This window comes from Morchella importuna (assembly GCF_003444635.1).
Source record: "Morchella importuna strain M04M26 chromosome Unknown Morimp01GS047, whole genome shotgun sequence".
NCBI classification, from domain to species: Eukaryota; Fungi; Ascomycota; class Pezizomycetes; order Pezizales; family Morchellaceae; genus Morchella; species Morchella importuna.
Window position 1 is genome coordinate 12,713 of NW_025763444.1, and position 70,060 is coordinate 82,772.

General features: G+C 47.0%; 11 protein-coding genes across 11 annotated transcripts; 7 read left to right on the forward strand and 4 right to left on the reverse strand.

The window, feature by feature from the left end:
• Positions 1-6,600: 6,600 nt before the first annotated feature.
• On the forward strand, positions 6,601-7,710 carry LAJ45_10520 (uncharacterized protein; the record flags this gene model as incomplete). The annotated part of the gene is made up of 1 exon (XM_046120044.1): positions 6,601-7,710. The coding sequence occupies one exon, from the start codon at positions 6,601-6,603 to the stop codon at positions 7,708-7,710; it is 1,110 nt and encodes a 369-aa protein (XP_045966703.1).
• Positions 7,711-15,719: 8,009 nt separating this feature from the next.
• LAJ45_10521 (uncharacterized protein) lies at positions 15,720-16,850 on the forward strand (the record flags this gene model as incomplete). Its single annotated transcript, XM_046120045.1, has 1 exon — positions 15,720-16,850. The coding sequence occupies one exon, from the start codon at positions 15,720-15,722 to the stop codon at positions 16,848-16,850; it is 1,131 nt and encodes a 376-aa protein (XP_045966704.1).
• Positions 16,851-20,387: 3,537 nt separating this feature from the next.
• LAJ45_10522 (uncharacterized protein) lies at positions 20,388-21,376 on the forward strand (the record flags this gene model as incomplete). The annotated part of the gene is made up of 2 exons (XM_046120046.1): positions 20,388-20,616; positions 20,679-21,376. 2 exons carry the CDS (start codon positions 20,388-20,390, stop codon positions 21,374-21,376), a joined length of 927 nt encoding a protein of 308 aa, XP_045966705.1.
• Positions 21,377-24,085: 2,709 nt separating this feature from the next.
• On the forward strand, positions 24,086-26,403 carry LAJ45_10523 (uncharacterized protein; the record flags this gene model as incomplete). The annotated part of the gene is made up of 3 exons (XM_046120047.1): positions 24,086-24,361; positions 24,421-24,636; positions 24,739-26,403. 3 exons carry the CDS (start codon positions 24,086-24,088, stop codon positions 26,401-26,403), a joined length of 2,157 nt encoding a protein of 718 aa, XP_045966706.1.
• A 2,042-nt stretch (positions 26,404-28,445) lies between these two features.
• On the forward strand, positions 28,446-29,924 carry LAJ45_10524 (uncharacterized protein; the record flags this gene model as incomplete). The annotated part of the gene is made up of 2 exons (XM_046120048.1): positions 28,446-29,728; positions 29,789-29,924. The coding sequence occupies 2 exons, from the start codon at positions 28,446-28,448 to the stop codon at positions 29,922-29,924; spliced, it is 1,419 nt and encodes a 472-aa protein (XP_045966707.1).
• A 2,691-nt stretch (positions 29,925-32,615) lies between these two features.
• LAJ45_10525 (uncharacterized protein) lies at positions 32,616-33,029 on the forward strand (the record flags this gene model as incomplete). The annotated part of the gene is made up of 1 exon (XM_046120049.1): positions 32,616-33,029. One exon carries the CDS (start codon positions 32,616-32,618, stop codon positions 33,027-33,029), a length of 414 nt encoding a protein of 137 aa, XP_045966708.1.
• Positions 33,030-38,383: 5,354 nt separating this feature from the next.
• LAJ45_10526 (uncharacterized protein) lies at positions 38,384-39,575 on the reverse strand (the record flags this gene model as incomplete). Its single annotated transcript, XM_046120050.1, has 5 exons — positions 38,384-38,548; positions 38,600-38,764; positions 38,817-38,861; positions 38,921-39,186; positions 39,251-39,575. 5 exons carry the CDS (start codon positions 39,573-39,575, stop codon positions 38,384-38,386), a joined length of 966 nt encoding a protein of 321 aa, XP_045966709.1.
• Positions 39,576-42,948: 3,373 nt separating this feature from the next.
• Positions 42,949-43,588, forward strand: LAJ45_10527 (uncharacterized protein; the record flags this gene model as incomplete). Its single annotated transcript, XM_046120051.1, has 2 exons — positions 42,949-43,285; positions 43,368-43,588. The coding sequence occupies 2 exons, from the start codon at positions 42,949-42,951 to the stop codon at positions 43,586-43,588; spliced, it is 558 nt and encodes a 185-aa protein (XP_045966710.1).
• Positions 43,589-49,136: 5,548 nt separating this feature from the next.
• LAJ45_10528 (uncharacterized protein) lies at positions 49,137-49,787 on the reverse strand (the record flags this gene model as incomplete). Its single annotated transcript, XM_046120052.1, has 2 exons — positions 49,137-49,305; positions 49,369-49,787. The coding sequence occupies 2 exons, from the start codon at positions 49,785-49,787 to the stop codon at positions 49,137-49,139; spliced, it is 588 nt and encodes a 195-aa protein (XP_045966711.1).
• Positions 49,788-53,421: 3,634 nt separating this feature from the next.
• LAJ45_10529 (uncharacterized protein) lies at positions 53,422-54,117 on the reverse strand (the record flags this gene model as incomplete). The annotated part of the gene is made up of 1 exon (XM_046120053.1): positions 53,422-54,117. The coding sequence occupies one exon, from the start codon at positions 54,115-54,117 to the stop codon at positions 53,422-53,424; it is 696 nt and encodes a 231-aa protein (XP_045966712.1).
• Positions 54,118-57,502: 3,385 nt separating this feature from the next.
• Positions 57,503-60,117, reverse strand: LAJ45_10531 (uncharacterized protein; the record flags this gene model as incomplete). The annotated part of the gene is made up of 14 exons (XM_046120054.1): positions 57,503-57,630; positions 57,702-57,885; positions 57,948-57,995; positions 58,057-58,094; positions 58,164-58,330; positions 58,387-58,482; positions 58,535-58,547; positions 58,610-58,855; positions 58,911-58,954; positions 59,008-59,133; positions 59,193-59,545; positions 59,610-59,793; positions 59,863-59,933; positions 60,004-60,117. The coding sequence occupies 14 exons, from the start codon at positions 60,115-60,117 to the stop codon at positions 57,503-57,505; spliced, it is 1,812 nt and encodes a 603-aa protein (XP_045966713.1).
• Positions 60,118-70,060: the final 9,943 nt, after the last annotated feature.

Here is a 70,060-nt window from a genome sequence, read left to right on the forward strand (position 1 = left end):
AGACTAATGTAGACGTCATTCTATTGTCCGCGCCGGCGGTTTATATTTGGAAGGTGATTTGTGTTTACTAGCTCTCTGTCTCGCTGGGAACCGGGGGGTTGGTTGAAGAGTGGATATGCGTACTCTAGTATGGGGGATGTATGTATATAGAATGCAGGATGTGGGTTAGATACATGTATGTAGATTATAGATGGAAGCGTGCGTGGGTCGGCCCGATCGATGGGGCGGAGAATGAAGCTTTGTCAAATCGTGGAGAAGATGTTACTTTTTATGTAGGGAGCTTCTAGTTTCTGCAGCAGCGGCGGCCGCGGCGGACAGAGATGCACTAACTACATCTACATCTGGAGTATTCGACTTGCGTCTCTGGAATGTATAATGTATGTATATTCCCAGGCCCAGTTCAACTGTCAATCTTGTACCACTCACTGTATCGCTCCCTGTGCCTCTCTGTCTATCTACTTCTATCTGCTGCCTACAATATGTTGTATCTATCTAGCTATCTATCTACAGCGAGAGGTAAAATTATTGTAGAAACAGGGGTCTAAAAACAGGGTTTCTGTGGCTGGGTAAGCCAATAGGACTCCTCCCATATTTCTACAATAATCTTACCGCAAGCTGTAACTCCACAACCTTAGTTAGACAGTGCACGGCGGTCCGGTACATGTAGCCATCATAGATTGCTGTCACCAGCATATGTACAGCGAGAGGGAAAATTATTGTAGAAACAGGGGTCTAAAAACAGGGTTTCTATGGCTGGGCAAGCCAATAGGGCTCTTCCCATACTTCTACCTCACGCTGTAGGGTGAGCTCTAGCTCCACACATACAGGTTTCCTTCCCCGGTTCTTGTTTTAGTGCTAGCTACATGTAACTACTGTACCTAAGCTAAGATGGAGAGTTCTAAAGCACGCATCAAGCCTCTTGGTCTCGCTTGAAAAATAATAATAATTTAAAATCCTGATCGAAACTCAAAACTCAGGATGATCGTGTCGGTAAGTTAGTGACCGCCCCACTCGCACGTTTCAGAAAAGTCTAAACTGTGATTTCCGGGTTTTTAGACTAGAGTGCGTGCGGCGCTGATTGGCCCCCTCCGACGGCCCCCTCCTTAGTACCCAATTGCCTGTATAGTAAATACAGTACTGATATCTAATATCGGGCCTGTCAATCCCGTCTTGTCAGTCTATCAATCAATCAATCAATCGATCAATAAATGGTGATCAGTCAGATAGTCAGCGGCCAGTTAGGCAGTCGCGCAGTCAGTCAGTCAGTCATAAGAAATCAACTCGGCGTAGAAAAGGATTCGCAATCATCGCAACACAAGCAACACAAGCCAAGGTGGACCGTAAACTTAGTAGCTAGCCTAGCCAGAGCAGTAGAGTGCTCTAGAAAATCTAAGACCTCCGGCACAGCGACCCCGACCAATCAGACCGCTACCCATAAACCACCATGGCGGGGTGTTGGTTGGGCTCACGATAGCAAGCAAGACAAGGGCCAGGGAGCCAATGATCTAGAGCTAAACAAACGAGCTAATCGATTAGTACTCTTGTTAAGGGAAGGGCCCAGCCACGATGTTGATCACACGTGTCTGAGCCATATCTAGCAACTGCTAAGGAAAGGGCTCTTCCCCACCATTCCAGTGCACCCTGAAGTTCCTTTTCCCTGCTTGTCATATTGATTGCGCTTCTTGCACTTGCGGCTCCGCACTAAGGAATAGTAAGTCGAGTCAAGTAAGCGAAGCGAGCCTCGCGAGTGATCCCTGATGAATGAGAAAGGAGATCGGGTGGTATGTATTCTCGCCCCTCCTAGATCCTCCCTCCCCCGCGAGTCTTCTTTCCTCCGCCCCTCCCAACATAGCTCAGTACTATCGCAGCTAACCTTACCTACTACCCCGCTTCGCCGGTGAAATCGGTTTTGCTCTGTGTCGCACGATATCGACCTGAGAAGGACGCGGACCAGAACCTGACCACCCCTACCTTACCTTGTGAATAAGGTGTGTAGGCCGCACACAAATAAAGGGTAGAAATAAAAGAAAAAAAATAAAAAAAATAAAAAAAAGGGAATAAGATAAACAAAAGGGAAGATCATCCATATGCGGAGAGCGAATCAGAAGCTTTCCCTTTTCCGATGCACCTTTCGGGCGTTGTTTCAGTTTTTATCCACGCTTCCCGGTGGCTAAAACGAGAGCTGGCTGTTTGGCTGGGTGCTGGTTGGAGCTTCAGCAATAGCAGCAGCATGAGCAGCAGCAGCACCTCTCTGCCCCTCCATCCCTCCCAGCCCAGCCAAAACATCGGATTCTCAGCTCCTGCATAACTAACTTATTTCCCACCACCCTGACGAGTTGGTTTGTGGGGTAATTATTTATTAGTTCACTCAACCTATATCTCATCGCGGCTGTCGAGAAAACAAAACAAAAAGAAATGGTGCAACTCAAGACACGGCGCAACCTGTTCGGATCCGAGTAGCCGAATTGGGAGCTATTGCACTTCACTTGACTGGACCCCACATGAACTTCGTCATGTCAGAATGTAGAAGCCTTCTCGAAGCTGTGAGAAAAATCCCATCCTATCTATCATCCATCTATCTGGCCTCTAATCTAGGTGAGATCAAGAGGTAAGATGGTTTGTCACAAAACCACCATAAGCCAGGGTGGTGTACAATAGGCGATTGCTATGGTTTTCACGATCGTGAACAAGTCCATCGCATAAAGAGACCTGATGTAGGGCATACAGAATACGAGCAATCAACAACAAGTGAAAAGTGAGAAGAAGCAATTCAGGCTTTGTTACCAGTCTCACGATAGTATGGTCTTGAGTCGTTCCGTAAACTTCCTTTATCGTGGGTGTTGAATCATGATATCAAAAATAATATTCACAGCAGCTGATAGTAGCAACGTGATTATTGCAGTCGGCCAAATTGACCAACAATGGGCAGGCTGAGGAATTCTGCTATTACGCGTGCCCTGGGCCTGAAGATCAGGGCATGGCCATCAGGGCGCTTGCTGGAAGGATTTGAAATCCGAGATATACATGTAGTTACGCGTGATCGGCTGGACTATAAGTTAACTTTTTTTCTCAAAATCTTGATTTACAATTTTCCTTGAAGCTCAGAGAGATTGTAAGTAGCAATGTAGATGCAAACATATGGACAAGACATACGAAGAACGGGTACCGAATAGTTCCAGGTCCATTTCCACAGGGAGCTCGAGGGGAGAGAGCTTATGGGAAGAAACATTCCGGGGACTCCGGTGAATACTCGCAATGTCCTGACGTTTTTAAACTGGGCCACTATTGCATACACCAAAAAATCAGAAGCTTGGCGTATTTTTGTATGGTATGCAATATTGGTCACGTCCAAAAACGCCAGGACATTGCGAGTAGTAACTTTGCATACCTACATGTGTCCGACGGACCAATCTACGCCGTCAGACCTGTCGGAGCTTTTTTACATCATGGCGAAGCAGCTAGCTGAGTTTCGGGCTACTGATTTGTTTCGATGCAGTTCATGGTATCCAATCGTTGCTAACCCGCCATGATACCACCCCTCGGCAGCCTGCCGAAAGCAGAGGCGGTGGGGCTGACGTGCAGCACGTAAAAACTTTGGATGAAAAAAAAAACAAACAAACCAAAACTCGTATGTAAATCTTGGGTCAACCTAGACTATAGCGGAGCCAGACCAGGGAGGGGTATTATTAGTAGATATCAATGATGTCGATCGAGCTGGGGAAGAGGGAAGTGCTTCCCTAATTCAAGTAGGTGCCGTATGACTTCTTTGGGCTTTTCACATTAGCTTGCGTTTTATCGCCCACAAGTGCCCTGTGAGAGAGCGACACCTTCTTGGGCAGGAAAAATCCGGTGGTTTAGAGGAGACAGAAGTTGATCCTTGATTTCGGTTATGTGTGGCGGAGGTTGCTGTGGTGGGCGAACTTTTTCTCTTTATTCTATTTATTGTGATATATCAGATTGCGGAGTACATGAACCCTGACATGAACCGGAGGAAACAAATAATTGCTACGGAGCATTTTAATTGTTGTGTGGGCGGGAAAACGGTTTCCGCGTGCCCCTTGACGAAATCTGCGGAGACAGATTACAGAAACTCAATGATTATGACCACGGCCTCGTTTGCTAGGTTTGAAGAGAGGCACATCAATAGTATTATTTTGGCGAGGACAGATGAGAGTGGTGAAAACGACAGAAATGAGATGGTTTGCGGATACTGTGACCTTGTATGCATGGTGGTGTAACAGCTGACTGGTCTACGGACATGCCAAGTGAACATCATGCATGAAGAGCCGCCATTACTAACAGACCTCAAACTAAGTCGGACAGACTGATTCCATCAAAAATTAGAATCAGTTCGTGCTTTCGATTCTCAGTTCATCCTCAAGATCAAATTTCAAGGCTCAGTATCCCTTGCTGCAGCTGTTATTTGCTAATGGAAAAAGGTAATTGTGATAGTGAACAATAAAGGACAAGGAAGGGTGGAGGGATGTGGATGGATGTACAGAGAGAGAGGTTGTCAATAACGTACGGCTTGCCTTTACATGCAGTGTGTTTTGATGAGCTACTCTGGGATACGTATATTCATAGGCGATTTTCCGATCCGACCCTGTCCACCACTTTTCACGTCCCAAAAAAGGCAAGCCCCCTCTCTTTCTACTCTCTAGCTGTTCTGTATACTGCTACATCTAGTCAGCCCAACATCCGTTTCTATTAAGGTGGATTTGTTATCCGTAAGAGGTTATGACGTCGTAGCTTCTCTTTTGTCCACTCACAACACCCAAAAGCACCACCACCTCCACCACCACCACCGTCCATAATCACACACATGCTGCTCCAATAATGGAGCAAGGTCAGATTCTCCGCCTGCCAGCCTGACGCCTCAATACAAGATGGGATGAAAGGGCTCAAAAAAGAAAGTATAGACAACAAAAGGAGGAAAAGCGACTTGTGGGAACATGACCATTTTGGCTCTTTTGTACTAACTTATCCTGAATGATGTCAAGTATCATATACATGTGTCAGTCGTGATCTTTATTTTTGCAAATGATGCGGTTCAAGAAGTACTCATTTCACCTATCTTGGTGAGTGAGGCTGACGCACTTTGTAGGGAGACTGAGCTAACTCTCTATTGAGTATTGAGTTGATGAATTCCCAGATTCATTCCTCTACTCCGGCACGGCGCAAGGCGCGCGTTTGCTGATTTCTAGTGGAGAGCATACGCACACTCATCATTATTTACGGCAGTGCGGCCACCCGCTGCAATTGCTTGGTAAAGGATCAAATGAAAAATAAATAAAAATAAACATAGACAAGCATGGACCACTAGCTGATGTACAGCTTGAAATATTTGTCAATTATTGCTCGAAAGCTCGACCGGCCAAGCCATTCAATATCCTTGGGAGGGGGTTGCTAAAAAATTCACATCTAAACTGCAGGGAACAGATGAACCACTCGATGTCGAAGGGCTGATTGAAGAAATTATATTGGATCATCTTCCCGACTGTCGTGCATTATGCAGATCGGCCCTGATATCCAACAGGCGAGCGAATGGTGCTTCAGCGGGAGTGTTGAGGAGTAACGCGCATAGCGTATCCTAGAGACCCACTACAACGGTTACAGGCCGGGGGGGTACTCATCCAAAACAGCAGGCCCTCCACATCTAGCCCCAACAGAGTAAAGAGAGACATATTTCGAATGGCATAGAGGTATTTCTCTCACTAATAGTCTGATTCAGTCATAGCGGAGTACGAGTGCGTGCGAAGGCGAGAGAATAGGTATGTAATGAAACAGAAAGAAGAGACGAAGCCATAATACGGCGGCGAACATTTCGATCCCATACACCGCCTTGATTCTATGTGTGTCAACCGGTACCTTTCTTGGGCAGTGCGCGTATTAGGATCATGTTTATTTCTTTTTTGCTGCCTTCCAGTCACAACGAGTCAACCAGTCAGGCAGGTCAGGCGGCGCAGAAGCAAAGAGAAGGCAACCCCCCCCATATCCATGTTCACTACATATCCTCGAACATCAACTCGGACAGGGGAGATATAAAGGAGTGATCATCCTTCCCCACCCCCTACATACCCACGCGATATATTCTGTGAGATCGCCCGGTCGTTTTTTATTTATCTTGTCATTTTCATTCCCCTCTGACATCTCATTATCTATCCCTAGAGTTAGTTCTTGCGCTGCAAACGTTGCCTGAACTGCACTGTACTGCTGCATTCATCCCACATTTTTCGGGAATTATTCTCTTATCTCGGCAAATCTACAAGTCAATTTTTAATTTTTTTATCTTTACCATTGGTCAACGAGACGTCTGTTTTTCCTTCTCAGATCGAACATAAACTTCATAAAATCCCCTTCACCCCGTAATTTTTGTTTCAATATTTTCATATCCCCATCTCTCGATCCTCTGCCCCCGTGAGAACCGGGTCATCGAACGCATTGCCAAAAGCCGATCATTTGACCTGGATACATACATACATACATACATACATACTGCCATCATCGATTAAGAAGGTCGAAAGACCAAGACATCAACGGGAGGAAGCATATATACCCCGCATCATCACAAGTCTTCTGCAAGGCTTAAACAATACCGTAATGGGAGGATTATCATATCGGTCCTCATCTCCTCCGACGCCCTCTATCGCGCCTCAGGTCTTCGAAGAGGAGGATCCTGTACCCATCCTATCCCTCGACGACGACGACCTTAGTGATTTGTCGGCAGGTATAGATTCGTCTTCTCCTCCAGGAAGCCCCTCTTTCAACTCGGATGATAATATGGGCCAATACATGTCGATCACTTCATTCCCGCCCTTAAATATAGGCCTGTCCGCCTTTTCGACACGCAAGAAGGCATCACCAAAGACAGCTATGAAATCCTCATCCGCCTTAGTAAAGTCCTCAGGATCTACCGCCAGCACTGGTGGCAAGCTTAAGAAGATTGTACGCTTCTTAGAACAAGTCGAGTTTCTGCCCTCTTCGGGCCCGTATTTCACCCCTCATTATACATATGATGATGAAGAGGACGATGCCGGATTTCGCCAGTCCAACAAGAAGCAGCGTACACGATCACCTACCAACGACTATGACAACATCCGAGACGATCCAGCCATAAACTCAGGTTTAGGCCGAGCCGGGTCTCCAAACAGGTCGCCAAACCGCTCTCCTAATGGTTCATCGAAGCATCTCCCAATGCCCGTGATCGAGGTCGACAACGACTACCTTTCGCCGCCACAAGAGTACTACTTTTCTTACTCTCCTCCCTCACCACCACCCTCGTGGCGCATCCCACCCTCAAGCCTTATCGGGAGACAACCACATGTACAGGAGCCACCACGAGTGCGCTCACCACGTCAAGAGGGCGAAGAGATTGATCTGATGGCTCATGGCGACAAGCCGACGCGGGACAGTGGGATCTACATGGACTACCCGGATGATTCAGACTCGGAACATCACAATGGACAGCTTCCGTCGCCGCCGTCATCGCCACATCCACCAACTATTCACCCTGTTATTGCGAGGAAGATGTGGCCACATGGAGAGATCAGGTTTGAGGACCAGTGGGGGAGACGATTGGTTCCTGCAGAGAATAGGGATAGCTTCAGGTTTGACCTGTGGCCGGTGGAGGAGGATGTTAATGGAGAAGGTGTCGGCGCGAACACAAAAGGTGCTTGGGTAGGAAGGTTCAGGGGCATGAGTAGAGACTAGATAAAGAGATGGGTATCATGGTGGTGGCGGTGGCGGCGGTGAAATATTTGGTTCTTTACAAGAGGAGATACCCAGCTGTTGCTTGCTAGCTAGAGCTACTGCTTCTTTTCTAGACCATCGATTGGTTGACTGTTTATCAACTACTTGCTATTTCATAAATACAGAAGACGATCTCGGATTGAAGTTGTTCTTTCTTTCTATTTTCTATTTTATCTGCGTTTGTCTTTGTATTGTTGTTGCGTTTTCTTCCATTCTTGTCTATTGCTTTTGATCGCTATCTCTTTTTTTTATTATTCGCCCAGATTTTTTTACTTTACTTATTTCGATTTTTTGTCTTTGCATGTTTGGTGTTATTTTCTTTTCCGGTTTTCAAGGTTCCGAGGTACTATTGGGCACGGCTTTAACGACCTGTTATTTTTTTGCGTCGTTTGAGCACTATCCGGGTGGTCGGTCAGTTCTGGTGTTATAAGGGATTTGGGTATTTTTCTATTGTTTTGTTGATAAACCGGGTTTCTTCTTTTTCCTTTTCTCTTTTTGGCGTCTCACATATCTCTTATCGATCTCTTTTTGCCTGATTTCTCCTTTCTAGCAAGTTGGCCAAGCTTTTTTCTTCACTTTTCTATGCAGTCGATTTTCTACGTCTCTTTGGAAATACTTGTTTTTTTTGTTACCCACTTGGGAGCCCGGATTGAAGTCACAATACTAGCTAGCTATTCACTGGTATTTCGGTGTATACGTGAGGTTGATAATTCTATTGAGTTGCTAAATTGAAAGAAAAGAAAGAAAAAAATACCTTCCTGCGTACAAAGATAGAGAGAAAACTCACAAGGCGGAGATGATTTCCGTGTCATCGTGAGTATTTAGAATAAGTAATCACATGTGCACGTAAACAAATACCCTTGTAGCGTTCTCACACAGTCCCTTGCTCATGATAGGTCATGACCAGGACAGGACAGCATACCGTCCCGGAGTGCCCTCCTCGATCACTAATGGAAATCGCACTTTGCAAGGGCAAAAAGGGTGGTGAAACATCCAAGAGCCTTAGTAGTCTCCTCCTAGCAGTAGTTACCCGCAAGAAAATTTCTTCTTTCGCCTTTCCCCGCCGCTGATCTGCGCCGCATGATAAAATCACTTCTGAGTTCAAGCCCCGTCTGTGCTGTGCGCACAGTTGGATATTTGCATCTCAACCTTTACCTCTTGGGCACTTGGATGTAAATCATGGCGTTGCGAGTGATGTGGCGTAATAATTGCGCTCGCGGGATCACTATTGGCCTGTGCGTGTGCACTTAGTGGGCTGTAACGGTTTTGTCAAAAAGGAGGAAAATAAATAGTGAAGATAAAAAATAAGTATTGCAATATAAACCGGTCGAAGCGAGCCAACAATTGCAAAAGACTTCAACGATCACGGGAGCATAAAGCTCTACAACCATGTGGGCGGAGTTATAGAACGCAAGATAACGACCGCTGCCGCGGAGCGTGCCGTAGTTTAGGGTCTTGCAATATCAGAGGAACCGTTAGAGATAGGGCGGGCAGAGAAAAAACTGGGAACTTACACTCACCCAACGAGTCATGTCAGCGGATACTTCCGGTCTGCTCATGAGTTCTCGTTCATGTCAGGTCGCTAATTGGTCAGTGATACTCAAGGAATGAGTCTCAAGAGTCGCACTCATTTCGCGGCCCCCGGGATGTATAGACTTGTGAAACTACAGGTATGTATCTCGATTGTTTGTTGCTAGGTTGTTCCTTTGGTGTGGACTTGCTGATATGTATGTACCCGTAGTTGTGGGCGTTGGGGTGTCAATGTCTTCCCCACAATTTCTGTTTCTTTTTGATTGATAATTAGTAAGGTTTTGGTCAAGGCAGCTGCGTTGGTTTTTGTCGTTCCCTGGTCTCGGGCCCACTTACTCACTTAGCCCACCCCTATATTTTTCTAGGCGCCGCGTTCAATTGAGTCTTACAAGTACCAAGAAGCCGGACCTCAAGTTATTATCCAGATAACCACCCATCCCTCTCGCTTGGGTTTCCCACGTTTTCCCCTTCGGTTTCCTTTTCTCTCTTCCTGTTGCTGATAACCTTGGAACCCCATGGGGAATTGGCGCTAGACGCGGGTAAGGAAAATTAAATAGAAGGACGCTAGTTGATTATCCCATGTAATGTCATGATACGAGCAGCAGCCAGTTAGAATTCAGAACTCCCTACCTGCGGGGGACATGGGATGACAATTGCTAAGGCAAGGAAGTAAAACCCGCTAGTAGCCGTCTGTCTTTCTGTCAAACTCTTAATTACAGTGCGTCATGTTATTGAGGGTTTTCTGGTCAATTCCGGCTCCCTCTGAAACATCTCTGCGTTGTGCCGAATCCGAGTCTAGCTACGTAGTGCAAGCAAGAGAAGGATCTTGTGCGAAAGAATACCAGTAAGGTACGGCATTTGATAACGGTAAGAAACGACGTTGGGAACGACCAATCATGCACTCGACCAGATTCGGGCTAGCCGGGGGGTTGGATGCGGTATTGATCTTGTTTATCTACAGCGTCTTGGCACGGATGTTAGCCCATATCTTATCCATCTTATCCGTAGGGGCATTTACAGCTAGGTGCATGCCAGATCTGCAGAAACCCCTTAGCAACCATAAATCTTCAGAGATCCTGGAAATTTGCCGACAGATGGCCGCGGAGGCGCTGCATAAACTCGAATATATGAAGGTCGTCCGAGGAATTGAAAAACAATTAACTCCATAGTATATCGAGGCCTTATGGCCGCTCCGGGGAATCTCGAGACCCCTCTTTAATTGTTGAAAATTATAGGTAGGCCTATAGGAGGTAGACACCGATGCATAGGTAGAGATGCAAAGGTGGCACAATTCTGGGCGCCCTCGTGTTGAGTACTCCGGATTATAAGTGGTGTTAACAGCTACATGTAGTTTCGAGTACATCCGTAGCTTTGGCCGGCATTGAGGCTCATATTCTTTGGGGTGTCAGTTGCTGACCCTTTTCGCCGGGGTCAGCAGCCACGATAAATCGAGGTTGGTGATTGGTGAGATTATGATTTAGGTCCAAACTTTGTGGCTACTAGCCACCTTCTTCAACACACCAAAAATGTCAGCAGCTTAGAGATAGGTGAGGGAGTTGTGACACACCTCTGAGAGGGAGTGAGCATATGCACAGTAACCTCGTGAAAGTTCGGGTATCATATGCAACTCTATATGAATGGAATACTTGAATACGCTGACGAATTACTTTCCGAACGGTAATTAAGCTACGCCGCGAGAAGCCATAAGGCGCTGGGAGTGTCAACTTTGGAGGACATATTTTTTGCGTGGGAGCCACCGTAAATGCTAGCCAGCTAGCGCCAGTGTAGGTAACAGATCGATATTTCTATGTTACAACACGAGTATGTGGCTACGTAAACTGATTGGCTAATTAGCTAACCTTTCAAGCACGTTGACGTCTGCACACCCTCTATCACTTCCTACGTCCATTGACGTACATATTCTTCAAAATTACACTTCTTTCTATTGATCCTAAATTAAAGGCAAAAACATTCGTGTAATCGATCGATCCCCAATAACTCCAGGGGGGCCAGTAGGTACAGTCCGCTGCGGGCATCAAAAATATAACCGAAAACAACATCAAGCTCAGTTTACAGGTGCCTCCAATTGATATTCATCTTACCTCTACTTTTGGTTGAGGACGCTCAGATGAGAACCTATACGACCACGAAGTTGTTTATCTAATCTTAAGCGGGTTGGCACATATTATATTAGATCTACGCCACTAATCTCAGCAAAATTGAAGTCAACTATGTATGTACAATGTTAAATCACCACATAGTCACTTGACTCGCGAGATTATTGTCGGATCGGTCGATCTTGAAACGCCTCTTGTCAAACGACCCTCGAAAATTGAATTGGCTATGAAAGTACATAATCTCACCTAATAAGAATGACTTGAAGAGTTCGTGACTTGAAAGTGGAAGCTGTAAGAGGACTACGGAGGATCTGCCTTTTCAGTACCGGTTATGGCGAGGGAAACCTCGGATCCGCAGTCGATCACCGGTGGAGCAACGGCTTCGGGATGTGAAATTTCGGCGAGCTCGGAGGAAAGAGTTGGGCTGTTAGAGAGGCTTAACCGCACAGCATCCGTTATCGGTACGAAATTGTGACTTCTTCTCTTGTGTGACCTATCGAACTAATCTGATCTGTGCCGTGCGCTGTAGGATTCGGAGAGTAATTCCACTGTAAATCATTGGATACCAATATTCAGGCGTGTCTAAGGTGCCATAAAGAACTCTTCCCTTTAATTTGAGTGGTCTATGGTCATGAGATAGATTACTGCAGAGACACGAATGACGGAATACGAAAATGTGAAAACATGGATTGTCTCCTCATATTTGGGACCCGTAATACCTCAGCACCAACCTTGAAGATACATACATAACTTGAGTTAACCAATAAGACTCTCCTAAAGGAGGTGTGTTCCGACTCCTCAACCGTTCAAGGCTGCGGGTTTGCTTTTCCCGCAGAAGAAGGCTGTTTGACTCCTAGACAATTTTCAAAATTGATCCCAGGCCACATAACCAAATACGAACTTAGTTTTTGTAGGCTACTTACTTAGTAAAAGACTAGCTGCTCAATTAATGCTGCCGTCTACGAAGCTACCAAAGGTACATATTTATTAAAACATAAATTGACTCAAACAGCTTTCTTCCAGGCCGCCTAGGACGTATAAGGGTGCGGATTCATGTAGGTTTATCAAGTGCAATATTGGACTCTACGCCTCTACCGGGGATAATCACCAGCATACTGTAAAGATTCTGAACTGGAATGCCGATCTCAAAGAATTTTTCCTGTACTGTATTAATCTCAGGGAGGGCTTTAATCCCTAGTCTCGGGCTATACAACAGATTTCTTTTAATTTTCCATATATATGGTCATGTCAGGGCATGATGATATCAGCGGGCATCGTGATAGCCCAAGTATCAGACAGATTTGCGACTAATTCTTTTCAGGTTTGAAAATAGCGGGGTGAACCTAGGAAAAAGAAAACGTTCACGATGGATCGGACTGGTTGTGATTAATATTGCTTATCTAGCTGGCTTAACACTTCTAATCTCAGAAATATTATATAGGCCGCATAGTTCTTGATGATTGAGGGAGCCCTAAATGCAAGTGATTGTTCATTTCAGGTCTAATCCCCAATTGCAGTGATGGAATATTCCGCCTGTCAGAGCCCATTTTTATGTTCTACAGCACATACACGTGGAAACAAGCAAATTTTCGGCTGACCTGCCCATTCAGATTTAATTCTCTGGCAAAATAAAAAGCTTTATGTGCTGCATTGGTGGAAATCCGTTAAGGTTGACCTGCATTGCAGTTTAGCGGGGTATCCCGTAGATTGTACGCCGCGGCGAAGCGAATTTTTAAGAAGCCTCATGGCCAATGTTTGGGGATCTCGCAACAATGGCTTCGCGCGCTTCTAAACATGGCCAAGAGAGAAGCTTCCCGAGCTCTGGTATGGCGTTTTCTCGACAGTCAAGCTAGAGTAGTAAGAGTCCGATCCGGTATCGCAGGACCGGATAGGGGTCTGTACATACATGTACTTTTACTTATTTTTAGCACCACACGGTATGCTGGAGCAACCGTGCGTAGATGTGTTTTTGGGCTTGATTCGAATGCATAACGGCGCCTTGACTCACAGACCCTTTTTTGCAGGGCTTTCTTGGTATGACAAATCCCAGTACACTGCCCCTTGTCTGTTTTGAAAAAGCTCTGGCGATGCTCACCTGGCTTGATGTCGCCGGTCCCTACGTGGTGACTTGGCCAGAGGGATTTAAGCTTCATATCAATAGTCATATGGGTATAAACACCATTACCCACAGTAGGTACTGCGAAATCGGCGATATCAGAGATCTGGCCTCTACTGTTTCAAGAAAAGAGAAAGGAAAAAAAAACCGTTATCGCATATACTTCAGAGTTCACGATAACACATCATCTTGCGGCCCGCACACGTATACACTAAATCGTATGATCGTTGGTGAGTCTTTTTTTTGAGACAGGTATCCTGCGTGTTCTCATCATATGTCTGTATGCATGGGAGACTCTGCGTAGCTTTGCGATAATAGTGACAATAGCGATTTCGATGCCATAAGTAAAGTCTGTTTTGTTCGTGGATGTGTTCCCGAGGGATGATCTTCTTGACACGTGATGTTAGCAGAGTCATGGGGGATCACTCGATGTAAGCACATTGAATTCAGGGAGTAGCTTTCTAGGTAGCTTGAGAATGTGGTGTATGGCTGAAAGTAGGGATACTACGGCTGAGATCTTCTATAGGAGCCACCGGGTCTTGGGCCTAGATGAGGGGTTCTTTTACAATTAATCTCTTATTGAAGGTTTGGAGATATCTTTAGATACATAAATACTAGTAGTGGCCTCGCGGCCGCGAGTTGTACTGTGGATTATGGGTATCAATCAAGTGTTCAATAATTGTAAAAGGCCTAAAACGGGGGGCTTTCGACACCCCCCACCCCCCTTTCCTTTCTACCCCCCATTCTCTCTAATTCAATTCTCCCACTAGAGTTATGGGGACCTTCTCTAGATCTGTATTTTGATGTGTCGTGCTTCATAAACCACCCCTGTCGCTCTCGACCAATCAACGTGCAAAGGCTATCGAAAAGTAGAGTTTCAATACATATTAGACATGTAGTTAAAAATACCTGTATGTTAGGACATTGTATGTCAATATAGAGCGCCAGAACTTCATCACAAATTAAATGAAGCAATGAAACAAACTGTCCCACGGGTTATAAAAGAACCTAGAAGGTGTGCAGTTGTATACTAGAGCTATCACTGCTTGGATCGTGGTAACAAATCTCCACTTGAGCTGTGGGGAGTTGTCCACGAACGTACTAGTAAATTCAGAGCCAGGGTGTCTTCATACGTATGATCAGGGTATTTTTTGTCCTCAACGAATTATGGCATAAGTGTCTAGAACGCCATAAAGATAGGTGTTCTTAGCACATAGATGTATATATTAGAGACGAAAGATCCTTCCTCTCGATCTCTTCTCCTACCACCAATCCAATACAATCGCACCTTTTATCGCTTGAGAGTAACCTCCTGACCCATTTTATGAGCTGGTTGGTGGTTCGTCTTTAATTCCAAACTCCACTCGACCACACAATTGGTTGGTTGACCGAGAAAATATCCTTCCAATTAATCATCTTCTCGTTTTTATCCAACCGACAGCCAGAGTACCGTATGTTCAAGTATTCGAACTCTGAGATTACACTCCTCGCTTCACGGTGTATGGGACCGTTATGGCGCTTCCCTTAATTTCTTAATTGCTAGAAGGAATCTGAAAGATTACGAAAGTCAAGGCCGCCGAAGTCTTTATTCGATACAGATAACCGTATCTATATGCTTTCCTGGGTGATGTTCTTCATTATCCTGTTCTTACATATGATGTTCTTACTAAGCTGCTGCAGCGAAGATGTCTATCTAGTCCATAAGGCAATTCGACAGGGTCACATGCTCGCCAGGGTTAGGGTTTCTTCACCAGCATCACTAATAACGACCACGATAATATCGGCTCGTGCTAGTGAAGCTCCGGCAAGGTTTAAAGGGTCTACTTGTCGGGCGTTGATAGAGCAGAAATCGAGCACTGAAGTGAGTTGGGTAAAAAGTGGTGTGTTGTGGCCTTTGATCATGGGACATCACTCACTGCTAATCCTTGGCGGTACCTCTCGATGGGGGTGGGAAGGAAGACTACGCTGCAGAGTTGGAGGATAACCGAGTTGTGTTGAGTTTGAGGTGGGAGAGGTCTGTTGGGTGGGATTAGAGGCGATTGTGCATGTAGGATATCGATGGGAACCAGGCAGTTAGTGGCAGACAGACTTGTTAATGCGTGTTGGGTGAGCCAAGGTGCCAAACGTCTACTGGCGGGCGGTCGTTCACCCACGAACGTCTTCTCCCACAACTTACTCTCTCTCTCTCTCCACCACAACATTCAAAGATGAACGAACAAACGGCCGCACAGCTCGCTCGAGAGACGGAAGAAGCCACAAGGGAGATGACCCCACCGCCAAAAGACATCGCCAAAAGGCACTCGCTCGCTGCGAAGATCAAGAAGCTTATCAACCACTTCAAGTGGGCGTCCGCCTCCACCGCCGATGCCACTGACTTTCACCACCTCCCTGCAGACATCATCATCAACATCCTCTTCCTGATCGACGATGTCGAGGACCTGCGCAGCTTTGTCCTGACCTCCCCCTTCATCCACACTCTCTTCCTCCGCCACAAGTCCACCCTCCTCACCGCACACGCCCGCGCCCTGCTCATCGATGCCTGGGACGAGGGCACCGAGGTGCTCACCTGGCAGCGCCACACCACCGCACACTTCACCGCCACGCACGACGTCGTCCGCGACCTCCGCTCCCCGTTCGTTCTGCGTGACCACGACCTCCGCCAACTGCTCATCAACCGCGCCTGGTTTGAGAACTGCCGCGCCGTCTACCTCATCACGCTCGAGCGGTCCGCCGACGAGAGGCTCCCCACCTACCGCGAGTCCCGCGTCGCCCCCTACTTCTTTGGCCGCACGGACAAAGAGCTCTTTCCCCACAGGCTCTTCTATATCACGTGGCTCCTGCAGCTACGGTTCCAGAACGAGCGTCTGGAGGCCTTCGTGGGCCGCCCGCAGCCGGACGCGAGAGAGGTCGCAGACTGCTTCCTCATGGGGCGCATCATGTTCTGTGTGACTCCCGGACTGGCAGGCTTCGTCAACATGCCGACGGCAAGAGAATCGTGGGGGCGGATGCTTCGGCGCAACTTGATCACGACGTGGGTTGTGCCGCCGCCGACGCCGACGCCGGGCGTGGCCGGCGGGTTCACGTTGCATGTGGACTCGCAGCTGTTTGTCAAGCAAAAGGTCATGTGGCATTTGGTTTCTAGGGTGTCGCGGGAGGTGGGGACATTCGGCGAAACACAGAGGGATGGCCTGGCGGCGATTTTGGGGGAGTTTCAGAGGGATTTTGGGGTGTTGGGGTTGCAGGAGTTGATGCTGAGGTATAGGATTCCGAGTAGTGTGTGGGTGTGGGCGGCGAGTGGTGGGTGCGGGAGTGGCGCTGGGTCCAGGAGGAGTTTGTGAGTGATGTATGGCTGGTCTGGGGGCTGTAGGTGGAGTGATATCGATATCACAGCTGGGGGTAGCGCATCATGGGAGTAACGCATCGTGCATTTGGGGGGGGGGGGGGGCAATCACGTATTGTGGCAGCATGGCTGGGCTTGATTTGTATGGTTACTATAGCTCTGGCGTTTGCTGCATGTCAGAATAGAAATTTTGATTGCCATGGAGAGATTTTCCCTGTTCAATTCAGTTAAATAGAACGCATTTTCTCGTTGTCTTTCTCTGGTTTTTCTTTCTTTCTTTTTCTTTTGGTTTGGTTATTTTTATTTTTTATTTGGCGCTCTGTCCTCTTATAATCACTGTTACGGCTGAAATAAATCGATGGGCCGGCCGTAGAATCATGAAGTATCACTCGCTGTTCTGTTGCTTTGTAATAGGGCATTGTTTGCAGCCCGGTCAATAAGTATCTGGCAGTAATTATAGCAACAGTAACTTTGATCACTAAACAAGAAAATAAAATAAAAACGAAAATAAAATCACATAAAAACCAAAACAAGCCAACAGGCCGCCTTCGCGCTTAACTAAGCTTTTTTGATGCGCGCGCGGCTGGTGTGTTTTCTTTCCTTTCTTCTTTTTCTTTCTTGATACTCGAGCTAGCTAGCTACATGTTAGTCCCTAGTATATATCTGTATTCTTCGTTCGATCTTTATCGTGCGGTTTGTCTTTAAATTGCGCCCTTTTGGGTTGGTCACGTTGCTGGTTATCTTGCCGGCTGGCTCGCTTTGGTTTGTTCTTCGCTTTGGTTTTGTGTGGATAATCTATCCAATGCTACCATTTATATTAATTGAGAAGTTGGCTAGCTCTAGCTCCAGATATTCACTGCGGTGGTCCTAGTATGTAGGTGTAATAGGTAGGTGTTTGTGAGGGTATATGTAGTCCCAAGTGCGGCTTCTGTGCATACAACGAGGATAGTGTGATGCTTTCGTCGGCCTGCATGTGCTTGGGCCGGGTGATGTTTGTGTGCCGTTTGTGGTGGTGGTGGTGTGTTTGGTTGTGTTTGGTTGTGTTGGTTGTACATGTATATGTAGGTATATGGAACTAGTAGTAAGTAGTAGTTAAGTTTATTAGTTATGGACAGGTCATGAAACCAGAGTATCATCAGCACTCGTGTAGAAAGGAGAAGTGATGGTTTCGCAGTGAAAGCATCATAAGGATAATGATAACTTCTCACAGCGGGCCGGGATCCATCTATCTATCTAACTCCAATTAACCAAATCCAGTCTTTGAAGCGTGATATACTCGACCCTAATCTCCAAAGTACCATCCTTCGTTTCGGCATGTACATCTCCACCGGCCTACGCCTTCCGGCTCCTCCGGCTGCGAGTTTTGCTACTACCGCCACCCGACCTACCTCACCGCCCGGCCTACCCGCGCTGTCGCCATGCCGCGTTTACAGTAGCAGTTGATACCTGAGCAGTATGAACCACTACCGGCACCACTAACGCTCACGTCCAAGCCCACGGAGGTAACTACACGTACCTCTCGTGACCGAGGAGTAAGTAAACATGCAGTCACCCATTAACGCCGGGGGTCGGCTCACAGCGCTCGATCGAAGTAAGAAGAACCGTAGATAATGCACCATATTTCGAACGTCCTAGCCTACTCGACATCTTCCAAAGGTTCCTGCAAGCTAGTCGGCGCGGGTTGTTGGTTGTATATATACTCTTGTCCGTCCCCCTATCGCCATGACGCTCTGATTAGTTTGGCTCCGAAGATTAACGTCCCGAAGCCCGAATACTCCTAGATCCTGTTTGGGGGTTCTATCTCCGATAGTCGATACCGTACAATCTCCTTATAAGCGTACGTCGGGGCCGAAATTTGGTATCCTTATAGAGCGGTTACCCTTATAGGAGGAGCAAATTTGTACCTACGAGGCCCAATGGGGGCCCCCAACACCTACCCTTATAAGGCGAATACCCTTATAACCCGAACCCTTATAAGGAGATTGTACCGTACCCAGCTGGTGCGGTGAAGTCGGGAGTGCTGCGCGCGTGCCAGGTGACACGGGGGTAACTTGACGCGAGTCATGTCCTATCACTCGACCAGTCGGCCGTGTGTATTGCGAGAAGACGCAGCTCTGGCTGAGGTGCATGGATATATGTACCACCAGTTTCTGCTAATAGATGGGAGGAGGCTTGGCAAATGATCTGCGCTTGACCGATGGGTTAAGCATCCGCTTAAACAGGCGCACGTTGAGGCTTATCTAGCATCTGAGTGTGATCTGGATAGGTGCATGATTGATACTACATGTTTATTTCCGCTGTTAGTCATCTAGTGCATATATGTAGCTGTCAACGGGGCCGGATCGACGGTTTCTTATTTCGGAACAAAGTGCCATTCAATCTATCTTAGCTCAAGGCAATTTAAGTAGATATCGTTAACGATTGGAGAGAGATCTGCGAGCTCACATCATGTAGTTATTGATTTGATGACCACGGCCCAGCCCATACGGATACGCGTCAGCGCAGGGAAGGGGAAAATCTCGGTTGTGCTCGTGGCCGTGGTGCTTAAATTTTTTTTTTTTGATCTTGTGCACAATAGAGTACTCAGGTAAAGTGCAATATTCTGCAATTACTCATGATTACCCCCTTTATCTTAATCAAGCTCTTTGGTAGGCTATGGTTGCTGCTGCGCCAGGGATTAGTTGAATCATGGACAATTCTAACTAGAGTAGAGCCAGGGTGTGATTCATGGAGGTTCGTATTCTTCCGCATCTGAGGATCCGGATGGAAGGGGAAGGGCTGATGTTCAGAATCATCTATCCCAATTAATTGCAACCCCTAGAAATAAGCTCTGCCAAGCCTCACCAGCACTAAGCGAGTCACGGGCGCTCACTCGCCCTCAATCCAACCAACCGACCAGCCCATGGCCAATTAACAACCGTTCTCTACCTCTAGCGGAGGATCATTAATCTTGCAATGAGCACCACAAGCACTCTGCATAGCCGCATTACACCATAATCCAGGGATCCCAGTGGTGCAAACATACGTAGACCCTTTCTAATTTTTTTTTACCCGGCGGCCTCGGCCTCCGAACCCGCCGAGTCCCGGGCTATAGCTGACATCTCGGGGCCGAGCTTCGGTGCATGGCCCGAATATTGCTCGCGTGGCAGATTTTTTTAGGGGTTGGTTTGGTTTGGTTTGGTTTGAGGGTACGTGGAGCTGGGCTGTGTCGTGCATTTTTCAGGCTAGGTATGTAGTTTATGCTTAGTTTGGAATATACGAGTGGTATGGATCCCGGGGTGAGTAATTTTCATGGGGGGTACAGAGAGTGTATAAAGATCTTGGGGCGAGTCCTGTCTCGTGGAATCTAAATATCGAACACTACGGATATATTATTACGCCTTATCTAGCCTACCCTGAGTTAGCTACTATTCGATTCTTTTTTAAGTCCCTGCTTGTCAACTTTAGGTCCTAAGCTTTTTTGTTTCTTCATTTTTTCATTTTTTCTCCTTTAATTTTTATACTTAAACTTAAATTCCCGGCTCTCCACACAATAATGTATTCAGATACGTTCTCCATTGTGGAACGGGCCACGGCCACAACGACCGCTGCAGCTGCTGGACCCACGGCCGAGATGGTTCTCGACTACTGGCGTGGAAAGTCCGCTAGCACCACCGCCGCGATAGCCTTTGCCGCCCTCTTTGGTCTTGGTGCAATTGCCCATACATACCAATTGTTCCGCTACCGCGCCTGGTACTTTGGCGTCTTCCTCACGGGAGCCTACAGTATGTCCCGATAACCAGATCCCCATATAAAAAAAGAGTAGTATTCTAACATACCCATTTAGTGATGTGTATCGGCTACGTCTTCCGTCTCATCTCCATCAATAACTCCACAAACCTCACCCCTTATGTTCTCCAACTGCTCTTCATCCTGCTCCCACCCTCACTCTACGCCGCCACCATCTACATGATCTACGGGCGCATCGTTCTCCTCGTCAATGCCGCACACCTCTCCCTCATCCGCCCCACCTGGGTCACCAAAGTCTTCGTCTGCAGCGACTTCTTCGCCTTCGTGATCCAAGCCGGCGGCGGCGCCCTCATCACCCAGGAAGGCAAGGAGCAGATGGGCAAGAACATCCTCCTCGTTGGTCTCTACGTGCAGCTCGCCTCCTTCATATTCTTCCTCGTCATCTCGTCGGTCTTCTATTTCCGCGTCTCAAAGGCGGGTGTGGATGCGCAGAAGTATGGAAGGTATCACTGGACGACGATGCTGAAGGTGTTGTACTTTGCGGCGGCGTTCATCATCATGAGATGCGTGTTTAGGCTTATCGAGTACTCGGCGGATAGAACGTCGTCGGTCCAGAAGAATGAGGTGTGGGCTTATTGCTTGGATGCGGTGCCGATGTTTATGGTGCAGTGTGTGTTTAACGTTGTGCATGGAGGTATGGTGCTCCCAAAGGCGGGTGTCAAGAATAAGGAGAGAGCGTCGTTTGCGGGGGAGAGCCAGTATGAGCTGTCGCGGAACTCCGAGTCGCCGGTGTAGGTTTACCTTGGTTTTGCAATTGGGGGACTAGTTTGGTTTGTTTTTGGAGTTTTTTTTATTTAGTCTTTATATAGTCTTTTTTTCTTTCTTTTTTCTCTTTTTTTTTATTTTCTTTTACGTCGATCCTTTTGTTTCCTTGCGTAATTTGCGATTGGTTAGCTACATGGTTTTACATTCGGATTCGAAGAGGAGTTATTTGATTTTTTCGTGAAGCGGGGAGCTATAATTATTTCAAAAAGAATTTGTGAGAATTAGGAAAATTAGGGTTGGGTTGGGTTAGTTACTACATGGGGATCTTAGAAGTACGAACTTTACTTAGATGGCCAAAAAAATATAAATCCGATTATACCATGTCCCCAGTGCGCAGTACTAGCAACAGACCCCTCCGATGTCTAGTCTCACAATCTAGAACGTTAGCATCGATATCTATAAGCATAAGCCAAAACTTCTCTTTCGAAATTTAAAGGATAACTTGATACGTATATTTCCCAGCATGATATCAGGGATAAAACCCTATCAACATTACCAGCACTGATAGCTAGCGCCCGATACGTACCAGCGCACAGATAACAGTCCTTCCATTACCGTTTCCTATATAGTGCCAGCGATTAGTAATTTGTTCCGTGTGGTACGGGCAGCAAGCACAGCCTACCTGATATATCGATATATCGGACTCCGGACGCCGGTATTTCGACTTTCGGGATCTCAGGATCCCGGGAGTTGTATCCTATCTTGTGTGTGGGAGTCGGCATAATTTATATATATGTACTAGGGAGGGTGCTGCTTCTCGGATAGAGAAGTGGGGGGGGGGGGGGGGGCCTATATATGGAGGCATACATGTACGCACCTACTGCATGCATATAGAAGTCAGCAGGTGCGTGCGCGTAGGGTTTGGGGTGGTTAGGATTGTTGGTCGGAGTGGTTGGGTTGTTGAATTTGATGTATTCATTGGCTTGCGATTGGGAATACTGGGGGTCATAGTGCATAGCGAGACCTTGAACTGTGTAACCTTGAGTACGTTGATGATACTTCCTCGATCTAGATTGAGGGCATTAGCTGATTGGATTATATAAATATGGTTGGATATATAGGATATATAAGGCTCACCATATATCTCCAATGATGAACATTATCGGCCAGCAAATCGAAGGAGCACCATATTATGTGTCCAGTAATGAATTATCTCAGCAGTAATAGGTAGTTTCCATCGCACCGTACACTGATTGAGGGCTGAATCCAATCAAGGGGCTATCTGGGTTGAAAATACGTATGGGACGGAAAACAGGAACCTTCTGGGGTTGGATCCGCGGTAAAGAGCCAGCTTCTACTGGCTAGCGAGAGAGGTTATGGACATGAACATATGGATGAGAGTGGATTCTTGGGGTCATGAGCTATTATAGTGCTTTATGGATTTGATTGATACACGTGTCCGTTTAACTAGGTGGCCTTTTGAATAGCAAAGGATGTGGGTGGCCATGTGGTGTTTTGGTATTTACTTCATGAATAATCACTCGATATTTGTGATAGCGTTACTTGGAAATTGGAGCCAGCTACCGGTATGTAAACCCGTGTGCGTAAGTAAGATTTCGTCGTATTATTTTGATCATATACTCTTTATGCAAGATTCGAAAAGTTTCGGTGCTTCTCTGAAATAACGAAAGAGTTGGCCTAGACTAGAAAGCTGTACTTGCAATGACGAGAGTAATTGAAAGTTTCGCTCTAAAGACGAAAATCTCAAACTCCAGTACTCAGGTTCTATTATTTATTCCCTTGTAGTTGCAATTGGTTAATTAACATGTTATTTTCTCATAGATCTTCAATATTTTTTACACTACCTATTTGTGTCGCATTACCTATACACTAGAATAGTTCGAATACATATTCTATGGTAGGTTTAATAGGCCTATATTAAGCTCGATGATGACTATGGGGATGTAGGTATAATATGAAAACGCCCGTTTCATTGTTATCCTTCCTCTAGCCATTCTGATTAGCCATGTATGTATTACCTAAAGCTTCGTGTCCCAAAGCTTCGTTTGCGCCTGCGCCACGCGCGCCACAGGTATTTATTTCGTAGCCGCATGCAGCGTCAGCTACTCGCTTGGCCCGCAAGGCGATTCGCCGGTGATGAAGGGGAGTTAGGTAGTCGCGCGGGGTATCGTTAAATTAACCGCGTCAGGCTGAAATTATCGGCACCTAACGCAAAGTGGAAATCGTGATATCGTAAACGCAAGATTTATATGTATGTCTGTGTTGCAACGTATAATTCATCACACACGAACTCTGTCGTTGCTGCTCCTATAGGCGTATCTTTTATCACGGTCTCCACTTTGCGTGGGTGTCGTTAAGGGATACGTATACAGTCGCATCTCGGTATCTCGTAATTCGATATCTCGGATCTCTTGCTGTCTCGTACGGGTTTGCGTGACAGGCCTTCTCCATCAAAATCTATTTGCTGTCTCGTATTATTTGCTATCTCGTAGGGGTTTGGCTCCCAGAATACGCTAAGAGTCTCATACGCTAACGACATAACGAGGTGCGACTGTATATCACTAGAGCCTACCGCGCGCGTGTTTATACTCGAGGTGATCGCTTTAGCTACAGCTACAGGCCAATCCAAGCGTTGAGCGGTTCCGCATACTTGCGATTTGGCAGATCGATCCAGTCGAGGCCTTATATACGATACTGCACCGTCGACGTTGATCCATCATGGCAGCCTCGGTTTCGGGCTTCGATAACTTCAAGCTGCCGGCCGAGTTCCGCGCGGGCGACGTTGTAGTACATGACAGGGCTACGAAATGGAGGCAAGTGAGAAGGATTGGTAGCGGAGCGTTTGGAAGCGTATATCTGCAGAAGAAAGAATATGAACCGGGGCTTCGAATTCATCAGGAGGATGACACAAGGGCTGTGAAAAGAGTACCTTTGAGCTTCTTACCTGAGAAAGGGCCCTCTCAAGAGTTGCTCGCTCTCTTGAGGTTGACGAATGTGAATATATCGCCGTATCTCCAAAGTATGGTGGTAGTGGCATGCTAAAATTCAAGCAGGATAGTACACACTTTGTCAAGTTTTTGGGTTGGTACGATAATCCAGAGTACATCTTCTACGCTATGGAGTACATCAAGGATGGAGACTTGCATGCGTACATGACCCAAGACCGAATGGGGGCGAATAGAGATGCAAAAGAAATTACTAGGCAAATATTAGAAGGACTTGTGGTCCTCCAAAAAGAAGGAATTTGTCATAGAGATTTAAAGCCTCAGGTTTGACTATCCGAACCTCTGCGCCAGCTGCAGCCACACAATTATATCTATCAGGGTATAGAAATGTGTGCTGGTATTTAGTTTTATTCTAACGAAATATAGAATATTCTCATTGCTTCTCGCAAACCTATTTGGGTCAAAATCGCCGATTTTGGCGTTGCAAAACAGCTGGAAGGAACTATTCCACGATCAATCCAGGGAACAGAAGGATATCGCCCTCCGGAATTACTCGGGATTTTCCCAATGGACCAACGACGACAGAAACAAATCGGTTATGCTCTAGATATATGGTCACTTGGCGCAATGTTGCACGAGCTTTTAACTTCATTTATACCTTTCTTCGATGGCGAGGTATTTGGTGACGAGTCCGAGGAATTGTCAAGCGTTGTAGGGGGGTCGACATCAACAGTGAAGGGGAATTTCAATTTCAACTTTGAGGGTCTTTATCAGTTTTGCCGTGGAAAATCTGAGTTTCCGACACAACGATTACGGCAAGCGTGCGTAAGCCCTGCCGGAATAGCATTTGTCCAAAGTTTGTTAGCCCCTGATCCTCAATGTCGACCGGAGCCACTCAGTGCGCTGCATGGTCCGTTGTTATGTGATTGGATTGGGGGGGTGATAGGGGAGTTTCTGAGAATGGGTGTGGATTTGGATCTAAGATATGTCCAGGAACATAAATTGTTAGGAAAAGAAGGGAGCGCCTATTTCCTACGGTGTTTACCTCTTGCAGAAAGAGGGCGAATTGGTGCTCTCCTCAGCAAAGCAGTGTCGATGGGTTACGTATCAGCTACTTCAATTCTCTTAGGGATCCCCAGCGGTGGATTGAGAAACCCCTTAACAAGTGTCAACTATTCAGAAGCCTTTCTTCAGGCTATCGAACTTCAAAACACCGACCTAATAGAATTATTCCTGAAAATATCCACTTTCGATGCCGATATAGAAGGGACCTTTGAGAGTAGGAAATTCCTGAAAGCGGTAACACTTCAGGAGGAGAAAATGGAATTAAACTATGGGAAGATATTGCGGTTTGCCATCGGATCCGATTCTATTTCTACGGTCAGGATACTTCTGAAAATCAATTCAAACATCGGCGAACCGTTGCTCTTCGAAAATCTAAAAGGCTTGCTGTTGGCAACTAAGAGTGGTCATACTGCCATTGTCAAGCTTTTCCGCGAAGCTGGAGTCGACATTAATATTGCCAAATCCGAGTACGGCCATCGTCTGCAAGCGACCTTACAGATGGTAATGGAGACTCAACATCTATTGGAGCTTATGCAAAATCAACTAGCTGTGATCGAGAGTTTAGCAAGAGAGGTCTTCGGGGGCCGCGAAGCTGGAGTCGTCATCAATGCCAAATCCGAATTACAGAAGGTAATGGAGACTCAACATATATTGGAGGGTACGCAACACCAACTAGTGACCGGGGGTTTAGCAAAAGAGATCTTCAGGGACGTGGTAATGGAGGATCAACATATATTGGAGTGTATGCAACATCAACTACATGTAGCTATGGCCGAGGTTTTAGCAAGCGAAGCTGGAGTCGACATTAATAATGCCGAGTCCAACGGTCATCGTCTGCAAAAGGCCTTACAAGCGGTGATGGGGGTTCAACATGTATTAGAGCATATGCAACATACCATAACTGTGACCGAGGGTTCAATAAGGGAGTACTTCAGGGCCGTAGATGTCGAGCTAGTTAGATCTAGGTCTCTGAATTATAGGCAGAAGCTTCGAAGCGTAGCAAGCCAGCCGCCAACAGCGCTATAGAAAAGAAGCGGAAAGAAAGAGCCTCGAAGAGATAAGCTATGTAGGAGTTTGGTTAAAGTTTCAATTGGTGCTGGCGTTAGGCGTGCTCCATTGGGGTATTTATGAGGTTCTACCGATGAGCGTTTTTTTTCGGGCTGGGGTCTTCTTAAATTACTTGGGAATATTGCGAATAATAATGTATATATAACTTACTTTTATATCTATGTGTGAACTACAACTTATATTACCGCGAAATCTGTGTAAGCTTTTGCAGCCTGGAATCGGTGGTGGGACACATATTGAGTAACGCCAGAACTAGAATTCAAAACCATCGAACCCAACACGATTACTGGCGTGGGAAACCTTCATCAGGAGCTGCCTACTAGGTCCGCTCTGAGAATATGCGCACCAAAGAGTTTAAAAACTGCTATATATATCCGACACTTTTAGGCGTCTTCTAGAATCCCGAGAACCTGGTGTCATTAGCAAGCACATACATGTATATTGTAGCTAGCGGATACGAAGGGTTAAAGGGTTAAATATACCTTGCATCTATAAAAGGTTATTGCGAGAGTTCAGAGCTAGGACTTCCCCCGAGCCCTTCCCCATATGACCTAAAAAATCACTCGGATTATGGACATCCGGGTTGCTAGTTGTCATTCTCGATCATGTTTCGGGTGAGCACGTGAGTACTGCTGGGCTGGACATTTACGAACGTAGATACGGTTCTTGATCAATCCTCCGTCCTCTGGCACAGCTGGTACTTTTCAGGCAACAAAAATAAAATAAAATACGAATATAATACCCGACAGTTCAGACTCGAGGCGAGCAGCTTTCGATGTCTGCTGTCGGGTGACATGACATAAGTAGATAACCCCAGGCCCGTCCAGTTTGGGTAATGTGTCCACCTATGAGGTAACATCCGAGACATTCGAAACATCCTTAGAATAACCTCAGGTCCTGCCAATATTCTCAAGGTCTTTCCAACGTCGGAGAACCCGTAAGAACGGCTCTAGAATTCGGATGGATTCCCGGCTTTAAAACTATCTATCTATCTGATTAGTATGTACTTATACTAATGTGATTCCTCCTGTCAAGCTGAGGTTAAAATTTTCAAGATCCTTGCACGGATGTACCCATGGTGGCAGAGGTACCCCGGTTTACATGGGCCGGGAAGCTTTTTTCGCTATATTGCCTGAAACAAGGGACATGGTGCGCCCGTTCTTTTCAGCTCGGCAATCGATCTTGCAGCTGTTGTTTATTTCTGGACGTGTTCGATTATGGGGACCGAGGGCCGCTATGACAGCGGATGAGGATGGGGATGGGGATGGGGATGGGGATGGGGGGCTTTATTTACCCGTGATCGTGATTGATCTGACGCGGGAATATCGGACAGGACAGGTGGATAATCCATCCATGCCGCCCACCGAAGTTGTAAGTTTAACTACTTGTGCTTTTTGCAAACATGCTGAGGGTCGTGTGATGGCTAACCACATGTGCGTATGTGTAGTTCTACTCCACCAGTCTAGAGTGGAGTGGAGTAAAACAAGCATAGAGTAGATACTTCAATTCTCCCTCAATGGGGACCCTTCTCGCATCCATGTTGGACCACTATATATACCGACTACTGAAATAACAGGACTCATGAAACGACCTTCTAGGGACTTCCACAACCCCCGAAAGTTGAAACGGGGGTTTCCTACCTCGGCAACAAATAAGCAATGCAATTCGCCAGATTGTCAAGCTTCGTGAGCTATGTAAGCAAGGCAAGCTGCATGCATCGGTCCCGAAAAGCAATATATCAACTATCGCCAGCCAATAGAATAACAACCTCTCCGTCACAGCTTCTCTGTCTCTACTTTAGGGTAAACACCCTGCCAAGCTTCTATGATTTACGCGGCAGGCTGTGCAGAGCTATTAATATACAGGCAGATAGAAAGCAACCCCCACATCGACCCCAAACTTCAACGGCCATCTTTGCGAGGTCCTGGAAGATATAGAGTCTCTTAAATCTCCCACCCCCATCAGAAAGAAAAAATCCCTCCTCCTCTATTCCCATGACTATGATCATATCAGCTCCCGCCACAGCCACGGCGGCACCGATCCTCACCCTACCAGACGAACTTCTCCTCGTGATATCAAGACACTTCGATGTTGCCTCTCTCCACTCACTCACACGCACCAACCGCCGGTTCTCAAAGCTCTTCAGCCCCTCCCTCAAAGCCGCCGCGGTCCTCCACGGCATCAACGGCAATCCCGCCCTCAACGTAGCCGCAAAGCACGGCTGCCTCGACCTCGCCCGCCTCGCGCTCGCCAATGGCAACGACGCCTCCGCAACCGACACCCACGGCCAGACACCCCTCCACTGGGCATCCACCGCCGGCCATGCCCACATCATCCGTCTCCTCCTGGAGCACGGCGCCAAGCCACGGGCCCTCAACTCCACTGGTACCGGCATCACCCCTCTCTACTGCGCCGTGAAGAACGGTCACTACGAAGCCGTCGACACACTCCTCTCCTTCCAGTATGGCGCCCTCGTCACCGGCGCCGGCCGCGACGAAACCGGCGCCACAATCCTCCACTGGGCTGCGCTCCGCAACCCCCACATCATCCAGCGCCTCGTGCAGTGTGCGCGCTTGTACAAGGACGTGGGCTTCGATATCAACATTGTCGACGGCGCCGGCGAGACACCGGTGCATTGGGCCGCAAGGGCGGGGCAATACCGCACGCTCAGGGCGCTGGTCGCCGCCGGCGCAAAGGTCGATGTGGTGAGCGGCGTGGGAAAGACGCCGCTCCATGTGGTGTTTGAAGGGACGCCGCATGAGAAGACGGTGGATGCACTGCTGAAGGCCGGCGCGGGGATCAATGTGGAGGGACCAGCAAGGGAGACGGCGCTCCACATGGCCGTCAAGTCGGAGGCGTGCTCGGCTAGCGTGGTCATATATATGGTTGAGCATGGTGCGGCGATCGCGGCGCGGACGGACACGGGGGAGACGGCGCTGCATCTGGCGGCTGTGCGCGGGAGCGAGCTGGTGGCGTGGTATCTTATCGATAACAAGGCTGACATCGACGCTATGGACTACCGCCAGAAGACGCCGCTGCACTGCGTGGTTGATGTGGGGCTTGGGTTCTGGCGGAACCCGCTGGTCAATTTGTTGTTGGAGAAGGGCGCGAATGTGAAGCTGGAGGATATGAACGGGGAGACGGTGATTGATGCGGCGATGCGCGCGGACTCGGGGCTGGAGGAGTGGGAGCGTGAGAAGATTCGGGAGGTGTATCCCGCGTGTGTGCCGTATGTGCCGGCGGAGTATAGGGAGCCAGAGGCGTTTGTGCAGGCGCAGACGAGGTGAGTTTTGTGCTTTTGCTTCCCTTTGGAATGTTGGACTAACGAGTGGTGGTGGAACAGGCCAATCGACGAACGTCCATCATCGTGGAAGGTATTTGAGAGGGAGAGTAAGAAGGAGGCTAGGTCCAGCTTGGAGAGCGTCAAGAAGCTGTTTAAGGCGACTAGGACTTCGAGATATCGCATGTCTAGATCTTAGGCGGGAGTGCTGGGGGGCGATGGGTTGCTGTTGTTCGGGGGGAGTAATATTGATATTGATATTCATGGCTAGGCGTTTGTGTTTTTTCTGGTTGTTCGTGTATATTACTTAGGAGGCTTCATCTACTTGGCACATAATCTTAACTTTATTTTTATCCGATTGCGCTGAGTCTGTGGTGGAGACTGGCGATGGGACGATTGGCCTGGATGGATATGGAGGGAGGCTTGAAAATTTGATAGGTTAGGAGGCAATTGCGGGATGGGTGACGAGATGTGTGTTCGTTTTTAGGTGGAGGCGTATGGTTACATGTAATATTCGCCAGCAGAACCAATATTCGTACATGGATGAGCGGTGCATTCAATCATTGAAGGCCTAATCAAATTAGACACACCCGGTACATCCACGCCCTACCTAGGACTGGTCATAAACTACACTCCATCGGTGGTCTTGCGAATTAGCAGAGAGCCAAACACTAAGTGATGGGGACTATGATGTGCTGTATAAACCCATTCGACATTCGAATTGATCAATTGATCGATCTGATCATTTGAGTCGAATACGGGCACGTGGGCTATGTAGTTACAGCCACAACTGCATACTAGATGTAGCTGGGGAAGTATGTACCCTTGAAAGCCCCCCCCCCCCCCCCCCCCTTTCCTTTTTTTGCCGGGTTTTGGCCCTGTTTTTCCATCTCGTTTTTTTCTTTTTTCTTTTTTCGTTCCAGAGGTTATGTAGGCTTTCGACGTCGGTGTCGAATAAGACGGTAGGAATGTTGGCGGGGTGTATATAGATAGACCTCCGTATGTGCATAAGATATTAATTTTTTAAACTGGCCTCCATGGCATGGCCAGCTCTTAAAAGTACTTAGGGAAGATTGTCAATCGAGGAAAAGCTAGCTACCCATATATACACAAATTACATATATTAAGCCCAATTCGAAAGAGACCCTATTGATCGTGGAGAACGATATGTATATCGAGTAGACGCACAGCCGGTACTTGTAGCTGCCCTGGCGGAAAAGGACTACACTAACACATGATGAAATATAAATATTATTACGGATGACTGAAAAGGTTTCATCTTGGCACTGTGCCAAGCCTTAATTATCACCTCCAACGCGGCGTCCACCATGGGCGAGTGGTCTGGTGGTACTAGACTGCTCGTCGGGTTAGACACCGAGTGTTGACCAGTACACGTAATGGTCCTGGGTTCGAACCAGGGGTGGGGGTAGTAGCGCATATAAGACGCTGCAGTACCTTTTGTTCTTTTTTGCAATTTTTTCTTTCTTTTTTTCTTTCGTTTTTTTCTTGTATTAAAATAAATTACCAAACGCTATCTTGATGTTTGATTTTCTTTAGACCTTTGTGCTCTCAACGTGAGGTCGAGTAGATAGATTGCAAACCGTGTCATGTGTTACTACAGAGCACGTATCAGAGACAGATTGTGTCATTTTAGCTGACCTTTCCCATATATAAAAACCAAAACCAAAACCCCAAAGGAACCCAAACCCCAGCGCCACCCTCAAGTCAGTCGAGCTAACGCGCTACGAGCCTACTAGTACTTGAACTACACGGCAATTAATTACTAACCAGTACCTTGGCATTTTTGCTGCCAAGCCGGAAATGACTGCGCGCACAAGTACCTCATACTTTGCCTAGTTCTCAGGTACGTAGTCCTCTAAATATAACTCTTTTTCCCAAGGAAAATACGATTCATGTGATAGCGGGTTAGTTTTACTAGAGAGAATAAATTCGGGGGCAAACCAGATAACGTGCTGGGCTCACTCCTGACTTGGGTTCGAGCTCGGGCATGCGGTGACGGTATGTATATTTAGTTAGGGTTTCAGTACGTTTATCTTCTTTATCATGATATGATCTGTATATATGGTCTGTGTTTTGACATCGCATTAGTTGAAAGTCGGGATTCTTTATGGGGATTTAATTTACCATGATCACCTAAAGCCCGAGCATGCTCGCCTCATCGCCGTGCTTTAAGCTCTCTCGAGGCGAGGCCGGCTCAATCAAGCGTGGACCACTTGTACACTATCTCCGAGCCCAGGATGGAATATAAACCACCCCATATATATGTGGCACTGATGGCGTCAATACCATCACTTAGCAGACCAACCGCTGAACTACCCTCCGGTATGCCAAGAGTTATCTGTTATATAAGAACACCTGTTTCCCCCTTTTCCCTTTTCCCTTTTATATAGTCGAACATATACATATCTCCAAGCAGCAAACAATATGGCAAAGCAGCAGCAAGAAAACACATCCGGCGTCATGCCCCTCGTCACCGAGTACCGGAACCGGGGGAGGGCCGCGAAGGGACTCGCGGTCTTTCTGGTCGCGGGTATTATGGCAATGCTGGTGTTTAAGCTCGTGCCGTTCCCGTTCCCGCTGGGGTATGAGTTGTAGGCCGGTGCAGCGCGTGGAGAGGCCACGGTGCTGCGCGGGGTGCATGTCTGCGTTCTATCCGTCCTCGAGCTTACGGTGCGGCGCGGCCCGCCTTCGATGATTCTATCCGTCCAGAAGGCCTCCACCGGACATCAACCACCACATATACCTCTAAGCCCACCACCACCACCACCACCACCACCACCACCAACACCACCACGATTACTCCACTCCTGCCACAACAACCACAAACACCATTCCCAACCAACCCCCACAACCCAAATTAAACAAAGCCATGAAAGTCGCCGCCTCCCCGCTCGTCCTCTTCACGCTCGTCACCACCGTGCCCCTCATGGCGTTCATCCTCCTACTGACGCTCCTCCCCACGCCCAAGTCCGCGCTCAACGCCACCAACAATGCGCTGCGCCACCGTCTCAGGGCACGCATTTCCCTAACGACTGACGACGAGATGGTGTTACGGCCGGCGTTTGCGCCGCTGGAAGCGTGGCTGGATGTCGATGAGAGGGATGGGAGGGATGAGAGGGATGAGGGGAAGAGGGTGGTGGTGGAGCCGCTGCTGGGAATGCGGCCGCAGCTGGCGGATGGCAGGGCTGGGGAGGTGCGTGATTGGTGCTGGAGGGGCCTGGGAGGGGTGGGGGGGATTGGTCGGGCTTTCGGTATTGATGCGGGGTTGAGCGGGTTCTTGTAGGCATTGTGTGCGCGCGTTTGCTGGGTTATGGAGTTGACAATGGAATCTTAAATTTCTTGACCATATACGTGCATGCATGGGATGTGAGTGATACGTAGATTACCGTTGATGGCCATGGGGGCGTCGGTTTTGGGGCGTTCTGGATCATCAGAAGTAAGGATCAGCTGTTGGAAAATTGGTTGGCGTTACAACTCGGCCGACTAGTAGTAGATTTGTTTCAACATTCATTAACGTACCTACCTAGCTACCACTTGTAGATATTCCCCTCCTCTGACCATGATTGAACGATGCCGGTACAACAATGACTGAATGGATCCTAGCGACATACCACAACTCGATCATATGGGTACGAGAGTTAGTAGTATTCCCGGTTTTCCCCAGTACATGCAGTTTCGTGAACACCTATACCTATACCAAACAAAATCAATATAACTACATGTACATGTATTATGTACCCATACCTTCAAGCCCCAGTCCCCATACCCACAGCCCCAACTACAGCACCACCGCACACCGAGCCCCCCCCGCACATTTGTTACGACCAGCAGTACAAAATGATTAGAGAGCTGATCAAGATACCTTCCCGATTACCGGTATGGTTTGTGGATGCGGAACTCACGACACCCGGCTGCATGGCGTGCGATGATTACCAGCTAGAAGCAGCTCGAGGCGTCAGAGCTGTGTATGGGCCATATCATGTAGGCGGGAACGCAGAGGTGCTCGCACCCACAGCCTCTGTTAATTCAACTTGGAAGCATATATCGGTCCCACCGCATGATGGCAGCTAGCTAGCTGGCCAGCCAAGCACCGAGTGATGACCTGTGATGCGAGTGATTGGCTATGAGTACTGCGATCGAGTCTGAGCCGTTTGTTGGCATGGTCTATTCGATTCGGTTCTAAAGTGTGTGTTTTTGGTAGAATCATTTTTTAGTATACTCGTCAGTGCTCTGCGCCTAGCTACATACATAATCGAGTGAGCCGGTCCCCGGCCCGATCCCCCTCCCCCCGCCCAGCCCCACCACTCATCCCTTCCGGATCCTCCTCTCAAGAATAAAACAAAACATTAAAACACATATAGCGTTCCCATGTAATTTATCCCAAGAAAAGAAAGAAAGGAAGGTTCTTAGTTAGCTACAAAAAAGTACAAAAGGTACTGCAACGGCTTATTGCCCATTGTGCGTTGCTACCCCCACCCCTGGTTCGAACCCAGGACCATTACGTGTACTGGTCAACACGCGGTGTCTAACCCGACGAGCAGTCTAGTACCACTAGACCACTCGCCCATGGTGGATGCTGCGCTGGAAGTGGTACTTAAAGCTTGGCACAGTGCCAAGATGAGAAAACCCCTAACCCTTGGATGTCAGTGCTCAGTGCCATGTGTTATTGTGGTTAGAGCACATCTACCGACAGATGTGTCATTTTAGGCCCTTTTCCGATATTATGAGTGTGGAGGCAGTACTTACTTGTAACTATCAGAGATGATCTTTGTGGAGTAAAGTGAGGAATCCAACCGAGAACGTGGAAAATTTATTGTATGAACTGATGAGTTAGTAGAAAACAAAGCGGGAGACAGGAGTGAAGCTCTCTCTTTACATCTATGTTTAAGGACCAAACTACTTCTCATACAAGGAACGGATGGTCTGAAACAACGTCTAAGCTATAGGTTAATGAAACATTAACCCGAGCTTCCCTTGTCACAACTCCAGGCCACCTAGAGCTAGGAACGGAAAAGCTTGATCCTAATTGTAGGCTCAAACTCCCTGGACTATTAGTGGCGGGTTGAGGACGATAAAACTAAATAAAAATGACGAAGATAAACCCTCTGAGTTCGTCCTTAAAAATCGGGAGTATATGTAAATAACTATTTTCAGCTAGATCAATGAGAGCTCAAGCCTGGGCTCAAGCCATACTCCTGAGCCTTCGTTCTCATAATCCGAGCCAGCTCGAGCTCTATGTCAGTGGCGTCTCGAACAGGCTCGTGCCAAACATGACAACTTCGACTACCGTAATCACTGACCACAATCAACGTAGCTAACGAAATTGGACTATACATTGATTAAAGAGGAAAGAGCTCAAGAACATTGTGAGTAGTACACCAAGCTGGAAAGTAGATTTGTATCAGGGAGGTAGCTGGATGTAGGTCCCGTAGGATATGCTAGGCAGTTCGGCCGAGTGATGGTCTATGAGCGAGTGATCAGTTGTGATACAACTGCTCCAGAGCCATCGGAGCCGTGGAGATCGAGTCGACGGTAAACACAACATCTGGAGACAGAAATTCGTACATGGTCATCACCTGATATTCTGGCCAAGGTGAAACACAATACATCGGACAGCGAATAGGGGAGATATTTGGCATTGATTTAATAATACACGTTCATCAAGGCCAAAATCTAGTTATAGTATCCGCCGAACATTCGTATCCATAATATCTAGGATCTACTTCTAAGTTAAGACCTCCCTTGTTACAGACTGCTAGTATCGACCTCAATAATATTGTCGGGACCCGAACTTACTTAAGTCATCATCTTATCGTAGAGCTATTTATTGTGAACTGACAAAGGTCCACGTATTTTGTACAAGTGTGGGTCATAAAACGACTATAACACCGCAACCGCAAAAGATATAGAGGAGATATGGTGCGCACACTCTTAAAGGTGACACGACGGCAAATGGATGTGGAACAATTGTGGCTGCAATATGGACTCATAGGCCAACCAGAGGGCACATTTCTAGCCTTTTTCCTGCACCACTGCGACAACTCGATCAGGTTTGCTTTTCGGGGGTATAAATGGGTATAATACTGTTCCACTTTGTTCAGTCTTGGCGCTTTTTACATACAAAAACAACCATTTTCAATCGCTGATAACTTTATGACCATGATAGATATTAAAAATCTGGCGAAATAGAACTAAAGTTCATCACTATTTCTATACTTCTATTTTGCCACATTTTTGATATCTATCATGGTCATAAAGTTATCAGCGATTGACTTTCCGCTACTTTTGGTTACCTTTAAGAGTGGGCGCACCATAGTTATGTGATTAGAGAGCCAAAGATTGATAGAACGTAGCTCCGGTGTATGAAGCTCGATTGTCGACTTTGTGAATTAGTACTTTGAGCAATTTTTGCCGGTTGCTATGCGAAAATCACGAGAGCTTTTGTCAAACATTAATATCATCACAAAACAGAGCCCTTGCTCATTTCTTTTTGATGATCCCCTCGGGCCTTGGCCAATTCGGTCTCGGCCTCCACGAGACGGATCCTCGCATTGATGAGCGCCAGCTCATGCTCACGAGCCTTCTCCAGCTTGCGCTCACAAGCCAAACGCTTTAGGTTAGAGGAATTACTTTGTCCCGCACAGCCCTTGAGGCATCGCTCCTAGGTGTCTCGGCGAAGGGTGCGGCTACTTTCAAGGTCACAATATTGCTCGGGTTTGGTTCATGATTGGCTGAAGATCTAGTAGATCTGAGATTGTAGGAAGTCGACTCAGTCCTAGTAGGTAAATTCCAAACGCTACCATTACCTGCCGTCCTAGGTACAGTAACTGCTGCCTTAGCTCTATTCTGCTCGGGAGAGGCTCCGTTCGGATCCCCCACGCGTTCCCCGGGCGGCTTAATCATTGCCCTAGATCTATCTTTCTCAGCTGGAGAGTCTCTGCTCAGCTGTTTCACGAGTGCCCAAACAGGCTTTACTTGAATAAGTCTGTCTAGATGATCACGAAGAGTTAGTCAAAGTGGAACAGTAGACCAGGGCCATTAAATCGCTTACAATCATCTGATCTTATGAGATGGTCTCTACTTTCGGTACAAGTTTATATAATAGATCTTATTGAGACGCCTGATCTTGGTATAAACGCCATTAAAGTACTTCAATGGATTGAATTCTCACTCGTACTCAACATGGCTGGGAAGAGCAATCCTGATAAGTTTCATTGCCGCTTTTTCCGCCGTCATGGGGGCAGGCTCGGTATCATCGGGACGATTCCAGAGAGAGAGACGGATATCCGGATTTTTCAGTATTGTGGTGAGGACATGCCGGAGAAGGCGGTAGTCGTTTCTGACCCAGTGGAGCAGTATTTCACGCATTTTTGTCTATCGTGGGAGTGATATACGGGGAGTAGGTTGAAAGTGATGATGATGATGGTGATGATAATGATGTGATGATTATGGTGGTGGTGATAATGTCGTGGGGATGGTTGAGGCGTCGGCATGCTCTTCGGTTTAGGTCATGTGTTTGGGTTAGTCACCCGGATTACGCACTTCCACCCCAACAGTCACCCAGACAGATCTCACCAAAGTCAGAGAGCTACAGCTCCTAGGTCTCGTGGGATATTTGCATGCAATTAATGAATTAAACAAAAAAAAAAAAATCTCGTAGGATATGCGAGGCAGTTCGACCGAGTGATGGTCTGTGAGCAAATGATTAGTTGTGATATACCCACCTCTGGAATATATAATTATAATTCTTTCTACTCGCGCGCATTAATTAAGTCCTGTGAGATTTTTATAATCGGTGCTACCAGGTGCCCTCAGGACTTAATTAATGCGTGAGTATGGTAAGTAAGATATCTAAAAACAGAAGTCGCTACCACTTGTCTTACGACCTAGTGATTAGTCAACGCGCTACACACCATACATTCCACTCCCGCTATAAAGGTACTGTCTATAAGGGTAATCTCGCTATAAGGGTATGAATTCAAAATCTTTATGTGTAAAATTAAGGTAAATTGCCCAGTACTTGCTTTAAGGATCCCATTGAAGGTTTAGATACAGTACAATCTCCTTATAAGGTACAAAAGTAGCGCGAAGTCATACCCTTATAGGGCGTGTACCCTTATAGAAGGAGAAAATTTGTACCTACGAAACCCATTGAGGACCCCAAACACCTACCCTTATAAAGCAAATACCCTCACAACCCAAACCCTTATGAGACTGTACTATAGTCTTTTCAGTGTTTATATCCTAATAAAAAAGGGAAGCTATGATCAAATTTCCCCTAAAACTCGAAAATCTCTTTTGATTCATCCATTGTTGGGTACCCTCTCTATTATAAGGGCCAGTTGTGATCCTACTTTTGGAAGTCTCTGTACCCTTACAGCGAGAGTCGACTGTATACATCGAACAATGAATATAAGAGGCTAAATTTAGTATTGATCTAATAATACACGTTCATGCAACGCCTAAAACTATAGTATTCGCCGAAGATTCGTATTTATAAGACCTAGGAGCCGCTTCTAATTTATAGCCTCCCTTATTACAGATAGTTAACATCAGCTCCAACAATGTTGTTGGGATTCGAACTTCAGTCACCACTTTACCGTGGAAATATTTACCATCACGACACTGTGCCCCTGCTCATTTCTTTTGGTGATCTATTCTGATCTTGGCTTTGGCTAACTCAGTCTCGGCCTCCACGAGACGGATCTTTGCATTGAGCACCGCCAGCTCGTGCTCACGACCTTTCTGGAGTTTTCGTTCCTCCATGGCATCTAAGTCTCCTGAATCTAGAGCTGGGCGTTTCTAGATATCACGTTAGAAGCCGAGTAAAGTGCTTTGAGTGGGAAAATGTACTTTGTTCTCCGCAGGCCTTGGGGTAACGCTCATAGGAGTGGCTTCGTTTGTGATCGAATTAGTCATTTCGATGGAGGGTATGACTAGCTCATGTTCGCAAGCTTTCTGAAGCTTGCGCTCTTTCAAGGTATCTAAGTCTTCGACTAAATCTAGAGTTGGGTGTTTCTAGATATTATGTTAGAACCACGAGCGAAATGCTTTAGGTTAGAGGGTATACTTTGTTCTCTGCAGGCCTTAAGGTAACACTCATAGGAATAGCTTTCTTTATGATCAAATTAGTCTTTTCTATAGAGGTTATAACTGTTTCGAGGTTACACGTACCCACGCTGCGGGTTCAAGTGTAGCGGAAGGTTTAGCAGCTAGTGTTGAATCATCAGACGCCTCAGGCTTGATATATGGGCTCCCACCGCCACCATCACCATCCATCCCAGTCAAATCAACTACTATCTTAACTTTATTCTTCTGGGAGAGCCTTCCTTCAGGTCTCTTGGGCGGCTTAACCACTGCCCAGATCCCATGCCTCCCCGGAGAATCTCCGGCCAGCTGTTCCAAGAGTTTCCAGACACTTTTTTCCCGACTAATCCTGTCTTGATCGCGATGAGTCAGTCAAATTAACACAGTAGATCACCAAGGCTATTCAATAATACTTACAATCCTTTGATGCTATGAGCTCGTCTCTACTAGTGCTTTCGGGGTATAAGTGTATAAAGTAGATCTTATATAGACGCCCGATCTTGGAAGAAACGGCACTGGCATATGTCCCTGGTATGAACCAATCGCACTGAACATAGCCAGGGAGAGCAATCTCAATAAGTTTTATTATCGCTTCTTTCCTCGTCATCAGTGGAAGCCTGGTTTCATTGGGGTGCCTCCAGACACAAAGACGAATATCTGGATTTTCAAATATTTTGGTAAGGATATGCCGGAGAAGTGAGTAGTTGTTATCATCCCAGCATATCTGTTGCCCCTCGCGCATCTTCATCATCAGCAGTGTTGTATGGGGAGTAGGTTGAAGGCGGCACTAACGATGTCGTGAGGATGGATACTCTCTCGACTTAATTACTCTCCGGTCTGGTCCATATGTATGAATATAGTAGTCACCCCCATGACACCCACCTTCCCCACTCACATGTACTCTACAGCGACAGGCAATAGGTGATAGGTCAAACGCCCTGATCAGCTGAGATACAGTTATCTGCAAACACCGTATGTTGGTGGCGTTTTACCTAAAGCAGGTATATTACCACTATATCTCAGCACGTCGATTCCAACACTTATTACCTACATGTAGGGTATAGCCGTATTCAACATTCACTTATCAGATTCTGATCACTTACCCTCGACACCCGGTACATGTTTACTCTGACCCTTATATCATAATTTAGCCTTCTATATCATATTTCGGGCTTCTATATCACAAGTCGGCTTCCTACATCACAATTCAGAGCCCGATATCACAGTTCGGGGGCCGACATCATAGCAAACATGTTGGGGTTTTCCCGAAGATTGTTACGGATTCTACTGCTACTAGGAGCAGTTTGCTGTTAAGACGTAGGGGATGCGTACGAGACTAACAAACGCACCATCCAATTGCAATGTCGACATTTTTAAACCAGTCCTTTAAAAAACAATAGCACCAGGGGATGAAATATAACCTATTCACTGTTTTTAGAACTTTCCTACTTTCTCTTTAATTCTACCCTTGATCCCGCTCCCCACCTCAGTCCTGTCGATTATCCGGTGATCTGTATTTCTTTGGTTGCTATTCTGGCCCTGGTGGAGTCCCAGATTTCTGGCTGCTGACTTAATGGGCACAATAGAGTTAATTAGAGAGAGCATTTCCATACTCGATGTTTAAGCTTCACCATCCCCCCTCACGCACTTGACCTATCCCTTGGACGGATGAAACTGTCAAATTCGCAGCTTGCCTTTTTGAGCTAATACTAGCCTAAGCAGGTATCTAACACTTATTTTTGATTCGCTCTAGGTCTATTACTCGCGGCAGGCAAAAAAGTACCGGACAATGCAAGTTTTGTCTCTGGGCTTTTTTTGCAGTAGTTCACGCCTAGCACGCGCACCCATTGGTGAACCAAAAACCTGCATTGTCCGGTACTTTTTGCCTGCCCGCGAGTATCAACCATTAAGAGCAACGGATATACCCAACTCAGTGCGTGCACGGTCCAGGCTGCGAATTTGATGATTTCATCCGTCTAAGGGATACCAGCGATCACAAGTAAGACAAGACACGAAAGGGTTCTTGGTAAAGCACACGCGTACGTTCCTATATATGCGTAAGTGCCATATGTATTCTATCGTCTATTGTGGTAAATACAAGTATATGTGACTTGCCGTATTATGTTCTTTTCATCACCATCCAGAAACGTGTCTCCAAGTTCAAGTCGGGCCAACAAACAGCGTCTCCGATGCCACGTCATGGAATTAACCTCACTCTTGTGTTTATTGTTGTCTTCTTTCTCTCTCGTCACTATCACTCGGGGGAATAGGGCGTCGGACGCCAGTGAGCCTAGCTCCGGCTAACCAATGGAGCAAACAAGATAAGCCAATCGTAATGATTTTTCCTCCCTTTACTTCTTCTCCCACCGCGTCGAAAACATCCAAGAACCTCGAGATTTCGAAACATGCCCCGACCTATTGGCCAAGAAATTTCGGATTTCCACACATCTTTCTCTCGGCCGATATCTATTCTGGCGCGTCTGTCAGGGCGAAACCAATTCTGCCGCGCTATTATGTACGTCACCTCCTTCTAAAACTTGTTCAGCCTTATCATGTCGTCTAATATTGTTCCCCCGCCAAGATCAGGAACCGAATTTATGTGGGGTCGGATGCTGGTTTGGTTGGTTATGCAAGGAATCGTGGCGTGGTGCAAGGCATTGAGGCTCTCAGCGGCACAATAGGTTGGCAACACCTCCCAAATGCGCAATCATGCTTGGCATTGTTGATGATCAGAAGTATGTAAGTAAGACTAGACACATATTTATTCGCAGATTGTGTGCTTACTGTACTTTAATCTGCCCATAGGGCCGGCATGCTAATGTTGATTGTTACTACTGTAACCTGTTTGGTGTATCCAAATTAAACCCTAGTCATTGTTGGCATCCTACTTTTTTCTGCATTGGGGCTCCCACAGAATACCAACCATCCGACACGTCTGTTGGAACAATGCCCCCGTACGAGAATGAGGTCTAGAGACCGAGATAGTTCTAGAGCTACACACATAATATTAACTGTGCAGAGATCGAGAGCTACAAACACCTCCAAAGTTAGCCTACTAATGCTTGGTATCTACGTTTGCCAAGACGAGTGATATTTTGTGTTTGGATCGATACTATGTACCGATATTTGGGTCGCCTTCACATCCATCTTGGTCGGTGTTCAATTTATCCGACCAGCCCTATGAAGACAACAGACAGGTACCGATCTAAAAAGAATAAAAGGACTGGGACAGTTTAACGATCTCATCCACTATTCGCTGTTCTAGAATCCCTGTCAAACAGCAGTGCATGAAAGCCAAGCATTCCGCAGTCCAAAATGGGTAAAACTCTCCAATGAAACCGCACTGGAATGCCCAGGATATGGTGTGTGTCTAAATATAGTATGAATTAACTGTAAATTATCTCCATACAGAAGTTACATTCTTCGGCGATATCGATATTTGAACTGAAATTGTAACTACATGTAGTATCTAGGATCCCAAAGGAGCCTCTAAAGGAAGAAAAATCGAAAACATTGAGAAAATTAAACCAGAGTACTACAATCACCCGATAGACCAAAAAACAAAATAAAAAATCCGGTGAAGTATCAGATGGGAATGCTGGCACCAATTATCGGACCTTGTGATAATTCCCTTGGATGTCCACAATCTTAATGTGGAACTTTCGATACTGAGGCACTGCTGTATTGGGAATTGATGGATTCAAGCCATATTCTGTACGCGGCTTGAGGAAAGATCCGACCCGATATGTTATGATCAACACCTTTAGCAGGGTTTTAGTCCGGTGAACCTAGGAGTAAGAACCTTGAAATCAGCCTCTCGAAGCCATCAACATAGCCACGCGTGCACGAGTATTGCTTCATAATGTAGGTACATGCATAGCACAGATGGGGGCACTACCAGCCAACCAAAAACGCACCCAACCTTAATTGATATAGTCACCCCATGAACCCGGACATCAACAAAGTATATAAGCCAACGGGTGTCTAACATCTCAACCACATCCTTCACCTCTTCATTCTCACTTCACTCAGAGTCCCCGGATATCAATTAATACACACTCAATCTCCATCTTCCTCACCAGTAGAGCTTCTCGAACAACACAAATCTAGCAAAAATGATTCCCACCGCCGTCTTCACATACGCCACTACCCTGTTGTCCCTCTTCGCTATGGTGAACGCACAAGTGCAGCTACGCAGCTACACAAGCTACCAAGAGTTTGTTGACGACATCCCGTCCTGCAACAAGGATTGCATGGAAGTCGACATTGATGCAGTCTACCTCACTTGCGGCAGCACTGGCCTTGAATGCGCCTGCTCGCAGACCTTGAGACTCGAGCAGAACGTTGGCGCCAACAGAAGCCAAGCTTGTGTCGAAGCATGCCCTGACAGTGAGGATGCCGACATGGCAGCCATCGCCCAGAACGTATTCAGTACATGTCTCCCATTCATAAGTAAGTAACACCTTCACCTTCTCCCCTCCCCCACATCCCAGACGAGAAAGGGAACTTTGTACTAATTTTCATCGAATCATAGTTGCGAATCCGGCTGCTTTCAACACGACCACTGAGCAACTTGAGGAACTGGGCCTCATCGGCTCCACTGATGGCACGAACTCAAGTTCGTCCAATGCCTCTAATGTCACTACCACTGGTTCTGCACCGGTAGCCACCCAGACGACCAATGCTGCGGGGTCGTTGCTGGCGAGCTCGTTCTTGATTGCGGCAGTTCCGGCGGTGCTTTCGTTCCTTGTTTAAAGTGTTGGGGTTAGTGGTGTGGGTTTAATTTGGGAGGAGGCGGGGTGGGGGAGTTGTAATAGTAGCTATAGATATTGAGGACTTTTGGAGAGAAGGGGGTGGGGGGTGGGGGGATAGCAGCAAGGGGAGATTCACTCCTTTGGAGTTTCTTATGTTTTAATAATTAAATCTTTTTGGAATTCTTAGAGAAAATTATTTCCCCCAGTAGTATGCTAGATATAGATATTTTTCTCGCAATGTAATATCAGTTCAATTGGTACCGGTAGTTCTGCCATTTATGACCCCGGCTTCGAATGACACAACCGGCCGCCTATCTAACGGGACCGATACCGCAAGATTCAATTAGAAACTCTCCAGAGACTTTATGCCGGCTCTAAAACGCCCACAGATATTTCTACCTATGCGTCTCTTAAACAGACTCGGGTGGTGATATATAACGAAAGGTTGGTGGTAGTGATGGTGGTGGTTGGTCACTGTGTAGTTATGTGTTACATTACCAGGGTTAGGGTTCCATGAGTCTTGGAAGTGCAATACTATTAGGGCCACGACATTTGGCCTAATAGGGAGAGGGCCTAGTTCTCCCTTACTTTATCTACCTACTCTACATCCCCGCAGAAGAAAGAAAGAAAGAAGAAAAAATATTTCTAAGCAGGGGTACAACAGACCTTAAGGGGAATCCGACCCCATCTCCTCTAGCAAACGTCCTACTAATACCCGATCAGGCGCATTGCTCAACCAAGCTACCGGAACTGTTACTGCTAGATCCGAGTGGATAGTAAAGATCTCTTTCCCGCCTATTGATCGTAGATAAGATCTAGAGAGGTAAAGAGATCTATGAATCAAAGTCACGCGGTCTCGGTGTCTGCTTTAGAATAGGCAGCATTTTTTCGAAGACGAAAGCCTAAGCACTATATGTAGTCTAATTGATCCTGGTGCGGTAATAAGGTGAAGTATTTGCCCGGACCTTTCCCTCATCTTAATTATTTGTCCCCTGACTTGGTTTATCCCTATCATACTGACCCATTCCTCGTAGAACGGTTATGAGATTCATGCTCAAGCGACAGGCAATCAGCTTTTTAAAACTAGGAGTAGGTGCTTGGTAATATCTACATCGCAGGGTCCATTCTTCTCGCCTTAAACTGGGCTCCCTCGGGCTCCACACTTATTCACTTTACTCCTCTATCACCATTTTGTCTCTATATCGTCAATCTAGCTTTAGCAACTTGATAAAATTGCAGCAGATACTACTTAAGAAATGGCCACGGACCATCCTCCGCAGGGGACGAGAGTACACTTACGTAAGTAGTTCTTATTCCTACAATACTTTATCTCGCCCCTCGAATACATCCCCCTATAACGACTAGAGGTTAATAGGATATATGTGGAGCGCAGAGTGTGCGGTAAATAAAAGCACCTCTTTGAGGAGTAGAAGAAGGAGTCGAAGAAGGAGTCGAAGAAGGAGTCGAGTTGTAAAGTAAGGGGCTTAGTAGGTAGAGTAAGCCGTAGAAACGCCAAATCAGAGTACGCTGTGCGTCATTTATTTCCCGACATCTAATAAGTATATAATTATAACCTGCATATGCAATGTGCTTTTATAGTCTTCTGATTGGTTCATTGAGAGATGTTTTTGTTTCACTTGAAACATATTGTGTTGGATATTAACATAGGGTATTGTGCTGAGTGGTGTTAGAGTGTTAATAGGGTTGCTACTGGTTCTGGGAATTGATAGTGGTTCGATTTTAGTGGTTTGGTAGCTGTTAAAGGGATATACCTGTAGTTTTAACTGGAGAAATTGTCTGACTTATCTGTTGATATATGGGGATAATATATCAGAAAAGTCACATATTGACCAGATCAGATCTAGATATAGTGATGGACTTTGCCTGTCAGTCGGGGCTCTCAGGCCGCTGCGCGGCCCTCGACCCCTCCTGGCAGGCAAATAGACAAATAAGCCACAAAGCGGCCTGCCTGTATATTAGACTGATTGATATACATATAGTACCGGCCGAAGGCCGGAAACTACTTGTTTGATATATGATTAGTCGAGGTCAGTTTTCCATGAGCTAATATCGACGCGAGCACGCGTGCACGTCGATACTGTGAAACCCTTTTAAGCCCGTTACCTAAACTATACACCTGCCCATATGCCGTATAAATGGTCGTTTTAAAGTTAAAAGAGACAATTGCCAGCTAATTAGGAATATATGATTTACAACCTATATTTCAATGGGCTAGGTCCGTAGATCTTATCACTTGATAGTCATGTTTGAATGGACAATCTTGCGCCCACCTCCCCCCCAAACTTAAAACCCTCTTTCTTTATACGGATGCTAAATGCAACAGATAATACGAATAACTGATACGGATTGGTTAGAATTAGCCACAATTTGGTGTGCATAATTAAGGATAAACGCAGTAGTAATATCTTTAGTTACAGCGTACGATTAAAAGGACAAGATCAATCACATGGTGCAACCTCTGAGACATCAGGTGAATTTTCTTGGAGCTGCAAAGATGCTTGGTTTTTTCCATTGGCTTGGAGTTTCAGCGCCGCTATATGCACAGATTATCACTCGATAACACGTGGATACGTTGATACACGAGGCCCGTGGTTGGCTGTCGGGTGAATCAACGACACTCGATTGCTCCGCGCACCACTTCACCCCCCTCTATGTCCCGCGGCCTGATAGACACGTTGCCCCGCCAGAAACCGGCAACAACAAATAGATATCTAGAATCTTGACACTTCTCTATCCCAGGAACTCTAACTGGCTTATCTCCATTGGGTGCCGCCTGTTATCGGGAAAGAGACGATCTTACTATGGGGTCATTGGCACTCTAATACACACGAAGGCGCTCTCTCAGAATGAATCCAGATCCACCATACCCCGCGGTTTCATTTATCGGTGCTATTTGAATCCACAAAACTCAATTCTCGCTCTGATAATGCTTTCTGTCTCCACCTAACACTAGCTCAGACTATCTCAGTATGGTTTGATTTTTAAGACCTCGGCGGAGAGGGCCTCTTTACGAGGGCGACTTAATTGCGTTTGAGAGAGGGGTAATTATATCATGCAGGTATGCTCTGCTTCAACTGCGAGCCTGAGCTATATTCCCCTCCGAGTCAGTCTTCATAGGAGCCAAGTATATCATCACCAATCCCCGCACCTTCGCAATCCCATTCTGGAAATCTAACTGTAGCAATACCACAACCGCACACCAGGAGGATTCAAAACTGGCCTTAGGTAGAACATGTGACGGGCGTCGACTCGTGAGATAATGGTGCAGTTACATACACCTCAAACACCCACATCGCAACTGGCCAATGGCGGGCTACGCATCCAGATGAGACGGAGCCACTTCACTTGGTACCCCGCATTTTCTGAAACGCCCCAGCTGGCAACTGAAGTATTGGTGGGTGTCATTGTAACAATGACACCACGCTCGCCGAGCACTGAGGTATGGGAAAGGGGGGTATACATAGATACGAGTGTACTGACAAGATCATATATAAACCCCCTCTCTTCTCCCCGTCTCTCCCGTTCCTTCATCAGCGCTCGTTCTCTCACAATACTCATAACGAGCTGTTCAACCTCCAAATCCTGCTGTGCAGACGATAATATCTAGTTCTACAATAATCTTCTTCTCCTGGTCCTCCTCGTCCTCCTCCTCCTCCTCGTCCTCATTATTCTCATCCTCTTCGTCCCCACCCACGCGGTCCAAAAAAACGAGATGTGGTGAATAAAATAAACCGCTCTCGACCTGCGCGCCGGACGATGCTATCGAGATAGAAACACACGGGAATCGCTGAGATGGGTCTTTGCAGGCAGAAACGGTTGGTGGGGGGGTAGTTATTTGTGGGGCGGGAATGGGGAGGGGCTTGTTGGGTTGGTGTTTGGTGTTTTTGTGAATTAACTTCTTCTTCTTCTTTAGCAGCTTCTTCTTCTTTACCCCATTGATTTGGGTTTTGGGTGGCGTTTTTTTCTCCTTCTTCTGATTTCCGAGCTTCTTTCTTGCTTTTTTGACTTTGGGGTTGCGTTTGATTGCTGATTTGGGTTTTCGGCTGCTTTCTTCCTTTCTTGGTGCGTTTTTTGCAATTGAGGTTGCCGCTTTTTTTGATATGGAGTTTATAGGCGTTTGGGTTTGATTTGACTTCGATTGTGGCTTTTAGTTTTTGGCTTTTGATTTTTGATTCTTGGTTTTTGGGGATGTTGTTTCTCTGATGCTTTTTTTTTCTCTGGAGGATCTTGGTACTTGGTAGCCTGGTGATTTTTCAATCCGGAGTTCTCTATGCTAGCTCCAGTCGACGTACTGATTGCTTCCACACACCTCGATCCAAGCAGTGTGCTGTGCGGTGCGGGGGTCTTAGCCGGGGAACTGCGGATTGACTGTTAACATGTTTTTAATTTATTTATGAGGGTTGAGGGAGTTTTTTTTTCTTTTTTGGGGGGGGGGCGGGTGGTGGTATATGCTAGTTGGTTGGTACAGGATTGCATAGTTTCTAGTTATAGCGAATATATTTGTTACCATCTTTGTACTTTGACTTGCATTATAAATTCTGCCCACTGATTTTCTAGCAAGCTCTCTATGCGATGTTCTAGTGGGTCGGTCGCTAAGATCGATGTTGCGAGTGATATCTCATGATTGATTGCTTTTATAATTCATTAATTGTGTATATGACTTACTCCTTTTAACTGGTACTTACTAGTACGTATTGCGATTCAACCAATCTTCCGAGAGACAATCAATCCCTGGACGGAGATAGCCAACTCCCCGAGTTCGCCCACAGGAAAAAGAATCCCCCCCCAAACACGCTTATCTCTTCCCCGCGCCCGTCGGGAGTTTTAGCGTTATGTACATGAGTATTAAATCACAGTACAACTAGCCTGCGCCAGACAGAACACGACTAGGCCGGCCAGCTATACAAATATACTTCGATACCTCCCATGCTGTCCCTGAGTCTTGAAAAACCACAACTCAAAAATCTCCACAAAGCCAAACCACCCTATACTGAGTGATATGCTATGACCAAACATGTCTCTCTGGAGAAGGCTAGCCTCGTTCCAGGCACCCAGTATTACTCCCTCCCTCACCCCCGAGCAATTCTCTCAAGAACCGGCCCGGCCCGGAAACGCATAGAGAAAGTAAACATTTCATGCTACGCTATGCACTTATGCAGTTACCCCTGAATCCTAATGCAGGTACATACGATACTCCATAGCCGGAATAGATTTTTGTAGCAAGTGGCACACAGAAACGAAAGCACATGGCGCAGCCCTTGAGTTGTTTTTATCCAAAACGAAAGCAAAGACGAAAAGCAAAGAAAGAAAAAAAACCGGCAAAGAAAAAGAGAGAGAAAAAAAAATTACCCTGAAACCCCGAATACCCGAACCCCCGAGACGCGAAAGAAAAAAAATTCCCTAGAAACCCCTCAAGGCCCCCGCAGAGAAGAAGTGGGAAACAATAAAAAGAAATAATAAAAAAAAGAGAAATCCTCAATGATATTTACAACCCCACTAGTCACTATACACCGATCCGCTAGTCAAGACTAGGCCGTCGAGGGCACCCTGACAAAATACTCCGACGCCGGCCGGGGCGATGAAAGTAACTTCTTCGTCTCATAGACGGTAACGTTTGTATTCTTCGCGCATGTCTCGATAGCCTGTGTCGCGATCCATGTCTGCCGGACATGTGACTCCATATTCCTCAAGATGGTCCTACCAGGCAACAGAAATCAGCATCAAAATCACCCGACAAAATCTATTTATAGGTAAACATACTCATGGTCCATCCCCAATGCCAGTTCAAAGATCTCCCTGACTCTTCCAAATCTGCTCAGTTCCGCCATTACACCCCGCTCTTTCAATGGCCACACTAGACTCTGGAGTATACCGCGTATACCCCCGTAGGGTGGTTCGATACCGCCCCGGAGATCTTCGAGGCTCTTAGCATACTCACGGAGGGGTTCATCGATGGTAGAATTGAGCTTTTGGAGTGCGGGGGACTCCTGGATGGAGTCTGTGTATTCCTGGAGTGCGAGGGCGAATTGTTGGAGCAGGTGAAGCTCTAGTAATAAGTGTGAGCGAGAGAGAGGCGCACGGAGGACACTGGTAAAGTAGGTGAAGAAGAGGGAGAGAAGTTTGGAGAAGGCGTAGATTATTATCAGCGCTGAGGCTGCAATCGAGAGGACGTCAGTCATGGTTAACGTTTGTGTTGGGTTTTTAACGCTATGTGTTTCGGGGAAGATGAATTATGTGTGTTGCAACAATCAGGTGGATATGGTCGTTATGAGGACTGAGGGGGTAGAAGAAGTAAGCAGGTACATATGCGTCTTGGGGTGTGGGGAGGGGGGGTGCTCAGCGCAGCCTTGTTAATGCTCACACAACGCGTGAGTGTTGAGTGTGTGAGTGCGTGAGTATCATACAGACGTTTGTGTCTATCGCGATGATGCAAAATGTCGCATTACTCCCCCACGGGCCTTCTGCGCTTATGGTGCCCCGGGTCCGATTGAACGTTTTCGGGCCTTTCTGTCTCTGCCTTGATGTCGCAGTTACTGACTGGAATATTCTCAGCCAAAGGGAATGAGAGGGGAGAAAAAAATTATTAAATTGGAACACCGATCACGAGGGAGTACGTGCTCTTGTTGTTTGTATCTTTTATTTTATTTTAATTTTCTTCTTTCTTCTTTTTCGCGCCCCGTTGTATTCTGTTTAAAACATAACTGCTTCTGTTTCTGGAGATGTGCATCCCATCACCCCGTCATATTCCCAAGACGGCGGCTGCCCCCATGTGTGACATGAGCGCGCACGGACCTTGGGGACCCAAGAAACTGTATTCTTGCCGCGCAGCCCTCCCAAAGTGTCAACGAAGGGGGTGGGGGGGGGAGCTGATTGGCTAGTGACCTGCCGTTCCTCATCGCTTAGCTTTGTTTGGATTGAAGAGAAAAACCCCTGAATATCGAGTGATATCTCATGAGCATTGGCAGGCACAGGAACAGATGGATAGGTAGGCCGGTAACTCAACTCGACATCATTCTCGCCCCACCCACAATATCCAGTATTCTCACGTTATTATTCCGAATGTTCGTTCGATCTCATAGGGGGTCAAAGATCCTAGCCGCCCGAGAGCCCGGTAGCAGGATTTTCCTAAGGGAGCCGACATCATCGGTAGAGGACGGGAGTGTGGAGTGCTTTTCTTTCGACCCATGGGGTGGACCCGCTACAGAATACACTGCTATCCGCACGGCACGGTGGCCCCCACGAGTCCTGATCTCTGCCGGATGGATCGATGCACAAGAACACATCCGTCTCCGGATGAGTAAAATACTGGGAGAGAAAGAAGGAAACAAAGGCAGTTCGATCATTCAACCCGTTGATTCAACCCGCGGATGTGATTGAAACAAAAGTAGAGTTGATCCGCCCGTGAACGCTTCTTTCCTCAGCAAACGGTTCATCCATAGGCAAATGGCGAAGCAATTTCTGTTTGAAACAGTGGATAGAGAGAGGGATGTGATAATGCTATAGAAACAGTATAGAAGAAACCGATGTGAACGATCGGATGATTCCTTAGATGTCTCAATGGAGGCCATAATCACAAATAGATGGATTCAAATGGAGGATGCGGATGGAAAGACGGGATGCCGTTGAACCGAAAGGACAGCAGCAGACACTTACTGGCACCCTACTCGCAGCCCTACAGTGCCGCGTAGCTACAAGCACGCACGAGACAAGACACGCAACAGTTCCTCTCCCATCACCAACCAACGTACGGCCCAAGACACAGCCAGCCGGAAAATACCCCATCTGGAAACACAACACTCATGATAGTGCGATAATCTCTTTCTTATAGAAACCCCAATTTCCGTCACCCACCCACTTGTTTATGTTGTTTGTTTGCAGTGCTGTTGGATCCGACTCCCTAATAATTACCACAACGCGACAAGATCTACAACTCGCCCTTGTTTCTGTTTTTAGCCTATCTACGACAATTAGAGTAGGAATCTCCCGTCGTGTTGGGTGCGAGATCGTCATTTCCACGTTTTTTGACTCCACGCGCTTAACCTATCACCGCGTAGATCTTGACGAGATAGGAAGTTCTACTAATTAAGGTGGTCTCACTTGAAGGTCAACGACTAGCTATCGCGGTATTACTTGCCCATATGTTTCCCAACAACACCAAACTGCTACCATGTTTGTAGGTTGATATTATACCCGATTCTCTTAGCATCCCGTCTGGATAACTCGCTGTGAAGTTTAAATTTGGCATGTTTATTAGTTTATACTCGGGAGTCTCATTTCCACGCTTTTTGCTTTAATACATATACGGGTTTTTATATAGGAACCACTCATGCACCTACATAGCTAGTACAACCGGTGGATTGGGTTTGGCTAGCTACGCGATAGATCGCCGTAGAATTTCCGATGAGTTGTTCAAAGGAAAATGATCCTCACTCTTGCTAGAGAAGCGGAGATAATTAGTCGTGTAGGAAATGATCATCTTGTGAAGAGATATCATCCTGACCATGAACGGTAGAGACTTGCGCTAGAGCATCTTCCAACAACGATTTAGAATAGTTGATGGTGGTTGATGCGCTGATGCAATCCAAGAAGATGCAGAAAACAGATCAAAAATGAAGTGGTCATCCATCTTTAACTTGATGTCGACATGTCTCTTATTAAGAAACAAACTAAACTCAATGTCGGAATTTCCACTCAATCAAACATCAAAATCACACCCCGAGCGGCCTAAGTCAAACAAAAATAAAACAAGAAAATCCCTAGAAGTAACCCAAATTATATGGCCCCCATGCCTACTAGCACTCTAGAAAGTTCGATACGACTTCCTTGCCCCTTATTTCTCTATTTGGAACTATGGAATCTTGGATCAGTGCTCAACTCGTGTCAAATATCCGGTCTCCATGACGGTCGTGTGTCGTATACCGCAGTAATTCGTCTCAGTGGACACTCGCATTGACGTTGGAATTACTTGTTCTAGTCATTTGTCTTGCACACGCCGTCCTAACCTTCCCTCATCCGCGCTGTAAAAGGCAACTTTGACGTCTGTGTAACCGTCCGCTGAGACGAATTACTGCGGTATATATCTCGCAGATGAGTGGGACTGTGTTTGGTGGAAGTAGGTTTGTAACGTGTTCCACGTGTCCTGAGGAGGAAAAAACATTATTGGGTCACTTGAGTAGTGATTTAAACTTCAATGAGGCCTTCTTAAAAAGTCGAGTAGAGGTTGGGGATATATCGCTCAAATGCTGCCTTACTGTCAACTAGACCATCGATAGGCTTCCTAGGCCTCTCTATCCCAAAATCCGGCCGGCCCGCTGTACGTGTTTCATAATCGTCTAGGCCAATATCTCTTTACTCTAGTAATACTGTAAATGCATCCCAATTAAAGGGCACCGGAAAAAGGCATCACTGCGTCCATATATTGCTTCTGTGGAAACGTCGTCCATATTGCTATGCATATGGGAGGTGAGATATATCTAGTGAATGTATCACTTAATAATAGGAGAAGTCTTTGAAAAAAAATATTACCATGGGACCAGGGCCAGGACCGGGATTGAACCCTAGTACTACTAGCTATGCTTTTCTATTTCTCGGCTCAGATATGGACAAGTAAATACTATACTACACATTTTTATAGGTTTTACCTCTACAGGTAATCTGTGTTTTGGATGTTCGAACAAACTTCAAGTAAAGTTTCAGAAATGTGTAGTAAAAGTAAAATTTGCAGCAAAATGTGTAGTAAAGGGTATAGTAAAAATTGTACTAGAGGAGACACACCAAGAAAGAAATATCTGTGGTGCGTCATCATCCTTCCATTCAGGTATTATCCTGTGTATATTCTATGATATTTTGGAAGATCAAATATGCATCTACGGTGCTAGTAGAGTATGTCTGTAGGTCTGCTAGGTTTAGTAGTAGCCTTTCGATTGGATTCGCAGCATTGATACCGGCACCGTTGTCGGTAAGTGTCTGGATAGCCCTCCTACTATTGGAGTCGATTGCCCAATCCAGGGCTGTGTCGTTGCGCCAGTTGAAAGAGTTTATGTTGGCCCCTCTTTCCAACAAGAATTGTACCACGGCCACGTGGTCAAATCTTGCAGCGTGGTGTAATGGAGAGGACATCAATAGTGAAGCAGGACCCGCGCCGTATACATTATATCCACTGTCAATAAGCTCCCGCACAACTATTCTGTTTCCGAAACTGCATGCTAAATGCAGTGAAGGCTTGATAATTTCGAAGGTGGACTGGTAGTAAAACGAACCTACGAGTTCCCCATGGTAGTAGCCACTTTCAGGACCGTGTAAGTTTACGTGAGCTTGCATCGTCATAATCGCCAAGCGTCTATTTTGGACAAGCTTAAGGAGGATCTCTGCGGATTGATCCTCATTACAGTCGCGCAAGTGGTCTCGAAAATATACTGCCGTATAAGCTAGGAACGGATATAACGAATAGACTATCTCCGGACTCTCCTTCGAAATAGAGCGGGTGTATAGTCCGTGGGAGGGGGACATCCTTTAGCGAGTTTATCGAAGCAAAGATAAGTGCCGCAAATAATCCCGATCTTCGATCCCGTGTTAATGGCGGTAGGTTTCTCCACAAGGTACTCCTGAACAGTGTAATGCGCAAACCGAACAGTATCCGTTTCCTCGTCGATAGTGACTAAACCACTACAGACCTCGAGTAAAGTGGGCCTATTGGGTAAATCGAGCTCATCAAGTTCATACCGGCTAGGTTGTACTGAAACGGCTATTTTGATTTCTTTAACCGTCAAAACCCTTCTAGCTTCAAGTAACCACGAGAAAACCCTTAGGGCCAAGTCAATAACATCTTTGTTCTGTCGGTTAATCTCGGGTTTAGAGGCTTCATGCCTGTGGTAGAGGTTTCTATCTTGTCGATTGCTGCGATGATTTGATTGGGAGAAGTCTGTTGACATAGGTATTCAATATGAAATCGGACGAGCAGGAACCTGTATTCTGATCAATAAAAGGTGATACAGGGGCTCTAATACTGGTACATCTCACTTACATTCCCTCTGCACATCGGGACAGTTGCTTTATAATTCTTTCCTTGCATTTGCTCTTCTCAATAAGGCGCCGTGCCCTTCGATTCTCGTTGATCGTTTCTTCAATGAATTTCTTGATATCTCCTTCCTGTGCATAAATCTCAATTTTTTTCCGCATCGAGGAGACTATCCTGAATATCTTCCGGGTATGGTCGTCTGGTGAAAAAAAGACTTATACCACTCTCCGTGCCCAGACGCTCAAATAGGGGAAGAAATCCTCTTGGTTGATCCTCGTGACATTCATCTAGTGCGTCGAATATGAGGAATATTCGTGGAAATGATTCTTGCATGGCTTCGAGAGTTGTGTAAAGATCGTCCAACGTGGGCCTTTTCCCCTTCGTGTGAAGATCATTGTATAATTGCTCAATTCTCAGAGGGAGATATGGTAGTCGGCAGGCAAGTTGCTTTAGAAGACTTGCGAAAATATTGACGGGGGTTTGGTGAGTCCGTTGTAATCGAAATATATGTATGCAACTCCACAGCTTTCTTTCTGCGACAGAGCCTCGAGGTGGTCTATCACAAAGAAACTAGAACAAATACATCCAACTATTGAGTTGTAGTCGCATATATTGAGTTTGAAATACGTACCTTATGAATGTTTTCCCGGCCCCCGCTATATTTCCTCAGATTTATTAGTTTGTAACAATCTTTAACAGACGATTGATACCTACGTATACCATAAGCACAAAGCTTATTAGAGTTACACTCATGCTTAATCCACCTCTGAAAACCTGGTAGCTGAAAGACCCAGTCACCCGTGCCCTTCTGTCTTCTGTTCGTAATTTCAGTATGCCTGGTATCAAATGCATCCGGATAAAGCCACTTCAGAATATTCTCGCGCCTCTCCACTGTTACAAAACATCAATTCAGTAGGTGTACTCATCTGAGAGATGGTTCGCTTACATGAAATTCTCTCCTCACGCATTTCTAAATCTGACTTGATCTTACGCTGAAGGCTGTGTAGTGTAGCGTTTGTGTCATGAGCGACAGTATTTGTATTCTGGGTAGTGCTATCAATAATGTTTGCAACATGTTTTGTTTCATAGACCACACGCCTGCTATCCCGAGCAACGTTGTCTGTTCTCTGAACAACAGTATCAATAGACCGGATATCCGCTTTAATTGATTTTGTAAGGGCTCTATATCCTTGTTAGTATATTATCTCATTAAGCACATAAGCGTAATATTCCAGTATTTTGGTTTACATACAATTGATCTACGCTCATTGCAAAGGCGAACGCACTTTTATATCGTTCTATCCTCGCAATATGCTGTAGTGTTTCTGCTTCTTTGAAAGGCCATGTGAGGCTATCTATCAATCCCTTGAGTCCATCTCTAGTTCCCGGTTTTGCTCGAAGTTCCGTGAGATGTTTAGTGCAATCCTCGATAGGCCCACCTGCATCGTTAAGCTGTTGGATTGCTGACGACTGAGTCTTAGATGCTTCTATATGGCTCTGGAGATTTGTGAGAACCCTGGCAAGTGAGCTGAGCTCATAAACAAGGTCATTGCAATCCTTCGATGCCCGGGCCACCCCCCCTATGTAGTCGTAACCCATTGTGGTCAGCTTTCCGGTGAACTGTATTAGTGCAACGATGTTCACAGTGAGCCCAAAAGTTTCAAGAGCCATGGCTATAGGTAGAAGCGTTCAAAAACTTGATGGTAAGAGAAATGCCAGGATAGATGGTTAGAAACTTTGGTTGCTAAAGAGGTTGCCTTCGGTGATAGAAGCGGGGAAGTGAATGCATATAGCCAGCTGGCGCCGGCGCGCTTGTTTCCTGTGAAAGATATTCTTGGCTACATGTAAATTAAATCGATCTCCCGGTCCAGCATATGTGATAACACGACACCACTAGCGCAAATGTCAATCCTTACCTATGTACCTACATATGTAGGTACATCATGTACCAAATGAGACAGCATAGCCTTGCACCGTTTATCCTTGTTTGATCGTCCCAGATGCGCCCTTAATACAGAAAACACTGTGCCTATAGCATAAGCACTTCTAAATTCTAATACATACGGATAATATTTGAGACCCTAACCCTGTATGACAATCAACGGGGGGCTGGAGGTTAAAATACTCATCGTAATATAGAAACTCAGGGCTACAAGGGAAAAATGGGGGAACTTATACTAGTAATTGAAAGGAGAGAATCAAGTTCGACGTTCACCAGAACCATGAAGTTCTGATAGATGTTGTCGAAAAGAGCATGTTTAGAAGAAAGGACATCTTCATCATCAAATTTTAGAGCTCATTCCAACCCGAAGCTTCAGTGACAATATAGTTAAATTCACAATACGCCGGCGTAATTTTAGGACGATGGGGCCAAAATAGGAAGAGGATGTTTGGGTCCCCATGTATAGAACCTCGCCTTATTTATTTATTTATTTTCTTCCTAGGGGATATAGAGTGACAAATGATATATATCTGCAATGGTATATGAGTGATACAGGTAGAGGCCATTAAACACATGTAAATACCTGTAGTATCCTTAAACAGCTACTCGTGGTGGTAGGACGGGCCACTGCTAACAACCCGGTGTGCATAATACCAGCCGGTAGTATATGACTCTATCTTCTATCGCCTGGCAAACATTTCATGATAAGTGCGTGCACCTTTGGCCTGCTCTGGGTTTTATATTCCAGATTTTGGGGTTTATGGTCGCCCTGTCCGGCCGAGAAACCCCTATAGATAATTACTATGCGTGTGAAATTGCTCCACGTTATCATTTTAGAAGCACATTACACGCATGTACGTATGTTTGTACAACTACACAACGGACACTAGGTATCTAACACGTCCCCTACCATCCTTTTTCCTTCTCACCTCAGATTATGATGACTCCTTGATCTTCTGTTGCTCAAGAACCAATTGAGCACCCATCTCCTGCAACACAAACTTCTGAATCTTCCCACTGGCTGTCTTTGGATACCCGTCTACAAAGAATACATACTTTGGCACTAAATCCCCGCCAAATCAGCATCATACAAGGTCATTATATCAGCCACTAACGCAAGATCAGAGCACAAACCTAGATGATGGGACAGCTTCTCCCTAACCCAGTCCCTCACCTCATCGGGTGTGATATCTTTGGATTCGTCTTTCCTGACAAATACAGCAACTACCTCGCCATACCTTTCGTCTTTCAGACCTACGACCGAGGCTTCGATAACGGAAGGGTGGGAAAGAAGGCAGTTTTCAATCTCTAGAGGATGCTGCTCGAGCCTCTCGTTAGTGGGGCTAGCAAAATTATGACAGGATTTAGGAGAGACCGTACAATGTTCTCGCCGCCCCGGATTATGAGGTCCTTTAGTCTTCCCGTGATCTAGCACCGCTACGTTAGGACTATGTGATAAAGTACATGATGGGATGACGAGATGGCTTACTTTGATGTAGCCCTCCTCGTCCATTTCAGCCTCATCACCTGTCTAGAGTCGACCTCAAGTTAGTTGGTGGCTCGCTGCTAGCCAACATCAAGGGATGACGGGAATACTTGCATGCATCCAGACATTCCCCTTCTCATCGTGAATCATCACTTCTACAGTTCTAATGGGATCATTCCAGTAGCCCTTTTGCACAAGATAACCCGACACTACAAGCTCGCCCCTCTCTCCTATTGGGAGTATCTTATAGCGGTCAGTTGCAGAGACTATCTTCGCCCTGCAATAGTTCAGCTATTATCCCACTGATGAACAGAAATAGCGATACAAACTTACTCAACATGAGGGAGAAGCCGCCCAACGCTGTCGACACGCTTGACTAGTGGGTCGTCTGTCGTTGTCATTGCGGAAACCGGTGATGTCTCTGTCATTCTATAGTTCACTTTAGAAAACCTTTCATATCCCAGCGCAGGGAGCCCCTCACCCATAGCATATTGCTGCATCCCACATTGCTAGATCAGTATGATATCGAGCTGCTCACTGGAGAGGGGATACATACTCAATTCTGTCAAATTCAGCGTCGAGTGCAACTTCTTCATCAGCTCCGTTGGAATGCTGCTCCCGGCAGCTATACCGGTTCGGAGATATTGAAACCCTTCGTATGGCACTTCACCACTCTGCAGCAGCTCTAGTTCCGCTGTAAACATAGTTGGGACGCCATAGAGAGCAGTGCACTTCTCTTCTTGGACCGCTTTGAGAGTCAGAAGAGGGTCAAAAGATTCCGATGGGAATACGATTGCCGAGCCTGAGTTCAAATTACTTTAGATGAAACCTATATTTTGCGAGAGTGTAGAAATTACCATGAGTAGCGGTCGCCATGTAGCCTAAGACAGATCCGAAACAGCTGAATATTCCCATAAGCATCTTACGGCTCTATGTGGCGTATTGTTTACTTACTGGAACAACGGCGGTGGACAGCATACAATATCCTTATTTGTGAGTAACATACGGTCACCAATACTATTACCATTATTCAGAATCCCAATATGGGTCAGGCACGCCGCTTTGGGCATCGAAGTTGTGCTTAAGTTCTCATCACATAAGCAAACGCAGTAAAGTAACTAATGGCTTGAAAAACGCACCCGCTAGTGAACTGGATGTTTACTATATCATTCGGGTTTAATCCCTTCTCGCTCAAAGTACCACGGCCAGTGCCGTCTTCAAGAGTGTTTTGAAACACCTTGAATGCCTTAAACCTCGACGGGTCAATCCGTCCATACGAATTATCAACCATAAGAACATTCTTGAGCGACGGCACAAGCTCCGACTCAATGGATGTCTCCAACGACGGAAAGAGCTCTTGGAACAGCGGTACATTTGATCTCGGCGGTTTCCGGGGGAGATTTGTTTCGAGTGAGATTATCAGGTGCGCGGTATCAAGATGATTCAATGCCGCAACAACCTGGTTCGAATTGAACGACGGGTTTAGAGGAACCTTTCTACAAAGTCAGAACACCAATTTAAGGCATTATCATCAATTTCTTCGGTCTGAGCTTCACCAGTATAGCACCAAGCTTGAACACCGCATACGTCGCAATCGCAAACTCGGCGTTGTTTCCCAGCGAGACCGCAACACGGTCCCCCCTCTTCACGCCAATGCCTGCAAGGCCATGCGCAAGCGCCGTCGACTGCGTGTGTAGGTCGTCGTACGAGAGTCTGATGCTCTGGTGTTTCGATATCACACTGGGCACATAGATAACTCAGCATTTCAAAGGCCAGTATATACACAGTGGTCAGGAGAGGAGGGCAAACGCTGGCGAATCACCGTATTTAGATGCGACACTGGCGATGTGACTTCCAATTGTTTGCTGTAGTAGCGGGGGCTGTATACGTTCTATACTTTAGCAATGCTCATTCCAGCGAGCGCTGGTAGCTAGGGGAAGAAGCTCGTACCTCGGATGCACCTCGGTAATGGCTCTGCGTGAGGAGGGTTCTGGAGCTTGAGCTCCGCAGAGCTACGAGTGGGCGGGCGCGGAGGGACCTGAGGATGTGTGTGGTGAGCTTCATATTTGGCGCTGTAGGATTTTCGTAGGTGTAGTAGAGTATAATTCACAAGAAAGGCCGTGATATAGAGGAAGATAGATATACAGTGATCAATAAATACTTGCACAATTCGCGGACCCCAAGAGTGGGGAGAAGTGTGCGCGCGCGTACTTACAGAGCACTGGCAGTGTGAGAGCAGCCTGAACAGAGAGCTCTGTACCCTAGCTGGGCGCACTACTCGGCAAGCTTCCGTGGAGGAGGAGTGGGGTAATCTGGGGTCTTCGGAGATTGCCGTGCGCATGGGCGAGATCTGCGGGTTCGGGTGCAACCAGCTCGAGCACCGAGTGATGGGTGGTGACTGGGGAGGTTATTGTCGCGTGCCTTTTGTTCTTGAGCGGTTGCGGGTCTTGTGCTTTGGATTTATGCTCTCGTTTTGGCTACGTCTTTGTACTTGTCTCTTGACATGAAGAAATAATGTGGTGCCTGCCGCCTTGTAATTACCGCCGCCCACGTAGATATTGTACCAAATCACGAACCAGACCCCGTGCTCGCAAATTATCAGTGCCTAATTGAAGCACATACACCATAGACTAAACGACCGCGGGAGCTCAAATAATTCACTAGCATCCCGGTTTAGAGGTTACGGAACCTGGCCAGGTGTATATCTTTAGTAGTAGCTCCGTTATCGTCCTGACGGGTCTCTCGCGGACCGGAATATGAACCTGCTTTTACAGTTACGTGGGGCAGGGAGGAATTGACGGAAGTGCGATTCTTGTTGGGACAATAGAGCTTTAAACGGGTGCTCTGGTGCACATGTAGTTACATGTAGTTGGCTGCTCACTCCCGCCCATCCCATCCCCCACATCTCTGTTCCGGCATCTACTTCATCCTCGGCCGCGTGGGCTGATTACTCATGTAGGTACATGTATCTATCATGCGCGAGATGCATTGTCAATGTGCATAACGGGAGCGGGTCGGGCCAGCCATCGATGAAACACCCGCGCCGCGCCGCGGGGTTATGGGTTTATGGGTTGATTGATGCGTGGCTAGCCGCTTCGAATTGGGTGTTGTTATGGAGAGGGTGAGGTTTGGTATTCTATAGCTCGGGGTTGGTATATATTTGTAGTATACATGTAGTTGGGGCGGACTCGGGATGGAGTATATATATGGTGGCTTTTACTTCCCGGCGGGAGGGGGGGGGGTGTGGTTTTGGATAACGTATATATGTCGAGGAAAGTTTATTTGTGAGGGGTGATTGGGAAGGTAGTTTCTTTGGCGCAATAGGGGTGCGTGTAAGGTTGCGGTGTTGGGTACGGTCTGTTCTGTCTTCTACCTCATATATCGTACTGTTTGGGGAAATAGCCAGTGCTAAGCGATAATTCTGTAGCGTTTTAAACTGATGATATTGTAAACCGGATTCCCTTGACTTGATGGTTGATGATACCCTCAAGTCTTCGCAGAATCAAGCCCTATTTATACATGTTGGAACCTATGCCAAGGCCCGCTTTCTAATACTAACTGACACAACAATAATAGAATAAGGTAATGCTCCCGAAGATAACCCAGATAGAAAAGCGCCCCCGCATAGTTCCGTCCTCCATTCTAATTCCGACACGTAACCACCAACCTTGCAATTGCCAGTCATCGGGCTGTACCATACTATTATCCTAGACCTACTTCCCTAAGTAGAACAGCCTACAGCCGTAAGCCCCGCTTCCTATTCTATTCCGGGCGAGACACCCAATAGTAAGCGTGCCGTCATAATAGTATAACACTAGTGTGGTAACACCGCATGCCCCCACACTACCCGATACCTTTCTATGCTTGTCCTTTCCGTTACCCGACCATCCTCGCATCACAACTCGTCACTCGTATTCCTCGTTGTCCTAAGCCTCTAGAACAGTGTTCCGTAGTTCCCGTAACACTACTCCCCCTTCCTAGACGTCGCCCTCGACCGTTAAAACCCTTTCTATGATAGAAAACCCTGTGGGAAAAAGTCATAGAGTAGGGAAAGGTATCGAGCTTAGTCTCGCCTGTTCCGTTGTCGTTTATGAGCCCGGTCATTATCGATCGCTGGGCCTTGACTTCGCGTATGGGGTCGTATGTTCGAGGTCGGCTGGAAGTTCTCGTCTGCCAATGCCTCCTGTGGTTCGGGTGTTGCCAGTCGCTTTCGTGTATTCTGTTTTCTGTTGGGGTCCGGGTCCTCACGATAGGGTCGCAGCAACATTTCGTGAAAGACGTCATGAACCTTCCATTCTACCGGAAGCTCAAGGCGGTAAGCCCGATTGCCCACCACTGCCGACACTGTAAATGGCCCTGTGAACTTGTCTGACCACTTGGAGTATCCTCCTAGGTTCCGAGTGTCCAGCAAGACTTTCTGACCGATAGTGAACCGCTGTACTGCCGGTCCTGGCTTTGACGCCATCCTGTCGAAGGTCTTCTGTAGCGTATCTCTCGCTAACTCGTGAGCCGTAATGATCTCGTCCAAGTAGTTGTTTCCGTTGGCATCTAATCGTTCGATCTCCGCATCCGTAGGCCAGTCCGTTCGGGGGTGGAAGCCATAGTTGCAGTAGAACGGTGATTGCCCCGTCGACGTATGCTTCGCATTGTTGTAGGCATATTCGCAGATAGGTAACAGGTCCTTCCATTTCTTGCCTGTTCCTGCCGTATATGCCCGAATATAACCTTCCATGTGTTGGTTGGTCCGTTCTGTTTGGCCGTCGGTTTGGGGGTGGAATGAGGTGGAGAGTCTTCTACGAATCCCCAGTCTGTCCGTAATTGCCGCCCAGAATGCTGACACGAACTGCGTTCCTCTGTCTGAGACGATGCTCCTAGGAAGTCCGTGGAAACGCCAGATGTCTTTGACGAATGCGTTAGCGGTTTGTTCCGCGTTGATTCCCGTCATTGGGATGAAGTGAGCCATCTTCGTAAAACGGTCCACGATTACCAATACGTTGCGGAATCCTGATTTCTCTTTAGGCATTTCTACTACGAAATCCATCGAGATATCAGTCCAAGGTGTGGTGGCTAACTCTAGGGGTTGAGGGAGTGACAAGTGTCTCCGACGTTGCTTGGCTCTCTGGCATACATCGCAAGTCTTGACGAAGTTGGCTACATCCGTGGACATTCCTGGCCACCAGTAGTTCCTATCGATCAACTCAAGGGTTTTATCCCTTCCTAGATGCCCCGCTACGGGTCGATCATGATGTTCCTCAATGACCTGCTTGACCGCGTAGCCCGGTACTACCCATCGACCATCGTGGATGGGGTCATTCGAATCGGGACTCCATTCAGCGGCAGGCTCTACCTTTACGATAGCGGCCTCCGGTGGTCCGAAGATCTCAAGGTTTGAATCAGGGAGGTGTTCATCCGGAACCATCCTCCGAACCCATCGTCTTTCCTGTTCATACCAACCCTGTAGTGGCTGTGGCAGCCCTACGCTCGGTATGTCGTACCACTGATCCAACTGATTCCATTCCTCTTCGGGGTTGCCAATCACCTCGGGCCCAGTTTCTACGCTGGTCCGCGATTTTCTGACAAACTGTTCTGCGCTGAGTAGCTGTTTTACGGGCTGCTCACGCATTACTCCCCCTTCCATTGCGAACTCCGGACGCCTTGTGAGTGCATCTGGCTTGCCGTTCTTTTCGCCTGGTCGGTAATGGATCTTGAAGCGAAAAGGTGCTATCTTCTCGGCCCATCTGGCTTGTCTTCTCGACAACTTCTTGGTCGTTGTGAAATACTGCAGGTTTTGGTGATCCGAATGTATCTGGATAGGGATGTCCGTCCCTTCCAGCCAATGTCTCCAAGTCAAGAGAGCAGAAACTATCGCGAGCATCTCCTTGTCGTAGATCTCATAGTTGACTTCTGCCTCGTTGAACTTGCGAGAGTGGTAAGCTACCGGATGTAGAATACCGTCCTCGAACACCTGAGAGAGTACTGCGGCCTCGGCCCAGTCACTCGCATCAGTCTCCACGATTGCTTCGCGGTGTCCGTCATAGTGTCGGAGTATTGGAGCAGACGTAAATCTCCTCTTGAGCTCGTCGAACGCATCTTGCTGTTCCCTGCCCCATTTCCATACGGCACCTTTCTTCAGGAGATCGGTCATAGGTCTGCAAACCTCAGAGTATCTATGGATAAACCGTCTTAGGAAATTGGCGAAACCGAGGAAGCACTGAAGTTCCTTGACCTTGGTTGGGGCTAACCAACCCTCGATCGCCTGGACTTTCTTTGGTGATACTTGGTTGCCTTTTCCTGATAGTATGAATCCCAGGAATTCTACCTCCTGTTGATACCATTCCGTTTTCTCGAGGTTCCCGTATAGATGGTGTCGTCGCAGTCGCTCCAAAACTTCTCGTACAAGAGTCGTATGCTCTTCTCTAGTCTTTGAATACATCAAGATGTCATCCAAGTAGACTACTACGCCTTGATCTAGAAGATCCTTGAATATGGTATTGACCATGACCTGAAACGACGCAGGAGCATTGGTCAAGCCGAAAGGCATTACCCTATATTCGAAGAGGCCGTATTTTGTTCGGAAAGCGGTTTTCCATTCTTCGCCCTTAGCAATCCTAATCAGATTATAGCCATTCTTCAGGTCTATTTTCGTGAAGTAGAGTGCTCCTTTCGTTGCGTCGGCCAGCTCATTCATAAGCGGCAGTGGATAGCGGTTCTTGATCGTGATTCCATTCAAGCCGCGAAAGTCAACACATAACCGAAGCTTGCCATTTGCTTTCGGAACGAACAGGACGGGTGCCGCTGCTGGGCTAGTGGAGGGGACTACTTTGCCGGAGGGCAGATTTTCGTCCAAATATTCTCGGAGTGCCTTGTCCTCAGGCGGGGAGAGCGAATAGATCGGTCCCCACGGAGGCTGCTTTCCTTCCATAAGAGGAATGGTATGGTCCCATTCAGAGTGGTCAGGTAGTCGAGCGGCTCCTTCCTTGGAGAACACATCGGCATATTCCTGAAACTCCACCGGTATAGCACTAACGAGAGCCTCGTTTACCGATGCTCTTGCCCAAAAGGGGTGTTGTTCGATCGTCTTCTGCTTCTTGGGTGACGCCCTCAACAGCCTGATGACCAACTCTTCTGGGTCTTGATCGTATATGTCTTCGACTGATACGAAGCATCCATTGACTATACAGTTGTTGCTATGAAAGCTAACACTGTTGCGTCCCCAATGGATGGTTGGTTGATGCTCCTTGAGCCATCGATGTGGTATGACGAGGTCCTCTCCTGCAAACGAGCCAACCTCACAGGTGATAGCCCTGTCTAGATGGTTGCCGATGCGGAGGGTAAGAGGTTGAGTGATGTGGGTGCCGGAGTTGGGCATAGGGGTACCATCGGCCTGTCTGATGATGAGGGGCTTTGGTCGAGGTTGAGTGGGTATTTTTGCACGGTGGATACAATCCCAAGACATGATCCAGTCTTCTGTGCCACTGTCCAAGAGGGCGTTGACTGTTGCGACATGTTTGGTACTAGTTGCGGGGTGGTCCCAAGAGATTTCGATCTCGAGGCGAGTTTCTTGTGTGTTGGAAGCCATGTTTGTATGTTGGTTTAATAAAAAGGTTGTTTATTGGTTTGATGTGGGTTGGCTCGATGGATTTTTTCTCTTTTGTTGAGCGCGGGGTGAGGGGTTTTATATAGAGAGTTCGAGTGTTTGATGAAGATCATTATACAACACTTACGCACCAGGCGTTTCGGGGTGTAACCCCATCCTCAGAGTGTGTGTAAAGAGAATTGAATTTTTGCGCATGTAGCAAAACAAATATAGAAAATCCCGTAGCCCACCGATAAAAATAACCATAATACATAAAATCCTTGTTTCCGCAACAAAATAGAAAGAAACCATAACGCAACATGAGACACCAAAAAATAGAAATACCCAATCAATTTTGATCCTCCAAAGTTGTAATCCTCGCCCTAAATGCCTCATTCTGGGGGCCCAATTTTCGCCTTTTTTCACCCTCCCTTCCGTGGTCCTTTCCTCCGGAAGGATACCGTTTCCTCTTCAGGTCGGTTATCCTGACCTTACTCGTCGCCACGCAGTCTTTCGCGAAATGGTTATCTCTGCCACAGCGAAAACATTTTCCTTCTTTTTGCCACTTCTCTTTTTCGTCCTTGGTGACACCTAAGTCATCCGAGGGCTTGGAGTTGTGTGCTGGCGCGGAGAAAGTTTTCCGAGGTGCGGGGTTGCGCGATTTTCGCCGTTCCGATTTTTCCTCCCGAGGTTTCACGACCTCCTTGCCACGTAAAATTTCTTTTCTTGCTTTCACCTCGTGGTCCTTGCGTCCGACCTTCCTAACCCAGACTAGCCATTCCGCGAAATCTTCTGGTTCTTCGATCGCGTTCGAGAGGCGTTGTTCCAGCGAGGAGTTTATTCCTGTTAGGATCATGGATTTCATTACGATGGGTCCGACCTTTGCGTCCCATTCCAGATTCTGCATCTCATTGATGTAGTCATCGATCATGCCAGTTTGACGGAGCCTATCCATCTTCTGCTTGGCTTGCTCTTGACTAGTCCGATTGCCGTATTGAATCCGTAATTCGTTTTTGAAATTTTCCCATGTCCCGATGCTGGGATCAACCGATAGTCGTTCCACGAAATTTCGCCAGAATTTTGCCGCACTCCCGGTGAGTTCCAGGGATGCCCACAGGATTTTGGTCTGGTCGTCCCACCGGACTTTCCTCTGAAGTTCAATTAAGACTTCCATTTGGTCAATCCAGTGTCGCACGTCTTCGTCGGCTTTTCCAGAGAAGGGGATTTTTGCCTGTTTTGGCGTGTCTCCCAGGGTGGCGCGAGGGGGGTGCATGAGGTCTACCTCTTGCTGCCTGTTATGGCGCCTTCGCTCTTCCCGTCTTCTTTGCCTTCGTTTCCGTGCTTGACGATCGTCCTCTGAATCTGAGGAGCTGGGCGAGTCTGAGGGGGATGGGTCTCGTGGTCTTCCGCGGTTTCCGCCATTGCCATTATTGCCATTGCCTCCTCTTTGCTCACTTTGTTGGCTTCTCGCCGCAGAGCGGGGGGGTACGGGGGGTTGGCTCCCTGATCCTTCCGGTCTCTCTCCGGAATTGCTAGGGGGGTTCTGTGGAGGTTGGGGGGGTACTACGCCTCCGCCTCCTGAGCCTTCTGGGGCTGCTGCCGTTCTATTGGCTGCCACCCGCATTTGCTCGATTATCTCCTCCAGGTTCTTCTTTGTGCCTGCGAACTGGTCTTCCATCGCAGCTTGTCTGTCCCGTTCCATCCTCTCGAGGGCAGCCATAACCTCCGCGGGTATCTGTACAGGGCCATCTTTGGGGAGTTGCTGAACGAAGTTGGTCAGCGCATTTATGTGCTGATCCTGTCGCTCCTGCCTTTCCTGATGCGCCCTAGTAGCTTCCACGATCTGCCCAAGGACTTGACCGAGGTTGCTGGTAGCGGCGGTGGATTCCGCTCGTAGCTGAGCCATGACCTGGTTGAGCTGATTGTCGCGCTCGGCTCTGTCCCCAGCAAACTTGGCGTGGAGGTCCTCGACGATCTTGTCGGTGTACTCCTGCTGCTGACGGGTGAGTTCCCTGAGGATGGGAATGTCCCGTACGTGCATGCTGAGTTCCTCGATCCCACGGCTGAGCTGTTGCACCACGGGGGCCCCTTGTCGCTGGACTTCTTGCCCAATAAGGTCGCCAAAAGGGTTCTCCACCCGCCGTTCCTCCACGTCCATGTTGGTATCCTCGTCGTCGTCCATTACCCGAGGCACCGAGGGCCTCTGAGTAGAGGATCTCTCTCTGATTGGGGTGACGTATGGGGAGAACTCCCTGTGGTCTACCTGCCGCCTCCTCGCCTGCCCATATGATTCTTCCTGCCTCGTCGATGTGAAGAGGGAGCCTATCGGCACATCTCTCTCTTTCCTGTGACGCCTCTTCGCCTGGGTTTCCAATATACCTCGATCTCTCAAGGCGATTGAGCTCTCCATGTTGTAGTCTTCCTCCGACCGTTGCTGATGAGCCCTTGACATTGCTAAGTTGCTCGAGTTTGAGCTGTGGTTGCCTCCTGCACCAGGGTTGAGCGATGAACCAGGGGGCTGGGTGAGCAAGTCCGAAAGACCGTTGGGAGAGGGTGATCTTGATTGGGAAGAGTTCTGGGTAGTTGAGGATTTCGGGGTCGTGTTCCTCAAAGGTAGCGGTGGTTCCTGCTTCTGCGAAGAAACCTGTGTAGTGGAGGTATCCGCAGTACAGATGTTCGGCGCTTCCTCTCCGTACGGTGAAGGATGTAGCGCAAAGGTAGTTGTTGATGGCTGCTGTTGCCACTCGGGGGTGCATATAGTACCTTGGTCTTTCTAATAGACTAAGCGCTTATTCTTCTACTGAGAGCACGGTGACTATCCGCCACTAAGCAAAATACTCAAAGTATTGGTTTAAGCGAGTAGTTGTCTTATCGAGACTTCGGTAATCTATGCGATAGGTAAAGAGTAAAAGCTAGGGATAAGGTACAATATAGTGTTTCATTCCTATAAGCCATACATTTGAAAAATTACCGCCGATTACAACAGTAACTATGTAAAGCGTACTTAAGAAATAAAATCTGGCTTTGCTCTTCAAGTATTTCAAGGATCTCTAGTGTTTCCAATAGCGTAGAGTAGGTAGTAAATACCTCGCTAAGAAACCCGCCAGGTCCAACTTGCAACACATCAAACGGATGTTACTCAGAAATCGGCGGTCTCTACAGGTCTTAGCGAGTCGCTGTTCTGTAGTCCCCTATTCCTTTCGGATTCCTGACTTGATGGTTGATGATACCCTCAAGTCTTCGCAGAATCAAGCCCTATTTATACATGTTGGAACCTATGCCAAGGCCCGCTTTCTAATACTAACTGACACAACAATAATAGAATAAGGTAATGCTCCCGAAGATAACCCAGATAGAAAAGCGCCCCCGCATAGTTCCGTCCTCCATTCTAATTCCGACACGTAACCACCAACCTTGCAATTGCCAGTCATCGGGCTGTACCATACTATTATCCTAGACCTACTTCCCTAAGTAGAACAGCCTACAGCCGTAAGCCCCGCTTCCTATTCTATTCCGGGCGAGACACCCAATAGTAAGCGTGCCGTCATAATAGTATAACACTAGTGTGGTAACACCGCATGCCCCCACACTACCCGATACCTTTCTATGCTTGTCCTTTCCGTTACCCGACCATCCTCGCATCACAACTCGTCACTCGTATTCCTCGTTGTCCTAAGCCTCTAGAACAGTGTTCCGTAGTTCCCGTAACACGTACGGAGCTCGGGAGGAGGTGGTGGGGAAAAAGGTATGATTCTTGGGGGTTGAGTCCTCGGGTAGTTCGGGGACCTACTCTACCCCTAACCCTAGTTAGTATTTACTTGTCATAATAGGTAAGGCTACATACATGGTCTACAGGTGGCTTGGATTTTGTTTGTTTATTGGCCGGAGAAGAGCGAGTGTTCTCCTCTTCTTCTACTCATCGTCACTGCAACTACATGTAGTCGTTCGCTACACTTTATCCTTAAGCTGTTACTTAAATGCTGCCAACATAAAACATGGTAACACCAGGCGAGCCTCGCACGCAAGCCACAGAATTGAGACATGATACTTGGCAAAGTTGGCAGCTTTATTAACAGCGTAAGGGGTAGACTTCGGCAGAGGCCTTGGCCTACCGGTACCGAGGGATGCTTTTTATAGCGAGTACCTAATATCAGTGGCACCAAAGGTACCAGTCCTACTTTGGCTCTTGCTTGTAGGCGTTGACGCTTAATTAAGCTACATACAGCTGACAAGAAACGCTGACAGTTTTCTGCAGGTTCCGGTGCTTGGTTTCCCCAGGTTCCTTATCTGAATCAATCTCTCAATTGCATTAATCCTCCGCAAAAAAAAAAATATGTCAGCATTTCTTGCTAGCTTATCAATAGTCGCTGGACACGGCTTTGCAAAAGGAGTAGTAAGCTGCAGTTGGTTTCCTCGAGTTCCTTATATCAA